Source organism: Zeus faber, assembly GCF_960531495.2.
Source record: "Zeus faber genome assembly, chromosome: 22".
In the NCBI taxonomy this organism is placed as follows: domain Eukaryota; kingdom Metazoa; phylum Chordata; class Actinopteri; order Zeiformes; family Zeidae; genus Zeus; species Zeus faber.
The window spans coordinates 19,025,650-19,088,845 of record NC_137209.1 but is presented as its reverse complement, the minus strand read 5'-3'; the positions used below and the strand labels follow the sequence as shown (position 1 = coordinate 19,088,845).

The 63,196-nt window shown below is 42.6% G+C and overlaps 3 protein-coding genes across 3 annotated transcripts; 1 reads left to right on the top strand and 2 right to left on the bottom strand.

Annotated features, from left to right (window-relative positions):
- Nucleotides 1-5,379: 5,379 nt before the first annotated feature.
- Nucleotides 5,380-9,805, bottom strand: LOC307247211 (GTPase IMAP family member 7-like). Its single transcript, XM_080023299.1, has 2 exons — nt 9,740-9,805; nt 5,380-8,051 (listed from the first exon to the last, which is right to left on the bottom strand). The coding sequence occupies exons 1-2, from the start codon at nt 9,744-9,746 to the stop codon at nt 7,060-7,062; spliced, it is 999 nt and encodes a 332-aa protein (XP_079879425.1). The 5' UTR covers nt 9,747-9,805; the 3' UTR covers nt 5,380-7,059.
- A 1,959-nt stretch (nt 9,806-11,764) lies between these two features.
- On the bottom strand, nt 11,765-15,422 carry myadma (myeloid associated differentiation marker a). Its single transcript, XM_080023300.1, has 2 exons — nt 15,272-15,422; nt 11,765-13,262 (listed from the first exon to the last, which is right to left on the bottom strand). Exon 2 carries the CDS (start codon nt 13,195-13,197, stop codon nt 12,349-12,351), a length of 849 nt encoding a protein of 282 aa, XP_079879426.1. The 5' UTR covers nt 13,198-13,262; nt 15,272-15,422; the 3' UTR covers nt 11,765-12,348.
- Nucleotides 15,423-18,404: 2,982 nt separating this feature from the next.
- On the top strand, nt 18,405-60,034 carry arhgef11 (Rho guanine nucleotide exchange factor (GEF) 11). Its single transcript, XM_080023297.1, has 42 exons — nt 18,405-18,456; nt 21,471-21,485; nt 21,717-21,811; nt 22,020-22,124; nt 22,239-22,288; nt 23,778-23,835; nt 23,939-24,132; nt 24,368-24,439; nt 25,114-25,221; nt 26,074-26,122; nt 26,835-26,872; nt 26,998-27,111; nt 28,567-28,632; nt 28,742-28,846; nt 30,090-30,188; nt 31,381-31,423; nt 32,110-32,206; nt 32,911-33,033; nt 38,248-38,271; nt 38,392-38,521; nt 39,011-39,104; nt 39,638-39,667; nt 40,584-40,713; nt 41,494-41,691; nt 42,338-42,385; nt 42,830-42,978; nt 43,713-43,853; nt 44,152-44,228; nt 44,987-45,112; nt 46,657-46,774; nt 48,213-48,361; nt 48,554-48,629; nt 49,425-49,607; nt 51,176-51,257; nt 51,381-51,461; nt 53,154-53,212; nt 53,771-53,923; nt 56,862-57,140; nt 58,296-58,400; nt 58,873-59,111; nt 59,260-59,392; nt 59,942-60,034. Exons 1-42 carry the CDS (start codon nt 18,422-18,424, stop codon nt 59,989-59,991), a joined length of 4,320 nt encoding a protein of 1,439 aa, XP_079879423.1. The 5' UTR covers nt 18,405-18,421; the 3' UTR covers nt 59,992-60,034.
- The last annotated feature ends 3,162 nt before the right edge of the window (nt 60,035-63,196 follow it).

Genomic DNA, 63,196 nt, shown 5'->3' with positions numbered 1-63,196 from the left:
AATGTTGTATGTAAGTGATAATAATGTTGTAGGTAAGGTATAATAATGTTTTATGTAAGGGATAATAATGTTGTATGTAAGTGATAATAATGTTGTAGGTAAGGGATAATAATGTTGTATGTAAGGTATAATAATGTTGTATGTAAGGTATAATAATGTTGTATGTAAGTGATAATAATGTTGTATGTAAGTGATAATAATGTTGTAGGTAAGGGATAATAATGTTGTATGTAAGTGATAATAATGTTGTATGTAAGGTATAATAATGTTGTAGCTAAGGGATAATAATGTTGTATGTAAGGGATAATAATGTTGTATGTAAGGTATAATAATGTTGTATGTAAGGTATAATAATGTTGTAGCTAAGGGATAATAATGTTGGAGCTAAGGGATAATAATGTTGTATGTAAGGTATAATAATGTTGTATGTAAGTGATAATAATGTTGTAGGTAAGGGATAATAATGTTGTATGTAAGTGATAATAATGTTGTATGTAAGTGATAATAATGTTGTATGTAAGGTATAATAATGTTGTAGCTAAGGGATAATAATGTTGTATGTAAGGTATAATAATGTTGTATGTAAGGCATAATAATGTTGTATGTAAGGTATAATAATGTTGTATGTAAGGGATAATAATGTTGTATGTAAGGTATAATAATGTTGTATGTAAGGTATAATAATGTTGTATGTAAGGTATAATAATGTTGTAGCTAAGGGATAATAATGTTGTATGTAAGGTATAATAATGTTGTATGTAAGGGATAATAATGTTGTATGTAAGGTATAATAATGTTGTATGTAAGTGATTATAATGTTGTATGTAAGTGATAATAATGTTGTAGGTAAGTGATAATAATGTTGTAGGTAAGTGATAATAATGTTGTATGTAAGGTATAATAATGTTGTATGTAAGGTATAATAATGTTGTAGCTAAGGGATAATAATGTTGTATGTAAGTGATAATAATGTTGTAGGTAAGGTATAATAATGTTGTATGTAAGGGATAATAATGTTGTATGTAAGTGATAATAATGTTGTATGTAAGGGATAATAATGTTGTATGTAAGGGATAATAATGTTGTATGTAAGGTATAATAATGTTGTAGCTAAGGGATAATAATGTTGTATGTAAGGTATAATAATGTTGTATGTAAGGGATAATAATGTTCGATGTAAGGTATAATAATGTTGTATGTAAGGGATTATAATGTTGTATGTAAGGTATAATAATGTTGTATGTAAGGGATAATAATGTTGTATGTAAAGGATAATAATGTTGTATGTAAGGGATAATAATGTTGTATGTAAGGTATAATAATGTTGTATGTAAGGGATAATAATGTTGTATGTAAGTGATAATAATGTTGTATGAAAGGGATAATAATGTTGTATGTAAGGGATAATAATGTTGTATGTAAGGGATAATAATGTTGTATGTAAGGTATAATAATGTTGTATGTAAGGGATAATAATGTTGTATGTAAGGTATAATAATGTTGTATGTAAGGGATAATAATGTTGTATGTAAGGTATAATAATGTTGTATGTAAGGTATAATAATGTTGTATGTAAGGGATAATAATGTTGTATGTAAGGTATAATAATGTTGTAGGTAAGGTATAATAATGTTGTAGGTAAGGTATAATAATGTTGTATGTAAGGTATAATAATGTTGTATGTAAGGTATAATAATGTTGTAGGTAAGGTATAATAATGTTGTATGTAAGGTATAATAATGTTGTATGTAAGTGATAATAATGTTGTATGTAAGTGATAATAATGTTGTAGGTAAGGTATAATAATGTTGTATGTAAGGGATAATAATGTTGTATGAAAGGGATAATAATGTTGTATGTAAGGGATAATAATGTTGTATGTAAGGTATAATAATGTTGTATGTAAGGGATAATAATGTTGTATGTAAGGTATAATAATGTTGTATGTAAGGGATAATAATGTTGTATGTAAGGTATAATAATGTTGTATGTAAGGGATAATAATGTTGTACGTAAGGCATAATAATGTTGTATGTAAGGTATAATAATGTTGTATGTAAGGGATAATAATGTTGTATGTAAGGTATAATAATGTTGTAGGTAAGGTATAATAATGTTGTAGGTAAGGTATAATAATGTTGTATGTAAGGTATAATAATGTTGTATGTAAGGTATAATAATGTTGTAGGTAAGGTATAATAATGTTGTATGTAAGGTATAATAATGTTGTATGTAAGTGATAATAATGTTGTATGTAAGTGATAATAATGTTGTAGGTAAGGTATAATAATGTTGTATGTAAGGGATAATAATGTTGTATGTAAGGTATAATAATGTTGTATGTAAGTGATAATAATGTTGTAGGTAAGGGATAATAATGTTGTATGTAAGGTATAATAATGTTGTATGTAAGGTATAATAATGTTGTATGTAAGTGATAATAATTTTGTATGTAAGTGATAATAATGTTGTAGGTAAGGGATAATAATGTTGTATGTAAGGGATAATAATGTTGTATGTAAGGTATAATAATGTTGTATGTAAGGTATAATAATGTTGTAGCTAAGGGATAATAATGTTGTAGCTAAGGGATAATAATGTTGTATGTAAGGTATAATAATGTTGTAGCTAAGGGATAATAATGTTGTATGTAAGGGATAATAATGTTGTATGTAAGGTATAATAATGTTGTATGTAAGGTATAATAATGTTGTAGCTAAGGGATAATAATGTTGTAGCTAAGGGATAATAATGTTGTATGTAAGTGATAATAATGTTGTATGTAAGTGATAATAATGTTGTAGGTAAGGGATAATAATGTTGTATGTAAGTGATAATAATGTTGTATGTAAGTGATAATAATGTTGTATGTAAGTGATAATAATGTTGTATGTAAGTGATAATAATGTTGTAGGTAAGGGATAATAATGTTGTATGTAAGTGATAATAATGTTGTATGTAAGTGATAATAATGTTGTATGTAAGGTATAATAATGTTGTAGCTAAGGGATAACAATGTTGTATGTAAGGTATAATAATGTAGTATGTAAGGCATAATAATGTTGTATGTAAGGTATAATAATGTTGTATGTAAGGGATAATAATGTTGTATGTAAGGTATAATAATGTTGTATGTAAGGTATAATAATGTTGTATGTAAGGTATAATAATGTTGTATGTAAGGGATAATAATGTTGTATGTAAGGGATAATAATGTTGTATGTAAGTGATTATAATGTTGTATGTAAGTGATAATAATGTTGTAGGTAAGTGATAATAATGTTGTAGGTAAGGTATAATAATGTTGTATGTAAGTGATAATAATGTTGTATGTAAGGTATAATAATGTTGTATGTAAGGTATAATAATGTTGTAGGTAAGGGATAATAATGTTGTATGTAAGTGATAATAATGTTGTATGTAAGGTATAATAATGTTGTATGTAAGGTATAATAATGTTGTAGCTAAGGGATAATAATGTTGTATGTAAGGTATAATAATGTTGTATGTAAGGTATAATAATGTTGTATGTAAGGTATAATAATGTTTTATGTAAGGGATAATAATGTTGTATGTAAGGTATAATAATGTTGTATGTAAGTGATAATAATGTTGTATGTAAGGTATAATAATGTTGTATGTAAGGTATAATAATGTTGTATGTAAGGGATAATAATGTTGTATGTAAGTGATAATAATGTTGTATGTAAGTGATAATAATGTTGTAGGTAAGGGATAATAATGTTGTATGTAAGGTATAATAATGTTGTATGTAAGTGATAATAATGTTGTATGTAAGGTATAATAATGTTGTAGGTAAGGGATAATAATGTATGTAAGGTATAATAATGTTGTATGTAAGGGATAATAATGTTGTATGTAAGGGATAATAATGTTGTATGTAAGGTATAATAATGTTGTATGTAAGGGATAATAATGTTGTATGTAAGGGATAATAATGTTGTATGTAAGGCATAATAATGTTGTAGGTAAGGTATAATAATGTTGTATGTAAGGTATAATAATGTTGTATGTAAGGTATAATAATGTTGTATGTAAGGGATAATAATGTTGTATGTAAGGTATAATAATGTTGTATGTAAGGTATAATAATGTTGTATGTAAGGTATAATAATGTTGTAGGTAAGGTATAATAATGTTGTAGGTAAGGTATAATAATGTTGTATGTAAGGTATAATAATGTTGTATGTAAGGGATAATAATGTTGTATGTAAGGGATAATAATGTTGTATGTAAGGCATAATAATGTTGTAGGTAAGGTATAATAATGTTGTATGTAAGGTATAATAATGTTGTATGTAAGGTATAATAATGTTGTATGTAAGGGATAATAATGTTGTATGTAAGGTATAATAATGTTGTATGTAAGGTATAATAATGTTGTATGTAAGGTATAATAATGTTGTATGTAAGGGATAATAATGTTGTATGTAAGGTATAATAATGTTGTATGTAAGGTATAATAATGTTGTATGTAGGGTCGTTTTTGCAAAATAACCCCTGAAATGGTGATCAGGGTCCAGTATCAGTAAGAAGGGCGTTATTTTGTGATAATGACTGGCTGGCTGTACATTATCCTGATGATTACACGGCCGCTCACTTAATAAAACAATATGTTTAAAATGATTAATTGATTTGAAATTATTTTATAACTGGTATTTATAGTTTAAGAGCTTCCACTAAGATAAATAGTTCCATGACAGCGTAGAACTATTTCTAATTTACTTTTATTCATGTGAAATTGAACACATCCACGTCCACCTCTGTGGAGTGTCAGTGTCATGTTCGGGTTCAGGAAAGCCAAGCAAAAGAACCCGAAGCTGAGCATTCTCTGCCAAAACACAAAGCAAAACCCCCTGAAAAACAGTTGTAGGGACTTTGCCATCACAAGCAGTGAATTCCTCTGGTGTGTGAGACAGGTATCATCAGCCTTGAGCCTGGAGAGATCCTGATCTGAGAGGAGAATGATGACCAATTGATTTGTGTAGTACAGAGAGAGAGAGAGAGAGAGAGAGAGAGAGAGAGACACAGACAGACAGACAGACAGACAGACAGACAGACAGACAGACAGACAGACAGACAGACAGACAGACAGACAGACAGACAGACAGACAGATAGATAGATAGATAGATAGATAGATAGATAGATAGATAGATAGATAGATAGATAGATAGATAGATAGATAGATAGATAGATAGATAGATAGATAGATAGATAGATGGACAGACAGACAGACAGACAGACAGACAGACAGACAGACAGACAGACAGACATAGATATTTTATAAAGTATATAATAATAATAATAATAATAATAATTCGAATAATGCACAGCGTGAAGTTCATTTTCCCTTTTTTTATTAAATCTTGGGAATGCCCCATACAAATAAAAGGTGGTACATACAGCATACGTCCATAAAGCATAAGAGCATCAAGTGCGGCAGTGGATCCTAAACTCCGTCATGGCCGACTGAGGAAAAGCAAAACAAAAAAAGCCACGTCCAACCTCATCCTTGGTGAGCGACCTCCCCACGGGCGAGGTTGAGTACAGACGCATTATGTGGGGAATTAAAAATGAAAAAATCGAAATGGTTATTTGACCCGCTGCGATTCCTTCGAAGGCCCCTAGGAGCCACAAGGAAAGGCTGAGAAAATGTGCCAGGTAAAAAGTACACGCTTTGATTTACCGCACAGGAAGGGTTAAAAACAAAACCACGACGTCTGAGATCCTTCGTCACACAGCCTCCATGGATACAAGACAACCAAGAAACTGCGGAATTATGTCATAAAAATTCAAATGTCATTATGCCTTTAAAAAGCAGACGTTCAACGTAAACATCTCTCACAGGCATTTCCATATTATTTACTTAAGAGTTTGAGGCAAATGGCATTATTTGGAATGTTATTGATCCCCTCTTCTTGTTTCGGGTCCATCAATCTGGATTGCCCTTGTAACAATATGATGTAAAAATATATCTAAATCGATGTCATCACATAAACATAGTGGTATATGCGCACACATAATGTAGAACATAACCTCTATATAACCTTTATTTCAGCACAGTGTTAATTCCCACGCGCGCATCTCGGCGCCGGCGGCCAACCTTGGGACTCCTGCCGCTGCCGTCGTTGCTCTTCGGCAGCAGGAGCAGGAACAACACCTGGTTGTCCCTCGCCGTCACAGAGTTGACCTTGTCTTGAACAGGCACGGATCCGTGACGCCGAACTGACCCCGCGTCCTCTGGCTCCCTGAGAAACAGACTGCTCGGCTCAGGGGGCTGCTCGAGAGCCATTTCTCTAGGAGCCTTTAATTAAATATATTTTTTAATTTTACGTAATTTAAAAGCCAGAGTTTCAAGTTTTATCACAGCTGCAAACCCTTCGCGGTTGCGTGCGTCCCGGTGCTTCCCTCCGGGTGAACATGCGCGTGAAACAAAGGAGGTAGGCGACGGAGGGCTGACCTTTTGGGGGGCCATTTTATGACAAATCAACCTCATTCATACGACTCCTTCGCGCCGGAATATAAACGTTACACTAAAGAGACAGCTCAGTCAGTCGGGTTTTAGGGTTTTGGGGCATGAATGAATTATTCCAATTTCAATAGATTTTCTTTTTTTTTTCTGCACATAAAACCTCATACCCCCACTAGAGGGTGGTAGCGCAAAACTAAAGCTGGGATGGGGAATTCCCGGCCTTTGAATTCCGTGAGGCCCCGCCCGATTTCCCAGAAAGCACAATAATTGAATAATTCAAGATAATAATATCAGGGGCGGATGCGGTGATTTGGGAGCCGAAGCCCAACACAGGTAGGGGGCCCCCGTTCTCACTCTTTTCCCCACCGTATTAACCCGTCATCTTGGGGGACGTTACCTTTCAGAGATTTGTAACTGTTTGCAATGTAGCTGACGGCCACTGAGTATTGTGATGAATGTCTATATGGGCCCCGACCGTGAAAAAGGTTCCCGGCTTCGTGCTAACGGAACGTGGACCACAGTTTGGTAAAGACTGACGTAACGGATCTCCCATCTCTAACGGCTTTTATGCATTTCGCCCGAAAAACAGCATAGTCTTTTTGACAGCTGCCTCGGCTGAATTCCACACGGCGGCCGTGGCCCTTCTGGCCGCCTCCCGGGTGGTGCCGGCACCTTCGGAGGCGCCGTACCCGATGCAGCCTCCGATCAGCGCCCCCATCAACGCGGAGCACCCCGAGCCTATCGCCAGCACCTTCCCCGTCCCGTACGCCGTCTCCAGCTGTGTGAAATTCGACGTCCTGTGCAAAATCAAGAGGCCGATTTCCATAAACTGGGCCAGGCCGACCAGGGCGCCGGCCAGTCCTCCTACCGTGACGGCGGCCAACCGCAGGAAGATGCAGCTGCGGGTGGAGCTCTTCCCCGCTACCGTTTCGCTCTCCCACAGCTGCAGAAGGTCGCTGGTGTAGAAACCGCCGTTGTTTTCCAGAACGATCTGCTCGATGGTGTCGAGCAGCTCCTCCACCTGGACCTTGTTGCTCCTGTAGGCGTGCCACCCGTCGTTCCAGTACCTGTTGTCGACGACGTGGCAGCGGCCGCTGCACTTCTCCACCAGCTCCACCAGGCCTTGGCTGTGGCACACAAACTGCCGGATGGTCGTCTCTTCGGGGAGCTGGTCGCCGTGCGTGAACAGCACCACGGCGTACCTCAGCGCCTCCGGCGAGAAGCACCGGAGGATGGCGGCGACCACGTCCTCCTCCTGGGCGGTGAACCTCTCCACCTTCAGCACGATGAGGAAGGCGTGCGGACCCGGAGCGCCCTCCACCACGCACTGCGCCAGCTCCCGCCTCAGCTCATGGTCCGGCAGGGAGGTGTCGAAGACGCCCGGCGTGTCGATGAGCGTCAGGTCGGCGCCGCGGACGACGCGCGTCTCCGCCCGGCAGACTGCGGGCTGGGAGTTGGCGGAGTGGTTCTTCTCAAACGCCGCGTCTCTCAGGATGGTGTTTCCCACGCTGCTTTTCCCAGATCCAGTTTTCCCGATGAGGACGATCCTCCTCGACACTGCCAATGCAAGAGAATTGACATTTACCATCACTGAATATATTATGAATATATAATTGTCATTGAATATATAATGAATATATATATATATATATATATATATATACACACAATATATATATTCATTTCCCCAACGTATGAATATATATATATATATTGAATATATATATATATATATATATATATAAAATTGACATTGATCTGTTTAGTACAGTAGGCCTTTAAACATAGATTTGTTTATTACAGTAGACTTTTTAACATGGATTTGGTTATTACAGTAGATTTTTTAACATTGAGGTATTTATTACAATACTTTTGGATATTGACTTGTTTATTACAGTAGGCTTTTTAACATTGATTTGTTTTATACAGTAGGCTTTTTTATGTAGTTTTGTTTAGTACAGTAGGCTTTTTAACATTGATTTGTGTCATACAGTAGGCTTTTAAACATTAATTTGTTTAGTACAGTAGGCTTTTTAACATTGATTTGTGTCATACAGTAGGCTTTTAAACATTAATTTGTTGAGTACAGTAGGCTTTTTAACATTAATTTGTTTAGTACAGTAGGCTTTTTAACATAGATTTCTTTATTACAGTAAACTTTTGAACATTGATTTGTGTAGTACAGTACAATTTTTAATATTGACTTGTTTAGTACAGTGGACTTTTTAACATTGGTTTGTTTATTACAGTAGACTTTTAAACATTAATTTGTTTAGTACGGTAGGTTTTTTAACATTGAGGTGTTTAGTACAGTAGGCTTTTAAACATTCATTTGTTTAGTATAGTAGACTTTTAAACATTAATTTGTTTAGTACAGTAGACTTTTAAACATTAATTTGTTTAGTACAGTAGACTTTTAAACATTAATTTGTTTAGTACGGTAGGTTTTTTAACATGTAGGTGTTTAGTACAGTAGGCTTTTAAACATTAATTTGTTTAGTACAGTAGACTTTTAAACATTAATTTGTTTAGTACGGTAGGTTTTTTAACATGTAGGTGTTTAGTACAGTAGGCTTTTAAACATTAATTTGTTTAGTACAGTAGACTTTTAAACATTAATTTGTTTAGTACGGTAGGTTTTTTAACATGTAGGTGTTTAGTACAGTAGGCTTTTAAACATTAATTTGTTTAGTACAGTAGACTTTTAAACATTAATTTGTTTAGTACGGTAGGTTTTTTAACATGTAGGTGTTTAGTACAGTAGGCTTTTAAACATTAATTTGTTTAGTACAGTAGACTGTTAAACATTAATTTGTTTAGTACGGTAGGTTTTTTAACATGTAGGTGTTTAGTACAGTAGGCTTTTAAACATTAATTTGTTTAGTACAGTAGGTTTTTAATTTTGACTTGTTTAGTGTAGTAGGCTTTGGTTGGTGTTTTCGCCCAGTAGGTGGCTTCATAATAATAATAATGTAAATGAAAAGTCACTCCAAACTCCAAACCCCAAAGCTCCAAACCCCAAACTCCAAATCCCAAAGTCCAAACCCCAAAACTCCAAACCACACAACTCCAAACTCCAAACCCCAAAGCTCCAAACCCAAAACTCCAAACTCCAAAGCTCAAGGTCCAAACCCCACCCTGTTGACTTTACCGACTATAACAGTACACGTTCCGATCTAATTAAAAACGCGTCGAACTGAATTGGATAAAGCGAATAAAGTGACTAAAGACATGAATACACGCACCGTCCATGTCGTCCTCGCCGAGCAGAGTTAATCGGGAGGTAAATGACGTCGTTTCTTGACGCTTTGTCGGCTATTTACTTTCGGTTTCAACTGCTGAGCTCCGGCGGCACCGGAACTCGGATAAATCCAACCTCCTACCGACAGACGCGCAAAGAAAACTGCCATTTATTCAAGATTTTTTTTTAATTGATTTTATTTGTCACATACATATACATTTAGGTCGGAGTTTGACCGACTTGATGTCGCGGAGACGGCGCACACGGTTAACGGCGGACGACGATTTTGCTTTGGCCATTGGTAAAATGTGTATATTTGAGCACACGGCTCTATTTGAAAATACTTCGCCCTGAAGAACTTCGGAGTGTTGATGTTGCGGCACAATACGTCTGGCGTCTTGTACGTGTCATAAGCCGCCGAACAAACACACGCGTCCACAGATTTGAAAGCGGCAGAGCAAACTGAGCAGGGTCGTGGCGACACACCGGGTGACCGATTTCCGAGCTGCCCTTGAACACATCAAGCAATTTGTCCGTTCCAGCCGGTGGCTGCGTCGAGTTCAAGTTCAAGTTCAAGAGGTTATTTGTCACATACATATACATACGGTCATACATATATGCAGTGAGATGTCATGACACCCGGTGATTACGCACAACAAGCTCTATAAGCTCTAAAAATACTAAACAATACTAAAATGTGTGTAATCGACTCGAGGTGCTCGCGCAGGCGACCGCAAGGGGCGCCGCCACAATCGCGATTCTGGCTTCTATAATGATGTCATAGAATCACTTGTCTGTGTTGTATTGAATATACATTTAAATCCTCCTAAATGAAACTTACCTTAACTTACCTCCACAGACCCTGTACGGTCACATGCAAAGTCCAAAGAAACGGGGGTTATCGTGATGACCCATTATTATTAGAAAAAGTTTGCATCATTTTACATCTCTGTCTGTCTGTCTGTCTGTCTGTCTGTCTGTCTGTCTGTCTGTCTGTCTGTCAGTCAGGCGATGCGCTGTCTGTCTGTCCGTCCATCCGTCCGTCTGTCTATCTATCTATCCGTCTAGCTATCTGTCTGTCTGTAATGCTGTCTGTCTGTCTATCTGTCTGTCTGTCTATCTGTCTGTCTCTCTGTCTATCTGTCTGTCTGTCTGTCTATCTATCTATCTATGTATCTATCTATCTATCTATTTGTCTGTTTGTCTGTCTGTCTGTCTGTCTGTCTGTCCCTCCCTCCGTCCGTCCGTCCATCCGTCTATCTCTCTGTCTGTCTGTCTGTCTCTCTATCCATCTGTCTGTCTGTCCGTCCGTCCGTCCGTCTGTCTGTCTGCTAGAGGACTAATGGTTTCTTGGGAAATGACTCAAAAAAAACCTTATGTGTGTGTGTGTGCGCGTGGGGGGGGCGACGACGACTAGAGATTTATTAGGAAAAATATTTGAGCCACGCCCCCACTTTCATCAGTATTTGTCCTTTCCCTTATTATTTGAAAATACATTACTTCATTGAAGTAACTTTGAATAATAATACGACCACAATAATAATAATATTAATAATAATAATAATAGTAATAATAATAAAAAATAATATTATTATAATTATTATTATCATGTAGCTATTTATCACACGTTTTTATTTCCATTTAAGGTGCAGTGTGTACAATTAACAGTATGGACGTGGCAAAAATGGAGTTCATAATATTCCATAATATTATATAATAAGAATGTTTTAATTTGTGTTTAATCCCATGAAAATAACAATCTTTTTATGTTGACGGTGCCTTAGAATGACACGTTACTATCTACATTGGGAGCGGGTACGCTTCACGGAGGCCGCCATGTTGCACCGCCATGGGGGTTGGCGCTATTCAGTTAATATTCAGTTCAATTTAAACGCATCGTTCATATTTTAAAAATAAAAGGCTGTCCTGCCCCCGTCCAGAACACGTTCACTTCCTAAGACAAATGAGAGGAACACAACCTTGTTTACCATCAGTTTATACAGGAGCCAGCAGTGGCAAGCAAGCATTCGCCGTCTTTTGCATTTCTACATTTTTTTTTCCATCTCTGACTTATTTGGCGCTTGAGGAATGTCCCGATAACGACGCTACAACATGTTACGACACCAACCGGGCGCAGCGCCGCCCAGGAAACACCGGAGCAGCTTTTTCCCTCCCCACCTCCGTCGCCCCCCCGTTTTGTCTGGGCCTCCTGGACGCCGGGATCCTTATTCGCCGTCCCCTCCGCAGAGGTTCTTCTCTTTCCCTTTGAGGTTGTTTTTGTCTTTATTTTTTTGGGGGGGGGGGGGGTTCGGGGGACACGGCCGGCCGGTCGCCGTCGGCCCGTCGTGCCCCCCCCCCCCCCTGAGACCACGATGAAGAGGCGTAGGAAAACGTCGAAATGTCCAGTCATTGTGTGTGGTTGTTGAGACCTCCCCCTGCTCCGCCCTCGCCTACCCCCACCCTCCAACGTGTCATAGGGGGCTTTAGAAATCACCCAATCAAATACTTTATACGCTAATAACAACTCCAAGCAACTCTAAATAATAATAATAACTCTCGCTGAGTCGTCACCTCCTCGTGCATTTCGTTTTGTCCCGGCGTCCCCTCCCTCCCTCAAGCGCTGACGAACACCAGCCGGGCGGAGTAGGCCAGGTCGGCGAGGTAGAGCAGGAAGTTGAACCCTGTCATCACGGCCGCGGCGATAACTTTGGGGGTCCTCTGGCCGCCACCGTGGGAGCGCTTGTCGAACTGGAACACCGGCCAGAGGATGGTGGCCGTCAGGTACATGATGACCGCCAGGAGGCCGTACGCCGACAGGAACCTGGAGAAGGGGAAGGGGAGGCAGCCGGTGCACTCGCCCACGCACAGCACCACCACCGCCATGGAGAGGATGAAGCAGATGCAGTACACCGCCATGCACCACTCCAGCGCCGGGTGGCGGTGGTACACCACCGGGTCGCTGACCAGGATGAAGATCACGCAGGCCACGGAGGTCTGGCACACCTTAAGGAGACCGGGAGTCGTGGCCATGTAGCCGGCCACCTCGCCGGGCCGGGCCTTGGTCAGGCAGACCTCCCCCAGGTAGGCCACGGTCGCCAGGCAGGAGAACACCGTGGAGGCGATGCGGTAGTCGCGGAACTCGCCGCTCCGCTGCTCCCGGAGGAACCAGAGCGGGAAGATGACGGAGGCCGAGAGGCAGAGCAGGGCGGCGTAGCAGGCCACGGTGATGGGGAAATTGGACCAGGAGACGGGAGCTCGGGCCTGGAGGCCGAACTGCTCGGCCAGGAGGACCAGCAGGGTGGCGGCGAAGCTGAACGCCCAGCAGAAGATGCACCAGTCGGCCATGCCGCCGCGGGGGAGCGCGGCGCCGTGCGCGGCCACGCTGAACGCCACGCAGCTGAACACCAGCGCTGCCATTCGCACCCAGAGCACCTGGGAGGTGGGCAGGAAAATCAACGGCATGATGGGATGTCACAGCCAAACGTGCGGTGAGGATTGGCCGAAAACGGACGTCTGGTTGGGTTACTCTGCAGATTAAAATGAAAAACACAGACTGTGATGAGATAAACCCATTATTATTATTATTATTATTTATTTTCTTTCATGGAACACTTTCTCTTCGTTGGCCCCGGGGGCCGTTGGCAGTTTGGTTTCGTTGATGACCTTGTGAGTAAAACAGTACCTGTGGACCAATGAAAGTGTGCGAAAATTTGTAATTGTTAGTCAATTAAGTTTTGGGGTGAAACAATTGAATAATCAGCCGACAAAAAAAAAGCAATCATTCATCAGGCATACTAGTCATGAAATGAGTTTGAAACATTTGAGTCACATTAAGCCAAACTCAATAGTAATCAATGACTTTGATTGTGGAAAGATCACTCCAAGACCCTGAACATCATCCAAGTGTCCTATTCAGTCATCGAGATGGCAATGACACAAGATCATTACCTTTATTTGCTATTTCACTTATTGTAGCTTGTAAAAAAAAAAAAGACCAAATTTCAGTTGTATCAAGTGGTGTTGACTGGTTTGGTCCTTCTGTGCTGAGCAGTGGATTCGCATCCCCAAACTGGTTTATGGGAGATGGGAAAGTCCCTGGTACAGTACTGGAGGATGAGCCATTTAAACAAAATAAAATAAAATCGAATTAAATCGAATTAAAATAAAATAAATAAATCTTAATAAAATAAAATAAAGTAAATCTAAATAAAAATAAAATAGAATAATATAATATAAAAAAATACAATAAAATACCATATAAATAAAATAAGATATTAAAGTAACACTTGACTCACAAAGGCTCACACATCTACATCCAGAGACTGTTAAATGTTTAAATGTCTCCTATAGTCTAGATTGTTCATTTAATTAAATAAAATGTGTTAACATCTATTTATCTATGTATTTATTTATTTCCCATTCTGCTCCCCACTGCCCAGGTCAGATGTGGACTCCGATGCCCCTACACCATGCTTTCGCCATGCACCATGAGCTTCTTCCCTATGACTTTTGTATTTTAGTACTTATTTCCCCTCTTTTAACTTGGTTCAGAGGTGTTTAAACAACGTTGTTGGTATTGTGGATATTTATTATGATTTTGTTGTATGTGTGTTGTATGGAAAAACCTCAAGCACTGTATCTCATGATAATGAGAGTACGTCTCAGTTTCTCATATATCTCATGATTATGTCAAAGCCAAAATGATGGCTTAATAAACCAAAATGCAGGCTTAGTTTCTCATTATTGTGACTTAAGTATCTCTTCATAATGAGAAAGCTAAGTCATAATATTGACTTGTGAAAAGAAAAGCTCCAATAAATATAATAAATATAAAATAATGAACATTACCATCGGTGTTATCTTGCGTCCTGTTTCCTAAAAAACCCTCCCCGCTCCCCTTCTCTTCCCAGTCTGACTTGGTTTGATGGAGGGAACAGAACACAGTGTAAAGAAGGACGTAACGCACTGTAGCTCTTGCCTTCGATGTGTTTATTTCACAGCAGCGGTGCCTCTCACAGCCACTTCCCTCTGTGAACACAGGAAGCTGCTTTGGGGTGAGGTCCCAGCACAGTCAATTAACCACCAGTGTGTTTAACAAAAAATAAATAAAAAAATGAAAAAATAAAATGGAACGAAACAAAACAATAAATAATAGATGTTTCATTTGTGTTTGCCCCCCTCAAGTCAAGATGAGTGAGATGGAGTGAAGCAAATTCCAGCAAAACATAGAGTTAGACATGCAGCCTCATGTTGGCGTCACAGGAAACTGCTGCTTTCTGGTTTGATCATCATAGTGGTAATGATAATAATAATAATAATCGCAATCATAAGCATAACAATGATAATAATAATGATGATAATAATAATAATAATAATAATAATAATAATAATAATAATAATATAATAATAATACAGTATATATACATTTAACATAACACATCATTGGAAGAGTTTGCTTACACACTGGATCATATCATATAGAATTTGAAGTCAGAAAAGCAAAAGCATCCAGTTTGCCGTGAAAAGACCAACATACCAGGGGCCCAGATGCGGCTCGGAGAGCGCACTTCTCACGCAGGACATTCTCCTGTCGCTCCCACGAATAAGTTGGCGATCCCAGTCCCCCCGACGAGCGCCGTTGCGTCCCACCGCCCGCTTCAAACTCGTGGAACGAAACCGTGTGTGTCGTCTTTGCCACCGCCCCTGCCCCCGCCCGCGGCCCCGGCCCCCCGCTCCGCCACAACGCGCTGCGTCCCACGTCCCACGCCCCGCGATCACCAAATTTGGCAGCGAATCTCTCTCATTCCAAGCGAACTGCGTTGCAGCCCGGTGGGCGGGGGGTTCCCAACCAAACGGAGGTCCTTGTCCCCCCCGAGGGGTCCCCGGAGGAATTATTATTATTATTATTATTATTATTATTATTATTATTATTATTGTTGTGATTATTATGTTTCATAAATATAAACATATATTTATTTGGCAGGTTTTAATGCGTTATTTACATGAGATCAGTACTCATGTACGAATGATGTTTTCCTTGGTGAATTTCTTTCCTCTTTTTTTGATTTTATTTTATTTTTCCAGATTGTTTACTCTCAGTTATAAGAGAGTTTGGGATGCCCTGTTCCAGCCTCCAGTTCTGTTCAACGCATTTCCACTCTTTATTTTTTTTATGAATTCAACTGAACTGTACTGCACAGGCATGCACAAGCATGACTTGCGTTCCCATTGTGTATTTCTTTCATTTTTATTAATTGACTTTTTTTACTTACCCTTTTTCCTCTCCACATTCTGGTGTATTTGTTGTTTGCAATTGTTATAATTATTATTATGATTATGATTATTATTATGATTATTATTGTTGTTGTTGTTGTTGTTGTTATTTGTTTGTTTTCTGTTTAACTCAATGATCACTCTCCTGTGTTTATTGGGACGTAAAATGGCCCTGTTTGCTGTTCTGTTCGCTGCTGATTTTCTACATTGCTCGCGTAAGTTTAAATAAGAATACTTTGCATTTATATTTATATTTATACACACACACACACAACACTTATTTTAAGTGCACTTTTTTTACTGCACTTCTCCTCGTCGTGTTGTGCTCATCGTCTGCTGCCGCGGAGCACATGCAGACGAGCCATCAGCAGCGTCTGGTCGTGAACGGTTCGTCTCTTTTTTCCGGATTCGGTTCTTGGTGAGTCACTCGGTAAAAAAAAGAATAAATAATAATAAATATAAATAAAAATAAGTAAATAAATAAATAAATCGCTCAATGAATCAAAACAAATTAAAAAAAAAAAAAAAAAGAGGGTTCGTCCCGTTTTCCGAATCCGCGCCCATTCGATCCGGTTTGGTGTGATCCGACGCGCGGGCGGAGCGAGAGGGTGCGACGGCGAACGGGAGTCGGTCGGCTTCCGGCTGTGAGTGCGATTCTCGCGGGAAGCGTCTCACCCCGTCAGCACCGAGTCGTTGAAGGCGGGAGGATGCGAGCCGCGGATCGCAGAAAATCTCCCCAGCCTAATTATCTAAAAAAATATATATATATATAAACTCCTCTTACACGTCGGCGCCGAAAGTCGTGATGTTCAATACGTCCGCTTCGCTCACTGTTGTGCCGGAGTGGCTCCAGACTCCCGAGTCTTTTAAAAGTGTCGATCGCGGCGATTCGTTCGCGAGTCTCGCATCACCGTTGCCCTCACGCCGCGGCGCCGGCCTCCAGTATCGGTAGACATTGCACCAAAACAGAACAACCAGGCGGGGAGGTGTTCGCTCCGACCTGGGACCGGACTGGATACCGGGCGACCGCTAATGCATCGCTATCCAGCCCGCTTGGGCGCGGCGGTCAACCGGGGCATTGCCGGCACGGAGTCGTAGGGGCGAGGCCGACACAACGGCGCCCAAGTCCCGCCCGGGCGACTACGCGGCGTCGGGGCTTCGCCGCGGCCTAGTTAGCCAGTTAGAACGGACGCCACACCGACTCCGTCCGTTGTCCGTCAAATAAACAAGTAATTGCGCGGTTGTGTCGCGCGGGTGCTACCGCTGAGCTGTATCAGTCGAGGGGGAGCATTTATGAGTTAAGTCGGTGGGGAAAGTCACCTGCAAGTGCTGGTGGCTCGCTAGCATGCTAGCTAGCTCACGTTAAGTTGTTGTTTACAGTGTGTAAGGTTCGCCGGGCTGCCAGTCACATTTTAGATTAGATTAGATGAGAGACATTAGTAAACACCGGAGGGAAATCGCAGTGTTGCCGCAGCCCACGTCTGAAACGAAAGGCAATAGGAATAAGCTAAGCTATATCTATAAAATAGAAGAATTTGGCATGTAAACCGAAACAATATAACTAAGAAAGAAGTGTCTGTGTGGCTCCTGGGGGTTAAATCCTCAGACAAACCTGTTGGTGGTTTTTAATCTGTGTGGATGTGATGCCAGATGAGCTGCCTCACCGGCTCACACACTTCATGTATTCCCCCAAACAAGTGTCATGGTCATTTGACACTCATCCCCTGTGATTTAGTTTGATTATTTTACCTTTTTTTTTGCCCGAAAGGAATTTGTTTGCGTGGATTTGTCTTGAGCGAATTGGGGTTGGGCGGTTCGTAGAGCCGGAGCGGCATGGGCGCCGTTGACCCCCCGGGGCCCTGGAAAGCATCCGCCTGTCATTCATTATCGAAGCCTTTTTGAGGGAGCGAGCCCTTCTTCAGCCAGTTTTCGACCACGTGTTTACCACTAGACGGGGTTTCTGATGGACCCTGGGTTTTATTCCGGTTGTACGGGTCACAGCAGCGTACCCTTGTGAGCCTTGTGCGTGGTGGCGTGGCGCGGTCACGTGTGGGCGTAAGATCCACTGGCGCGACCTCCCCGTTGACACTTGAGTTGAGCCCCCGGCTGGATGGGATAATGAGGGCCGCCCTCAGGAGCCCCTTGGCGGCGAACCGGCCCCCCAGGAGCTGACGCACACACCTTGGAGAATCCGTCTTGAAACCAACAGAGAGCACCTCCCCGCCCGCCCACCCATCCGTCTGATAAGAAAAAAAAAAAAAACACAGAGAGGAAAGAGATGACGGTGGCGGTCCAGCGACGTTAGAAGAAGCGCTAGAAGAAGGTCTGTGGAAGCTCCACGCCAGACAGACGGAATTAGAGAGAGAGAGAGAGAGAGAGAGAGAAGAGAAGCGGCTCGGCCTGGCCTGCAGACATGAGTCTACGCCAGCCGTCGTCCACACTGGACAGGTAGGTCCCGGAGCCGTGCTGCGTTTCGGGGATGTAGAGTCAACCACGGGCCAGAGAAACGTGGCGTTACCAGCGTGGAGTCGGGCTCCACGGCTCAGCGGAGGAACGGGAGGTCGGGCAGGCCGCCGCTGTCTCCGGAGGTGGACAACAAGGGGACAGAGAAACTAAAATAACTAATATTGAGGATTCTCTAATCGAATCAGTGCTATCCCTAATTGTCCTTCGGTGGCATTTTTCAAAATACCATGTCATCCTACACAGTTTTGACGTCTAAATTAATTAAAAAAAAAAAAAAAAGTATTTTTGTTGTGATATCAAGGCTAATGTGACTTATTTTAAACTTAAAAAAAATATATATAAGTTTTCATAATTTCAATCTGTGGTTCTCAATCTTTTTCACATCAAGGGCTCTCAATGTGATGACGCATCAGTCCATGGACCCCACTTGATAAGATTCTGTCTCTGGGACCCCAATCTGGGATGACTATTATTGTCGGACACAATTTAGTGTTTATACTCTAATTCTGGAGATTACAGGGAAACCTGTCATTATTGTACATTCTGTAACTTGTGCAAAAAGGAGCATAATAGGTCCTCTTTAATAGTTAAAGTTCCCTATTATTTCATTTTGAATATGATTACAAGTTAATATAGGTCTCTGAGGTACCCAAAGCATGGTTTTGAAGTTTTTGCTAAAAATACCACTGAGATTATGCATTCCAAACATGCCTCTAAATCCATCATGTTCCGGCGCTCTTTTTTGGTGGAAGGAGTCACCCTCCCAAGGCCCCAAGTTCTGTGAGCCAATGTCGTTTGACCTTTACTCCATGTTCCGTTATATTTAGTCCGTAAACTTTCACTGATTTCACCTTATCAGGACACTAACATTTCAATAAATTAGATTAATTCAAATTTAAAAGTTTGTTCCGACTTTCACTGCAGTTTCTGAAGCAGCACGGAGCTTGGAGCACCACAGATTATGGGCTTAGGAGTTTTTGTGTTTCATTCAGATACGGAAAGATCAGAAAATAAATTAAATACATCTACGGTTTTGTTTGGAGAAATGCGCAGATTGCACGCCGCAGCCTACAGTACAGTCAACCTACCATGGAAACACACACACACACACACACACACACACACACACACACAGATGGAAACATACATGAAATACTTACATTTCCCTAGTCTGCAGTTTTGTCACGGACAGTTGCTATTAATTCCCCTTTCTTTGAAAAGATTTGTGCTGGTCTCTGCGGCCAACCACAGAGCACTTCCCATGGTCAGCTCTTTTCTTCGATGCTCGTGGCCCAGTGGCACTCCAGCCGTGGGTGGATTTACTCAGATGGAGGGGGGGGCGTTTCTAATTCTAGTGAAGTGACATATGACTGCGTTGATGTATATTAGGGCAGCAAAGCTGAACGGCTGGTTTCACCACATCTTTTCTGAAACAGGCAGCTCTCAAAAAACCGACAGTTGTCTTATTTCACAGTTTGTGTGCTAGAAGGCCCCTCAGAGACCCAACTATGTGCACAAGCACTGAAAAAGCGAGCTTTGCACATTAACCTAATGGGGACCCCCTGGAACCCCTCGAAGGAGCCGATGGCGTGATTGCATACTGATATTTATGGCAAGCCGTTGCCTAGGCCGCCATACCGAGGAGGGGCGCAGAGTTGGAGCGGTGAGGGCACATTTTGCTCACCTGTCTTCCTCTCTGACGTCTCCTTGTGGAATGAAACAAGTGCGTACGGAAGGAAAAACCGTGCCTAACGGGGACGCTTTCTCAGTGACTCTCCTCCATCGCCCTCTCTCCATGCGTTATGCGCAGGAGATAATCTTAACAAGTCTAAGAGTCATGCCCCGTTCCTGCATGGCCCGTCCCCACACTGTTTTTACTTGTTTCTGTTATCTGTTTTATCCTGTTATCGTAATCATTATTATATTGCACTTGTTGCTGCAACCTTTGCCACCAATGCAAACACTGCACACTTCCCTGGAAAGGGTGTCCCACAATGCATTGCGTGGGTGAGGATAAGGCTCCGGGAAAAGTTTCCACGCGGTGTCGTCATCGACACTCAGTGTGATGAACCGAAGTGTCTGAGAAGCCATGATGCACTTTACCCGTGTACAGTTCTGTGAAAAAGAACCCCCTTCCTGATCACCTATATTACATATCTGTCACACTGAATGGTTTCAGTGCAGTCCCCCCCAAATATGGTGATAGCCAATATTATCATCGTTGTTGGCGGGAGGTGGGGCCATGGAGAAAGTTTTCCAACTAGCAAGTTGCACGCGGGAGTTCACGTGACGTGCATGCAGAAAAGCGATATTCAGATACTATGGAGTATCGGCCTAAGCCTGCTCTAAACCTCACCTGAACCATTGGAGTGAAATGGTCGCCATAAAGTTTCCACGGGCACGCCATAGAAGAAAGCTGTTTAAACTGGCCCTTTCTAAAGCCCCCCGGGGACCACTCGGATCTTGGGTCTTCCTAGGTACGGCCGACCTATCAAAATTCCCCCCGAGCTCACAGTGGGGAAGCTCTCATCCAGGAAGTAGCAAATCCTCCCTGGAGAAAGATCCAGTAAAACAAGTGCAAAAACATCCAAGGCCTCTCTAGGTGGAGGTTCAGGGTGGTGTTCAAATATTCACGGTAGAGCAGCAAGGTGGAAACCACTGCTAGGTTCTAACCACAACAATCGTCAACGCTCGTCTCGCATTTTCCAAAAAAGTAAAGATAAAAAAAGAAGCACCTGGAGGATCGTTCTGATTTGCGTTCTGCTTGTTGGCATAACTTGGAAATGAGTTTAGATTCCAGCGACTGCCGGTCCTGGAAGGTGTTTGTGTGCGTTTGTCAGGCAGCCTGTTGTCTTAATCTTTCTGCTTGACTGGTTTTCATTCACAATTTCAATGTCTCTCTCTCTCTTTCTGTCTCTCTCCCTCTCTCTCTCTCTCTCCCTGGATTGTTTTGTCCTCTGTGTCCCTGTACTCTTTCTACCACGCCTCGCTTTCAGCCCTTTCGCTGCTTGGTGAGTTTTTCCGACCGACTACACCAACCGCTCCACCGCAACACTTAAGTTCTGCTTCTCCACCTCCACATGACAATTCATATTCCTTCCTTCAGCTCCTCCCCCTCCTCCTTCTCCTTCTTCTTTCTCCTTCACCCGCCTTCCCTTCCACCGCCCCGCTCACCAGAGGGCTTGTTGTACGTTCTGAATTGAGCGTTGTTTTGTCTCCCCCCGGGGGCATCTTGTGTCCAGGCTGAGCAGTTTGACCATCGGGGACTCTGAGCGCAAGGCCTCGGCTGCCCAGCAGCAGAAGGAGCCCACAGCGGATTGGACTGTAGAGAGCCCAGGTAGCAAATTTAACAAACTGGATATTGAATGATTTGGACTTTTAATAGAATTTGGATGATTTAGAAAAAAGAAATGGTATTTAGAATTTTTGATTTTTTATGTATATATTTTTAATGGGATTTTGACTGATTTTGACTTTTATGGGGGAGGGGTGGCGGGCAGGGGTGCAATGATTTTGACACAGCATTTTGGGATTTGACCCCCCAGGTCCCGGTCTGGTGCAGAGATGTGTGGTCGTCCAGAAGGACCAGCTGGGCTTTGGCTTCACCGTGTGCGGCGAGAGAGTCAAGCTGGTGCAGAACGTTCGGCCAGGTCGAGGAGCGCACACACACACGCGCACACACACACACACACACGCACCCGCACACACACACACACACGCACACGCGCGCAGATCCTTCTCATGCCCTGTGGTTTCCCTTACAGGCGGTGCAGCCGTCAAGGCCGGGGTCCAAGAGGGCGACCGAATCATAAAGGTGAGGGTGGCTTTATAGTTCCATATACCAGAGCTGCATGATGATAGCTAAAATGATAATCACCGTTATCTTGCTCAATATTGTGATCACAATTATTTATAACGATAACGATTCCATTTTGGGGAACCCTTTTATTACACTTTGTAACTCAACAGAAGTCTGCAGTCTGCAGAAGTTACATATACTATAGATAACCGTAATAGCTCCAAGTAGGAGTCCGCTGCGCCGCATCCCCCAATGCACACTGCACCCACCCACCTCGCACTAGGGCTGCAGGAACGAAATTCCAATAGAATTAAAATATATATATATATATATATATATATATATATATATATATATATATATATATATATATATATATATTAATTCTATTGGAATTTCGTATATATATATATTTTAATTCTATTGGAATTACATTCCTGCAGCCCTAGTGCGAGGTGGAGCGATCTGCTCCACAGCAGAGCAGCAGCAGGAAGCGGAGTAAATTAAATACATCTGGAGTTTTTATTTGCTTTGTTTGGAGAAAAGATCACTCCGATCGCTGCAGGTAGTAATTAGCCGTTTACTACCAGTGTTCCCCTCTGGCAAGAACAGCATCTGTTTTTCTGAGCTTATTTTGGTGAGTAACCTAAAAATAGTATGATAAGTAACTTATTATTTATTATTCTAAAGTCTAGTTTTGCTTAAGCTCTTGTTGGTTTAGGGGTGTTTTTTAAATATTCTCATACTTTTGTTTTTTTCTCATTTTTAATTGTCAAATAAAATTATTGAGAAACAAGTGTTTTTCTTTCCAAATAAAGGCTCGATAGTCTAACAGTGGCATAGTCGTCAGCGCTGGGGGGAAAAAAAAGTTTGAGTCGAATCGTGACCTTAAAATCAGAAGCCAAATGGAATGGTGGATTTGGAGAATGGTGACACCCGTACTACCACACGCAGATTATTTACTTTGCCACGAGGATCATTGCGTTCAGAGGCTTAACAAGGGCAAATAGCACTCAGCTGCAAAGCTTTATGGGCGTGTTTGCGCCCGCATATCATTAGCACAATATCCTGACGCTGAGACGGCTCAGATAGTGGGCAAATCGAAAAAGAAAATTGTCCCCGGCCAAGATCAATTAATTGTGGAGGCCGATATCGATGTCGCATTTAATATAAGATTAATTGTGCAGCCCTACCACATACACTTAATTACACAATAAGAATAATAATAACAATAACAGTACTACATTGAAGGGTGGTTTGCTGAGTTTCACGCCAGGCCTTATCATTTAAAAAGGTGGTTCCCGTCATTTATAACTTGTCACTGTTTCTAGTGTTTTTAGAAATGAAAGCTGCTGGCTCTGTTGGTGCTGCTTGCTGTTGTGTCTCTCTCTCTCTCAGTTCAATTCAAAAAGCTTTATTGGCACGGGGGGAAATGTACATTTAAATATATAGTAACCTTAACTCTCTCTCTCTCTCTCTCTCTTTTTCTCTCTCTCTCTCTCAGGTCAACGCCTCGCTGGTATCCTCGATGTCCCACCAAGAAGTCGTGAAGCTTATTAAATGTAAGTACAAATACATAATACAATCAAATACATGTAAATATGTGTTACACTTCCATGGGGCGTACACTCGCTCTCACGTGTCGCTTTCTTTCCTCCTTTTCAGCCGGCACCTACGTGGCGCTGACGCTGCAGGGCCCGGCCCTCGCCCTCCCCCTGGAGCCGCTCCCCACGGACCTGCTGCCCAACCAGAGGACGTCGTTGGGCGGCGAGGCCCCGCCTCCCCCTCCTCCACCCCTGCCCTCCCTCGGACTCGGCGGCTCCCCCTCCCAAAGGATCACCGGACCCAAACCGCTGCAGGTGAAGGAAAGCTCTCATTTTAGTTTCATCTTTGATTCCTGCAGCTGCATGGCGGGTAAATGAGGTTGATGCAAGAGATCACAAGACACCGGGAAAGAATATGAAATTAATGTCAGAAAGAATAAAGAATAAATAAAGATCAAAAGATAAAGAATATACAATGAAATATTCACAAATAAAATGTATACATACAAAAAAAAGTTGTTTCATCTTGGTTGTTAATGTTTGGATTTAGGACCCAGAAGTACAGAAGCACGCCAGTCAAATCCTCAGGAAAATGCTGGAGCAAGAGGAGGCCGAGCTCCTGGTATACACACACTTGCACGCGTGCGCACACACACACACACACACACACACACACACACACACACACTTTTAAGCCGGCCTCACACCGATTGCGTACCCGCAGTCGGAGCCTCCCCCTAGTGGTCGTCAGATGAACTGCGTCTGGATTTCACTTTACAAAATATGAGAAAATGGGAGAGCTGTTTTTTTACAGTACAACAACGAGTAGTTTGCTCAGCTGGACATGTACCTTGTTCCATGAATGAGAGTTTGAAACTCCCTTGATGTAGTGTTTGCAAAATGTGAAAATGATTACGAATATGCACAAATGACTTCTGTTTAAAGAGATTTATTGATGATGAATATGGTGACATCAACGTTAATAATGTAATTATTTTCGATACGTGAGCTATTTATTTAACTTTAAGCCCAATCACAATGAAACAAACTTGACCTACGTCGCACTCTTCCTGTCGGACAAAAAGTTGAGGTACGAGTTGAAGTATTTAAACGCCTCCTGGAGCCTTGATTGGACGTGGAAATTCGGCACTGCAGCGTTTCACAGCGGAATACAATTCTCCATTTGTTGTTTGTCGAATCCCGTGTGAATCAGGCTTTACACATACACACACACACACACACACACACACACACGCGCATGCTCGTGTAACTAACACACCGCTGACTGCCGGGCAGGTCCTCATGGAGGAGCTTTCTCGAAACCCCTCGCCATCGTTGGAGGAGCGGATCGAGAGTGCCAAGCGGCGAGCGCACCAAGTCAGGATCAAGCTTCAGCAAGATCTGGTGAGAACGCACCCCTTAAAAAAACTTAAATGAAAAAAACACATTGAAATGTCAATCTGCAGCATCCCCATTGTCCACAGGGAAACGCATTGGTGGTTGGTGGTTGGTGGTGGACCCTGGGGGGTAAAGAAAGTGTATAGAGCAGCTCATGCCAAAACATAGTTATAATTTATACCCATAATAATTTATCCTGTGCATAGCATCTCTTTTTGCATAGTGTTGCATTTTTCATATTCTTTACATTTTTATATATCTCACTAAATAATTTGTATTATTTATTTTTTGTTGCTATCTGTAGATATTGACGATTACAATTTTTTCTTTGACTTCACCTTTTACTCCGTTTTATTATTTTTATTCTCCATTTTTGTTGATACTGTTAAGCTTCATTTTTTTTTTTTTAAGTTAATTGTTTTTAGTGAAACAACTTAACCACGACAAATTCCTTGTATATATATATTCACCTGGCGGAATAATCAGATTCTGATAACGCAAATACATTGTGGTTGGCTGTGTCCTAAAAAGTGCCAGCCAAAGAAAAGTGTAGAATATAGGATTTAAAAGAAAAAATATATATAATGATTATATATATATATATATATATATATATATATTCTTGAACAAAGTAATCTGATGTATTACCACTTTAATGCCCATGTTGGGGTCACGACCCCAAGGTTGACAATATCTTCAAACCAATTCACATTCAAACTAGTCATCAAGGCAGAGAGGCTGAAATGAGTGATATGAGTGAGTTTTGGTTGTATGGACCAGTCCAAAATAAGAACATGATCGGTTCCATTCAGGTTTTTAACAGGTAATGAGTGAATTTGACATTTCCCTCCCCTCCAGGAGGGAACGCGTTCCGACTCTCTGACCAACTACCTGATCGCAGGAGAAGGTTCGTAAACATTCATCTTTGTTTGTTGTCTTTTTCTCCCCCCCTTTTCCTTTTTGTTTTGTTGGAGGGGTTTTAAGCGCCATGGGTGAAAGCAAAGTCACTTGAAGAGTAGGGATTGGTCAGAATGTTTGATTATTTGTTTTTTCGATCATGATGACAAAATTATAAAAAAGATAAATGAATAGGGCAACAACAAAAAACAGATTTTGTTTTATGTAAATTATTTCAGGGATAAACAACTACGTACAATTTTTTCATTTATAAAAAAAAATAAAAATCATTGAAGCAAAATGATTATACATTTAGTTTGTCGGAGCGAGGGAGGTGGACTAGCGATGAAAGGTTTCACTCGTGTGTTTTTTTTTTTTTTTGTTTGTTTTTTTACGGATTCAGTTCTTGACGAGCAACTCAGTAAAAAGAGTCGTTCGGTTTGTGTAAATCACGGTGAGCGAGTGAGGACTTCCTGCCTGAACGACAGTGAGAAGAATCTGTTCAGCCCTGAGTTGTGAATGGAATTCTCTACATAATGATAACAATAGTGTGTGTGTGTGTGTGTGTGTGTGTGTGTGTGTGTGTGTGTGTGTGTGTGTGTGTGTGTGTGTGTGTGTGTGTGTGTGTGTGTGTGTGTGTGTGTGTGTGTGTGTTCTCCTGCTTAAATAATGAACAAACTAAGTTGAATGCATTTTTTAACTCTGCCCTCCCTCCCCACCAGGTCGATTGTCGATGGACTCCAGCGAAGGAGACGTTGAGGTAAGCTGCGGCTATTTTTATCTTCCCGTCACTGTGCTTTGTGTAAGTTACCGCCCGACTCACCCCTGTAACCTCAAACCCCTCCACCCCGCCCTCCCCCTTCCTCCCGCTCTCATCTCCCCCAGGTCTGCGAGAGCCCCCACTCCTCTCCCTCCTCCACCTCCTTCCGGACCCCTCCCCACCACCACCACCACCACCACCGTCGGCAATGCTCTGACACGCACGCCTTCTCCGACTCGGTGAGGTGGACCTGCGGGCGCGCACGTACACTGCATGTTCACACGGTTCACACACACACACACACACACACACGAAAACCATACATTGATAAACAAAGCTGCTCATAGTCACTCACACAGCGACCTGTTGTTTTATATATTAGCAGAACAAGTGGTGCAAGCAGTTTCTAAATGATGTCGTTCAAAGCAAATTTCATGATGGATCGTGGTGGATCCATTAATGCTGTCGCACAAGTTAATGGTGCTATGATAGAAAGGTGTCAGAACACACAGTGCATGGCAGCTTGCTGCGTATGGGAGCGCTCAGTGTCCATGCTGACCCCTGTCCACCACCCAAAGCAGCTGCAATGGACACGTGAGCGTCAGAACTGGACCATGGAGCAATGGAAGAAGGTGGCCTGGTCTGATGAATCACCTTTTCTTTTACATCATGTGGGTGGGCGGGGTTAGGGTCCGATCCGATGGAGCATCTATGGGATGTGCTGGAACAACAAGCCCCATCCACGGGGACCCCATCTCGCAACTTCCAGGACTTAAAGGATCTGCTGCGAACGTCTTGGTGCCAGATACCACAGGACACCTTCAGAGGTCTTGTGGAGTCCATGCCCTTCGACTCAGCAAATAATTAACCTGTGTGTCGCTGCCGACTATGATATGCGTCGCTTGTCATTTACTTCCCGGTGTAATCATGTGCGCTGTTTATTTGGATATGCCTCGCTTTTGGCAAACCAGCAAGAGGCTTTAATGTCACAAGGAGTGATGTCACACTCAGCCACTCAGAAGCTTGATTACTCTCCACCACAGTCCGTCAGTCAGAGGAGGCCAGACATTCTTGGACAGATCCAATCTGCTTGAAGCTATATTCAGCTTTTGGGTTGTGTTGAGGCTTTCGACCAGTGAAAATTTTGCCTTTTTTTTTTTTTTTGTTGTTTTTTTTCCATGGTGGTTGCAATGAATTGTCTAAGGCCAAGCCGAGATGGAAATTACAGACTCTCTACACCGGGGTTGGAAAGAATTTTTGCAGACAGATGAGACGAGGAGCAGGAGATTTAACAGAGACCAATCGATAAGAATGGTTCGCTGTGGGTTTGTCTCAGGAGGTTGCACGGCTCGAGGTGGGGCCACGGGTGTGGCTGCAATAGCCAAATATGCCCTTTAATAAGGAGGGGTCCGCATACCATGTAGTGTTTGTGTGTGAACCCCTGCACTAATTACACTCGAGACCCCCGGTGCGTCTTTCTCCAACCCTTTAAACTCCTTATTGTTTTTACTGAAATTACTATTTGACACCCAACGTTGGTACCGCAGCGTTGTGCACATTTCACCTGCAACTCTCACTCGTGTGTGTGTGTGTGTGTGTGTGTGTGTGTGTGTGTGTGTGTGTGTGTGTGTGTGTGTGTGTGTGTGTGTGTGTGTGTGTGTGTGTGTGTGTGTGTGTGTGTGTGTGTCAAGGGGGGAAAGGCCCAGATTATTGGCCCAGAGGAAGAGGAGGAAGAAGACGAGGGCTACGCGTTCAATGAGGTGGTGAAGACCATCCGTCTAGACCGAGCATCATCTCACTGCATCAATCCGTTTGGCTGCCTCCATTTTGTAATCGTTCCCAATATAATAATCCCCCCTCTCCCCCCAGATGGACGGTCCCTTCCAGGACATCGAGCTGCTGAAGTCTCGTCCGGCCCACATGATGGTGTTCATGCGATACATCTTCGCTCAGCTGCTGGACCCCAGTCCCCTGGTCAGTGCCACGCCCAGAATAAGCATATACTATTATGTCGTTATCTGTCGGGATTTCAGTTATCGTAATTTCGCAATATAGTTAAATGTTGTTTTTAAGTTATACGAAAATGTATCTTATTGTGCAAAGGTTACTGTGCTCAATAAATTATGGCAATATACACTAAACCTAATGACAAACAACAGATAAAACCTTAAAATAACAGAAAAACAAAAGATAAAAATGAAAAACGAAAAATAAAAATGACTGGTGGTGTCCAAAAAAAAAACATCTGGTCCAATACAATATCTTGTGAAATAAAGAGTGAAGCAGGAAGATGAACTTAAGATGGAAATGGTCACATTAAATATAGTAAGCCTTGAGCAGCAAACAAAATGTTGGCAACAAGACTATGAACCAAACAAATCACAGGAAACATAAATGTTTGGTGGTTGCGCAAACGTTTTTATTTTAATTTTAATACAGAATTTCAACACGAGGACCTGGAAGTCACTCAGGACTTCACAGTCGTCCACAGTTTATGATTTGTCTCTTCCGCTTAGAGCGGAACTATGTAACTTTGGTATTTGGGCTTTTGCGGCCCTACAGTTTCTAAGTGCAATTGCACTTTTACGCCGCTGTCGTAAAACTCTGTACGGTGTCCGAAAATAATTGATTTTACCGGACGAATTTGAGCCTTATCGGTCACGTTTCAATAAGTCGATGTTAATAACGCAAATATAATGTAGACCTAGGTTACAGCGCCGCTTCAGCGAGCACTCAGTTGAGGGAGGGGAATGGGATCGGCCCCCTGCTACCGGTGTAGGTACCAGATGTGCTCGGCCTGGCAGATCGGCTCGCACGCGTAGAGTCAGAGGATGAAACGAGCCCCGTGGCGCGATGAAAGTGCTGGCCCGCCTCATTTGCGCCTACGATTTGTATGAGCATTATTTCCAGACATTTTGACCTTATTTTTTTTTATAGATTTTAGCAAGCAAAAAACATTTAATTACCGGAGCCATCATCAAGATCATCAACATCACGGAAGTGACATAGCGCCGTAAAGCGTAACTTACCTTTCCTGCTGTTTCGTACCCGAACACCAAAGTTACATAGTGCAAGAACAGGCGTTCGGGAGGTGGGTGGGGATGAAAGAGGTGCCATCCTCCATATTACAAGTCAGTGTACCTTTAGCGTGTAGCTTTAACGGTCCTTCTGTTTGATTTTAACAAAACCTTTTCTTTCCGTGTGTCCGTGTGTGTAGTTGTTTTACCTGTCGGTGGAGGCCTATCTGGGCTCCAGCCCCAAAGACGCACGCTCCCTGGCTCCGCAGATCTGCTCCCACTTCTTGGACCCAGACGCTGTACGTAGACAAGCGTTATTAAACTTATTCAAAGTGATAAAAACAGACGTCCTTTCGCGTGCACCGAGACAAGTACTGTTGGGTTTTTTTCGGCGTGCTGTAACGGTGACACCACAGTGTTTATTAATGGGAGTCAAGGCTTGCGACCAAAAATCTGTCAAGTGCGACTAAACACTCGGATTGGTCGCACCAGTGAGTGAGTGAGTGAGTGTGTGTGTGTGTGTGTGTGTGTGTGTGTGTGTGTGTGTGTGTGTGTGTGTGTGTGTGTGTGTGTGTGTGTGTGTGTGTGTGTGTGTGTGTGTGTGTGTGTGACCGCGCCCTGTACTCCTCCAACATTCCTCGTCTGGCCGTGGCCTGCAGAGCGCCCCCCCCCCCGCAGCGTTTCAGTGCCAGGCAGCGGCAAACAGACGCAGAGAGAAGGAAAGACTGCTTCTAATGCAGCCAGAGGAGAGCTGAGCGGAGCGTTCGCTCTGTTTGTCCCTTGTGCACGAGCTCTGCTGGTGACGAAAGGTTCGACTCTTTTTTTTGAGTCACTCGCAGTAAAACGAGTCGTTCGATTTGATTCAGTTGGTTTAACGCACGGTGAGCGAGGGAGGATTTCCAACGAATGAGAGTGAGAAGAGTCGGCCATTTATTTATCTATTCTTTTATTTTATTTTTTGCAATGATTTATATTTATTTTGGAATGTTGGCAAGAACCATATAAATATGATAGAAAGGTATATTTGCACTTAAAAGTGAAAGAGACTTCCATTTGAGGTTTGAACTGCGCTATTAACATTATAAACTTGGTCCCATATTGTATTTTACTGCGACTCTGACCATTTTATGTTCTATTTTATTGTGACTCAGTGACTGTTCCTTGCTGTATTTTATTTTATTGGAACCAAGAGGCTGTTTCATGTTCTATCATTGTTCCACGGTGAAAAACGAACAATAATAAACACACAGCGTCAACATCAGCAATCTCACTATTGTGGTAACTGAAAATTGCAGTATTTTGAAAGTACTCTTATCAGTACCCAAAAGTGAGTTAAAAAAAAAAAAAAGGGTATCAGTGCCACTTCATTGGGGGGGTCGCCGACACTTTGGGGGGAAAAAATAAAAATAAAAAAGTCTGTTCTGTCATGTATTAGACGTGAGTTATAATTGTAATTTTTCTCTTACTTTACTTTTGTTTCTTTCTATTTAGCCGTTGAAGATCAAAGTTCGAGAAGAGTACCTGACGGACATCGGTAAGACGACGACTACTTTTATTCTGGCAATTATTCAGGCAGGAACGGGAACTGCCGTTGCATCGTTGTTGCGTCGCCGCTGTGATTTCCCCTCGTTTACTGTGTTACCGGCAACAATATATCTTACTGTGTTATACGACTGTACAAATGATATTACTGCTGGGTGATGAAGCAGGATCTCCCCACTTTTCAGTTTCACCATCTGACGTGCATTATGAAAATATATCACGGAACAAATACAGAAATGTAATATTTGAATTAAGCTCACGATGGTGGTGTTTAATCGAAGTGGAAAGTTGTTGTGTAACTCCCAACCAGATAATCGTTTTTAAAATTTGTCGTTGATTCAGACATTTAAATGATGAAATTGAATTGTATCAGTGTCAACCTCTTTTTATTAAATATATATATATTTTTTTAAATCAAGCCCCAAATTACCGGTATATACAATTTTACTATATTATTAAACAACTGTTAAGTAATTAGATTAAATAATGATATCAGGGGTCATTATGTTCTATTGTTACCGAAGCAGCTTTACCCTTTGTATCAAGGACCTAGAACCTTTGTTACCTGCTCTTTAGTGCAGCTTTTGGTAAAAACCCCGAATTCTGCCGTCGAGTTCCGGTCGTGCAAAACCGTCCCTTGCTCGGCACCTCAACCGTCTTAACGCTCTGTTCCTCCAGAGAACCGGCTCCACGCCCAGGAGGACATCAGGGGCCCCCTGTCTGAGCTCCAGCAGCAGGTGCTGCCTGACATCCAGGACCAGATCCAGGACTACAGGTGCCGCAACCACGCTTTGGTGTAGGGAGGGCCCGTGACTCAGAAGCTGTTGATTTAGGCCAGGTGCATTTTCATGTGCAGGGGAGGTTGGGGCAGTGTTGTACACTGAATATTTTGAATGTGAACTGAGCACAAGATGAAATTAAAATGCTTTGGAAGGGGCCAAGTCAAACGTCAAAATGTCAAATAACAGTCAAACAAGCCTGGATGGCTGCAGTTACTTGTGAAATATGCGTGTTTTCCTCCTAATAATTGCGAACCTTGAATAAAACGCTGTTTTTAAAGTAGCATTCGATGTTTATTAATAAACATCTCCCCCCTCGAGGAAGCCATGGGAACTACACCAAAATTGCCAAACGCGATACTCTGAAGCCTTCATAGCGGGGGTCTCGTGTTGTTCTGGGAGTGTTCGTCCATGGTCGTGCAAACTGAAATGAAACCAGTTTAGAGACAGAAGGCGTAGCTCAGGAGGCGGGGCTTGAGTGGAGGTGGCTACTCATATCATACGTTGAAACATCTTTTATTGTACCTTGTAAACGTATAAGGAAATGCAGTTCCCTGATGTCATGGGAACTAGAGGCGCTGTTAAAGAGAATGCCGTAATCTACAGTCACAAGTTGAAATCACTTTCATGACCTGTAGTGGTTACTGTGTGTGTGTGCGTGTGCGTGTGCGTGTGCGGTGCACGCGGTGTGACTCTGCAGAAACAAGCAGACGATGGGTCTGGGCTCGCTGTTTGGAGAAGGAGACCTGCTGCTGCTGGACGGAGACCCGGCCAAGGAGAGACAGGTGGTGGACAAACAGGTCATCTCCCTCTGGGACATTCTGTGAGTTCTGCCGCCTCCGAACCACCGCGGCTGCTTCTCACTTCCTGCGCATGCACCATGTTTGCCCCCCCCTTTTTTTTTTTTTTTTGGCGGACCCCGCCACCAACAATGGAAACAGCGTATAGAGAGGGAGCACGTGCATAATGGCAAACACATTGAATGGCTGTTTGTCAAAAAAGGTTTTTTTTTTGTTGTGTTTTTTTAATAAAGTTATGGATTTCCACTTCCAAGTGATGGCCCAAACGTAATTTAAGATTTGAACCATTCGAAAAAATGGTTACAGGATGAGTAGTGCAGTTCTCTGGTAATGCTTTTTTTTTTGCACAGGGTTTGAAAACACAGAAAAAAAACGAGTAAAATAAAGGCTAAAAACAAGTTATTAGAATGATCGCAACTCATTCCCTACACTTCCAAAATACTGTTTTATCTAATAGGAAATAAAGTGCCTGGAGCCCTCAATGAGAGCGACAGGAAAATAAACCGGTGAATCATGAACTTTGGTCGATGATTAATTTGTCATAAAAGTAAATGTCACTGTATTCTTTCATCCTCCACTCAACTGATGGAAACGTTATTGTGGAATCTGAACGATTTTACCAAAATTATCGCGATACGCTCAAACAATTGCTAATGAGCAATTATGTAATAACTGTGACAGCGACCCCGTTTTGGATCCGGACCCACCAGTTGAGAACCACTGGACTAAATAAGAAGATGACAACCATCCACCGTGGCTTGGTCTTATTCAAAAGACTCAAATTTGCAATAATAGTAGAACGTGACCTGCCTGACTAACCTTTTTTTATTATTATTATTATTATTATTATCTTGTTTTTTAAACTTGTGCTGTCAGCATGCTGGGCATACAACACAGAGTATTTGTTCCATTGCATCTAGGATAGTTAGTCTGCAAGTGGAGAACCATCTTACCATGTTTTGGTCTTTAAACAACTCATTATCATTACTACTACAAAAGGGAGAATCACCACGGGTGAGACAAATATACATAGAACCAAACAACAACATGTACATGGAAAAACACAAAAATAGAACCAAACAACATGTACATGGAAAAACATAGAACCAAACAACAACATGTACATGAAAAACATGAACATAGAACCAAACAACATGTACATGGAAAAACATGAACATAGAACCAAACAACATGTACATGAAAAACATGAACATAGAACCAAACAACATGTACATGAAAAACATGAACATAGAACCAAACAACATGTACATGGAAAAACATGAACATAGAACCAAACAACAACATGTACATGGAAAAACATAAACATAGAACCAAACAGCATGTACATGGAAAAACACAAATATAGAAACATCAGATGACAACATGTATCGACAAAACAGAGTTAATTCATTCCAAGAAAACTGGAACAGCAATTCCGGAAGATGGCCTCTTCCTGTCAGTTATGGCAGTAAATGAGGAAGAAAAGTGTGTGTGTGCGTGCGTGCGTGCGTGCGTGCGTGCGTGCGTGCGTGCGTGCGTGCGTGCGCGCCCCACCCCAATTGGTTCTGGTGTATAAGGTTGGTATTTAATCATAGCGCCTCCAAGCCGTGGATAAGGCCCCAAAACCACCCTTGAGTCCCGCAGCCGCACAGACACCCCACGGCCGCAGGAAAGCCCCGAGCACCCCGCCCTGCAGCCACAGAAGACCCCCAGCCCAGCCCCGAGGACCATAACTCAGTCCCAGGGAGCACAAGGAGACCCCGCACCCCTGAGGTGCACACATACAACCCACCCCCATGTGGCACAGAAGCAGAACCCGGGCCGCGGGAGCCAGGCACGGACCGCAGGCCCGAAGCTAGGTCCCGTGCCGACAGACCGACCCCCCCCCCCACCTGACGCCCCGTGCAATGGCAAGCCCCCCCCCCCCCCCCCACCCCTCAACGCCAGCAGGCCCCCAGATATACTACTTAAAAAAAGTTAGGGATATTTGGCTTTCAGGTTAAATTTATAGAAAATGTAAAAAGTTCACGCTACAGTGATATTATATCATGAAAGTAGGGCATTTAAGTAGAAGCATGCAATGGTGATTTCGTCATCTCAAACAATGTATTGAAACAAAAGCCAACAACAGTGGTGGGTTTACCACAACAAGAAATATCAATGTCCCAATAACTTGTCATGTGCCCTTGAGCATCAATTACAGCTTGACAACCACGTCTCATGCTGTTCACAAGTCGACTTATTGTCTGTTGAGGCCTGGCCCCCCACTCTTCTTGAAGGGCGGCCCTCAGGTCATTGAGGTTCTGGAGAACAGAGTTACGAGCCTCTACACAGACACTCAGCTGGTCCCATAGGTTTTCTATGGGATTCAGGTCTGGAGAAAGTGCAGGCCACTCCATTTGAGGTGCCCCAGTCTCCAGCAGCCGTTCCCTAATGATGCCACCTCCATGAGCTGGAGCATTGTCGTCCATGAAGATGAAATGAGGCCTGTGTTGTTCATGCAGGGGCACAATGACTGGATGAATGTTATTCAGGTAGTATGGGCTTGTCACTGTACCATTCACAAAGTGTAGGGCAGTTCTGTATTGACCAGACACACCTGCCCACACTGTAACACCACCACCACCAAAGGCTCGTCTGGTGACAACAGTGGCTGATGCATAGCGCTCTGCTTGACGTCTCCAACATCGTTGGTGGCCATCATTTCTGCTCAATGTGAATCGACTTTCATCAGAGAACAGCACTGAGGCCCCTGGTCCCTCGTCCAGTGTCAATGCTCCCTGGTGTGGTCAGGTAGCCTTGCAGGTGGTCTAGCACGCAGACCACGCTGATGTAAACGGTTTTGAATGTTCTGACGTGACACTTGGTGCCTCTCACCTCCCTTAAATGTGCCTGGAGTTGAGTGGCATCATCATCCGGTTCCGCAGGGCACTGTTCACAATGAAGCGCTCATCAGTGTGGGATGTGGCCAAAGGACGTCCACTTCTATGCCTTTCTGTGACTCTTCCAGTCTCTGTATCTCTGTTGCAACCTGCTGATGAACCTCTGTGACACTCTAAGCTCAGTGGCCACTTCCCTCTGAGAACATCCTGTTTGAATCATCGCTATGGCGAGGTACTGTTGATCAGTTGTTAGGTGTCGTCTTGGTCTCATGATGTCAAAATGTGAACAGCATGATGAAGAGGACTGTTTAAATACCAATTCTAATTGAACCAGGAAATGTATTGGTCGATTCATGGATCAAACACCTGTTTGAATTTTGCCGTTCAGCTCCTTGTTAGAGAGCAGCAAGTTGTGTAAAAGGTACTGAAACATTTGAACAGTTGGACATGTGCATTCAAAAGTTTAGAGAAGGTCAAATTAAGTTCACCTGTAAAGGTTATAGTGCGTTTTAGGTTCATCCTGAAATTTCACCCGAAAGCCAAATATCCCTAACTTTTTGTGAGTAGTGTATATGGGCCCTCCACCAGCCCCACACCGCACAGAGGAGCCGCGCAGCGGGAGCAAAGGCTGCCTGGCTAACCATTTTTGCTGCGTTTACAATCGCATAGCGAGGTGTTTGACCCAGGGCGGGACTTTTGCCGTCCGTTAAGAAAAAGCAGAGCAGTCACACTCAACAATCTGTTAAACTGGTTACCTAGCAACAGTCAGATGTTTGGGGCCCAATAAATTTTTTTTATCACGGCGCGATTCGGGTCACTCTACTCGGCTACCGGGCACGTGACCTTTACACCGTCAATTTTGCATGCACAAACGGACACACACACATACACACACACGGAAACCCCGAGGTTGTCATCCCATGACCGCCGCACTCACCGTCTGTTTCTTTTGCTGGATTTCAATATGGATTTGGAGCATGTCACTGGAGGCAATAACTCGAGGTAGGGCCGGACAATATACAGTATACATATAATCCATATCTTCATATGAGGCTCGGTGTCGTCTGGGATTTGGGTTATCGTGATGCTGCGATAGAGTTAATTGTTGTGTTAAAGGCTGTGTTTCAGTAAAGTGATGACGTTTTCTCAGCTGCACAGACTGTTCCAGATCTATGGTCTCGATCACTAACGTGCAGAGAAAGGTTCTTACCTTGAGCGCAGAAAAGATGGATACGCGACGTTGACAATTGTTCTTGCCGGCGTGCGTCTGCGGATGAAGCCATCCCAAAATCCACAGCGGGCGCCTGCCCGCAACATCTCGATTAGCATAAACCACGCCCCGATTTCCCCTTATAAGGAAGTTCCCGCTGCTGCTCTGAGAGAGTGGAGTGGGCAAGGCGTCTGAGGTGACTGTTGCAGGCGGTTGGAGCTGCCGAATAAATAAAAAACAAGATTGATATGAAAGCAGATTTCTCTTTTTATGAATTTGTATGGAGGCTGGATGGCGCTTTGAGCCTCTACACAGCTGTCTGGTGCTCTCCATTATGAGGGATAGCTATTTATTAATATAAAATATATATATATATATTGCGACTCCAGGTTATTGCATGTATGATAATAGAATAATTAATCAAAAAAATAGTGCTTCTGTTCCCAGTGGAAATCAGCTGATCGCTCAATGACATTTGCCAATTGCATTTTGTGAAAGTTCAGCTGTATCATTTTCTAGAACTTTGAGGCCTTTGTGATGCGTGTCTGTGCGTGTGTGTGGTTCTGTGGTGGTTCTAAGTGTGATCCTAAAATAAGAACAAATCCAAGTAAAGACATATTGATGATTTATTTTCTGCTTAAATAGTGACGTGTGTGGCCGTGCACAATTTGAGCGCACGTTTTGTCAAGGAGGCCCAATGCCTCTACCTGCTCGGTCATAATATCCACATCACCAAGGATTTATCAACGGAAATTATCCCAGATTATCAATATCGACGTCATTTTTTTTTTTTTTTTTTTTTTCATTGTTTATTCATATTGGCCGTCCACCGCTTGTCTTCTAATCAACAGCAGAGATTGGTATTGACATCAAAAAATTTCAATTCTTATTGAATGTTTTTATTTTCATTAATTTATGATTAAATTGTGTTGTATGTGGGACCTCACGTCTCGGTGAAATGTAATGTAAAAATGTACTCATCCTATTTACAGAATAAATTGAAATTCAGGAAATTAAATAAAGAATTATCCATATCAGGGTATTCGTCATAGATTTTTAAGTTGCACTATTTGATTTAGAGGTGTGTGAGAAGGCTAAGTTGATGCATGTGGTGCTGACCTCCTCTCACCCCTCTCTCCCTGCAGCTCCAAGCACGAGGAGGACCGCAGGTGAGTCCTAATTCATCCCAGTCAATCGATCAATTTGATTGATTTCGAGCCGTAGCGCAAATGATGACCTCCCCCCCCCCCTCTCTCTCACCCTCCATCCCCCGTCCTCCCCACCCCCAGCTCCCCTCTGGCGTCGGCCGTGCTGCTCTACCTGCGTCACTCTGGTATAAAGTTGAGGGACTCCAAGGTCTTCCCGGGCCTCTCCACGGAGAAAGAGAAATGGATGCCGTTCTTCCCAAAAACCAAGAAAGTAGGAGTGGCCGACAGGACGTGACGTCAATATTTCCCTCCCGAATTCTGTGTTTTTTAAAGTGGCACATTAGGGGGATATTGGGGCAAAATACAGTGTTATACCTTATAACTATGACAATAATTACGTACAATCCCACTTTGTATATTATGTATACTTTTAGACATTTGGCTATTTCTCTTCTATATTTTGGACAATTTCTGTATATTTAGTTATTTTTATTTTATTTTTGTATATTTCAATTTATTTTCTGAATTTCTGTATATTTCACTATTTTATATGTTTAAAATTATTTATATTGTTTACAATTTCTGTATATATGGATTTCTGAATATTGTTTTTTTATTAGATTTTTCTTTTTCAGACTATCAACTTTTAAAAAAAATTTAAATTGTGATTCTCTGCACCAAAATCTCCCTCTAATTCCTCGTCTATGACAAGGCTCTCGGCGAAATTCATCGATTGATATTGTGATTGTATTTTCCGCAGCTGAGCAGCGCCAAGAAAGAGAAGGATGGAGATGATAAGAAGAGGAACCCCATCTTGAAGTACATCGGCAAGCCCCGGAGCACATCGCAGTCCAGTAAATACACACACACACACACACACACACACACACACACACACACACACACACACACACACACACACACACACACACACACACACACACACACACCTCGTACAAACCATGTAAGTCGGGGGTGGGGAAGCTCTGGCCTGCGGGCCTGGTGCAGCCCTCTAGGCACCATCATGTGGAAAAAGACAAGTCGGTCGTACCTCCTTAAAACGGCTGTGGTTGTCTTTGCATTTTTGGCGGGAAAAGGCGGACCATGCCGCCAACATTGGAAGCTGCATATGCCGTTTAACAGGATCATCTCATGGAAAACAATAAATAACCCATTTTCTTTAATTGTTAATAAAAAATATGTATTTTTCATAGGAGATTGTGGAATCTCATATGTAGTTATGAATCTGTCTGCTGAGATACAGAACATCCACACGTTGCACTATTTCTTCATTTATTTTATCATCCCTTCATATTGATTTTGTCATTGGTTTCCTCTTTCTTTGTGTTGCTTTTTGGGTCATTGTTGTTCATTTTTTTTTCTTCAGCGTTCCATGTGCCGTTGTCGCCAACTGAAGGTACAACCTCTTCATTCCCTTTTGATTTTCTTCGGTTGGTTTTGAACAGTTGCTTTGTGTAGAACGTACTTAATGTAGAACCCCTGCTTATCCACTCCCCGCTGGAGCTGCGGTCGCTCAGGAGGCTATTGCGATGTCACGATATCCATATCGATATCGCGATAAGGCGAGAAATCGCCTGAGATTTTCATTATTGAAATGTTGCAATATCAATTTTAGCGATATGAGGCTCGATATTGTCTGAGATTGTGGTTATGGTCGGTTATCATAATATCTGGTTTTTGTTTCTATCCATATCTGATCATACCTGCTTGTTCATAATATCCATACTATATGCTATAATATTACTAATGATTTTATAATATGAATCATATTTAGTGTGTGTAAACATCTTAAAGCACCAATAGTACATTATATAAAAAACAATATAAATATTGTAAAATTATCGATATCGTAATAAAACATTTTTTGCCAATATTGCACGGCTCGATTTTTATCAGTTGACACTCTGTTCCATAAACATGAAAATCTGTATGTCTTCAAAAAAAACATCAAAACATTTGAATTTGTTGATAGACCATCGCCGTGACATGTATACACTGTATGTATATGTGTAGCTGTATCTATATGTGCGTAGGTTGTATGTACAGCGTTGTCGGGATAAACAGCCTTCTACTGTAGTTCACTGTATGTCACTTTAAGTTATGTCTGTTGCGTGTGTGCGTGCATGCGTGTGTGCGCGTGCATGCGTGTGTGTGTGTGTGTGTGTGTGTGTGTGTGTGTGTGTGTGTGTGTGTGTGTGTGTGTGTGTGTGTGTGTGTGTGTGTGTGTGTGTGTGTGTGTGTGTGTGTGTGTGTGTGTGTATTTGCTCACATCTATTAAATGCATTTGTGTGTGTGTGTGTGTGTGCGTGCAGTCCGGCCCGGCAGCGTCAGGAACATCATCCAGCAGTTTGAGAACCAGACGGAGGAGGGGGAGGACGGAGGGGAGGCACCAGACCCCCAGAGGCTGTCCTCCAGCAGCCTGGGGGACGACGGCATGGACAGGTACCTGCACGGCGTTGACCTCTCACCTAAAATACTCCTCACCTAAAATTTACTTTTCAACTTTTGAATTACGTCAGGACAATATGTACACAATCTTCATGTTTCAATGTCAAAAGAATATCAGTGTATTGTAGGCTTATTCTATAATTATGGCATTGGTGATGGTAATGGGACAGTTAACCAACAAATTACATTTTATTTTGCAGGTGATGGATGGATGAATTAGGGTTTCCTTGTTGTGTATCTGCTCCAATTTCACTGATGAAGAAGGGATCTCAGTGGTGGATCAGTTTAGAAGTTTTGAGTATTCATTTTGCTGTGTAAGCACTTGTATAAATGGTAGTTAATTGGAAACGGGAAATCGTTACTGATGTAAAAGTACTTAATAAATTGACTTTATTTTTTAAACTTTTATTTTTTTTTCGCCCAATTCGTTTTTGAATTAGATTAAGGTCACAACTCTTTTTTTTCGGTAATCACAGCATTTTTATTGAGCACATTCAAGTACATGTTGATATATGAGTAATATGTTGAGGTGAAGATTGCTGTGTTGCTGTGCAGACAATCGGCATAACAAAGCTCAACCATCCGGGAGGAAAAATTTAAATAAACAAAATGTACCCTAATATAGAAAGGAAATAGTCCAAAACTATATAAACAAAAGATAGACAAATATACAAAAAGTACCCTAATATAGAAAGAAAAGAGGGAAATATACAAACAAACATTCATTCCATTCTAGATTTGTATTGATGTGTATTGACTCTTTCGCTTCCGCAGCCTGATGGAGCTGGTGCGCTTGGTCCGCAGCGAGTCTCTGCAGGCCGTGGGGGAGGGGCGTCGCCGGGGCCAGGCGTCGGGGGCGGAGACCGTCTCCCGCTCCCGTAGCAACGTGGACATGGAGGACTGCGGCGAGGAGAGGGAGGGGCCGGGCCTGCACCACAGCGCCTCATCCTCCGCCTCCAGCAGCTCCGCCCGGTCAGGAACTTTACCGTTTTATTTCGACCTTTTTTTTCCCCCCTCACACACAGTATCGCAGATGTATTTGTTGTGGTTTTTTTTAGGTTTGTTGTATTTTTCCAATTTTTCGATATCGATTTTGTCTGATTTTACTTATTTACCTGTCTGAAGCTCTGGGGGGGGGTACTCTTTAGATGTATTCCACTGATCACTTCCCTTTCTATCTGACATGAAGTTCATAGAAACATCTAGTTCATAACCGTTTAACCCTGTTTCTATCTGAAACTTACCTCTCTGTTCCAAATATATAATACTTACTTCTCTGTTCCAAACATACAGTACTTACCTCTCTGTTCCAAATATGCAGTACTACTTACTTCTCTGTTCCAACTATACAATACTTAGCTCTCTGTTCCAAATATGCAGTACTACTTATCTCTCTGTTCCAACTATACAATACTTGGCTCTCTGTTCTGAATATCCAACACTGTTACAAATATACAATAATCTTTTAACCCTGTTTCTACTTGATACTAAATGTTGTTAAAATGTCTTTTAAAACGGTCTTACACGGTATTGAATTGAATCTGTGGTACCTGGAGACACCGCATGATGCCCATGGAGTTTCCTAAACGCTGGACTGAAGAGTGTGTTTGATCCTCAGGTCTCTGGAGAACCCCACGCCCCCGTACACCCCTCGTTCTAGAAGGAGGTAAGTCCCTTTCACGTCCCGAATAACAATCACTTACAGCCGGGGCCCTTGCAGTTATTACATCACCACCTGATTTGGCAATATTTGATCTAATCACCATCTTTTCGCTGGATTCCATGATTATGTTTTCGTTTACGAAATTTCAAGGTCAGGTGAGAAAGTTCAACAAATAAAACATAAAATGAAAACTTGACACACGCAAATGATCTGTTTTCCGAATTTCTGAATGCCAATAGCCAAGTCTCTTCCATGTGGTTATTACAGTATAACAAAAAAGACAATTCACCCATTCATCGCAGTCGTTTCACGATTGTCATTTCTCAAGTCTGGCAGCAAAACCTGAACTAAAATTTATGAATTCACAATTGTGACAAGTCATATTAGCACCAAAAATTATATTAAAATCAATTTGAATAAACAGTGCGTGTGCGCGCGTGTGTTTAGGAGCATGGAGTCCCCGCTGGCCCTGCTGTCGGACAGCCCCGTCCTGGAGGAGGAGCCGTGCGACGGGCAGAACTGGCAGCAGACGGTGCCCGCCCAGCTGCTGGCCACGCTCAGCCCCCGGGAGGTGGAGCGCCAGGCCGTCATCTACGGTACACCCACCCCTCTATCAGTAAAACATGGGAAAATGTTGCGAATTGGGCTATATTCACTCCAGGGTGAGTTATCAGAATTTAGTCCGGTAAATGTAAAAGCCTGCTGGACGTTTTGGCCGAGAAAGGGAGAGAGAGACATTACATTTATTTTTAATTCATTATTTTTTACTTGCCTTTTTCCTTTTTTTTTTACATTTTTTCTTAATATATATTTTTTTATTATAACTGCAACACTTACATTTTTCTGTTTTCATTTCAGGTTATCTTCCTTTACTCTACTGTATACACATTATAACAGGAAACTTAAAAGATTTAAATTTTTACTTCATCTTCACAATTTCTCTCTATATAATTGTTAACTGCAACATTTCCATTTTTATGTTTTAATTTCAGCTTATAGTAACTTTTCTGTGTGTATATCCTTTTTTTTTTTTTTAACCAATCGGATCTAAACCTATTGGGGAATGATGAAGCTAGTTTGATCCAAGTGATTGATCCAAGCACACACCAATTTTTTTTTAATGTGTCGCTGTTCATATATTTTAGATTTCACTACAATATGTAAGATTAAGCTCTCTGCTCATGTGGTTTCCATAACGTTGCTGTCGTGTAACCATTGAAGATAAGATTTGATGTGGCCGCTATTTTTATCAGATGTCTGACAATCTGCAATCCTTTCGGACACATTGGCCACAATAACCCCCCCGCCTCTCCCCCCAACACACACACAGAGCTGTTCACCACAGAGACGTCCCACCTGAGGACGCTGGGGGTCCTGGACCAGGTCTTCTTCCAGAAGCTGTGGACCGTGCTGAGCTCCAACGAGCTGGCCTGCATCTTCCCTAACCTGCGCCAGGTCTACGAGCTGCACGGTGTGTGTGTGTGTGTGTGTGTGTGTGTGTGTGTGTGTGTGTGTGTGTGTGTGTGTGTGTGTGTGTGTGTGTGTGTGTGTGTGTGTGTGTGTGTGTGTGTGTAAAATATTTTAATTAATTTGTAACTCTGGTGGTATTTAATTAAAGTGGAAATTGGCTGCTTTTACCATATTGAAAATTCAGTCAATCAGATTTGAACGTCCGATTGTCCCAATTTATTCACAGCCCTCCGTTATCTGCACGCTCTTATTTTAAAAGCGTGTGGAACCTGTTTTCATGCTCCCTGTGTGTGTTGCAGCGAGTCTGTGCGAGGTGATGAAGAAGCGGAGGGAAACGCCCATAGTTCAGGAGATCGGAGACGTTATGCTGGCCAGGGTGAGACCAGCAACCTGCTTTTTGAAACAAAATACCACTTCTGTCACTTTGTCTTAAGGAGAGATGGAGATCGATGCTGCGTTACGTGAACTGCTGTGTTTTGTCAGCGTGGAGGGAACCGGAGGGAAATTGCAGTGTCACAGTATATCACATTAAAATAATAGGCAATACAATTTATTATACAATTATCATAAAAATGAATAAGAGGAACATTTGAACACTTTGGGTATATGCAATAAACCTAAAAGGGGAAAATAGAAAAAAACAGGGAACCCACAGAAAATCTAAAAATGAAAACGAAAATAAAATTTGGCGATAGACGACTAATTTCTGTATCAACCATTCACTGAATAAACTAAATTGAATTTTGACAAGCGTCTGTTTTTAAAAGGTGCTTATTTCAGTTGTTATTATTATATCAAAGAAAACTAATCGAATAAACTATAATATGCTGATTTTATTCTTAAGGAATAAAGGAATCTTCTCCCGTCATAATTTTTTTCCCATTTCCTAAAGATATTGTGACAAATATCAAACAATGAACCGTGTACTGTAACAAACCTCACCAGACGACTACTTCCATGGATGGAAATGGACTTTAACAGATAAGATAGGTACTTTATTGATCCTTAGGGGAAATGAGGGCATTAGTTTTCCCTCAGGAGCAATAAAGTACCTATCTTATTAGCTCCCAATAAAGTTTACAAGCTCATCGGTTTATCAACTGTTTTTAATGAGTTGTGATTTCCTGCTTTCAGTTTGAGGGGGCGGCTGGGGAAGAGTTTCAGGAGCAGGTCTCCCAACTCTGCAGCCAACAGTCCCAGGCCCTGGAGCTGATCAAGAACAAGCAGCGCAAAGACCCCCGCTTCGCCCAAATCATCCAGGTAACACACACACACACAAAGGCCCCCCAAACGCTGTACGGATGTCAAATGATTAAAGGCGCAATAGACAATTATTTTGCTTTAACTTGTCATTATGAAGTTAGTGTTGAGTGCACAGTGTAATGGCCATAGAATGATGACATCATCAGCGTTTATAAGCATACCACCATGCAATAGGGAATGCCACCGGGTACGAATCCCTGGGAAAATGATAGATTTACAGCAGTGCGTCACAGGAAGTGCATCAGCCGATGTGCCACCATGAGTGGAAATGGCGGAGGGTGGAGCAATCTGCTCCACGTAGATCATAAACCCTTGAATATAAAAACAACTCATTGAAATCGGCTGAGAAATGTGAATGTTATGGTATAATATCCAGAGAAAACACGGCTCCCCCGTTTACGTTACAGGCCAGTCTTGTCTGTTCCAATATGGCGGCGACGTTGATCGCAGCGTCTATTTATATATGTCTATGATTGTGCAACTGAAAGGAATACAATTAAACTGAAATTGAGCCAATGTACCTCTTCGGTGAACATGCTTCTTTCTTCTCTCTTATTTCAAAAGTGGTGTTGATCATTTCCACGGAGCACTCTGAGTGATCGTAGAGCCATAGTACAGGTGTAAAAATACCCAAACCACATTGTGGATGCAGATAGCTTCACTCAGACCACATCGGGAGGTGGATGTGGGCCACATACGGCTACATCCTTTTAGCAGTGTAAACACAAATGTTTCCTGGGCCACACTGATGGACCGCCCACTCAGCTGATGGCCTCTGTGTCAGCGGAAGTACGTACTCATCGCTCGCCAACGGCGCCATATCAATGTCTGGTCGGGAAATTGAGAAGGCTCCCTGTAACAGAAGTGCAGGATTTAATATTTAAAATTAAGGTATTTCCACAAAACATCCAGCTTTTACTAAGTCCCATAGCAATGGAAAGCAACATGGAGACGTGCGTGACGTAGCAGGGGACACACACGATTTTTGTTTTGAGCAATTTGGAAACGGGGGAAAGTAAATGCATCTAAAATAAAATCACACCTTGTTTTTAATTTGTCCCTTAAGTCAGTTGTGTCTAAATTTTTCATTTCATACAAGTGGGGAAACAAACAAAAATAACTACGTCTAACGCAAATAATTACATCTACAATAAAAACACAGGCAAACCAGCGCAGCGTGTACGGCGCATCGCTGTCTAGAGGAGAAAAAAAACCTCCACTCCAATTCATTTGATCTTTACAAATGGAAATGATGTACGTATTGTTTGCATATAGAGCGGGAAGTGAGATCTGATCACAAGTGGTCACTCGAGACCCATGTGGAGACGCATTCTGTCGCCAGGTGTGAACAGACGTACTCAGAGCTGTCCACTTGTGACCGGATCACCCGAGAAGCGTGTTAATGCCGGGTGTAAACAGTCTGTTTGTAATTCACCTTGTTTGCACAGCGGCTGTTTTTATTCGTGCTGTGCTCGACTGTGTGTGTGTGTGTGTGTGTGTGTGTGTGTTTGTTTGTCATTTGTTTATTGGTCGTTGTGTAGGAGTGCGAGGCCAGCCCTCACTGCAGGAGGCTGCAGCTCAGGGACCTGCTGGTGTCGGAGATGCAGCGACTCACCAAGTACCCCCTTCTGCTGGACAACATCATCAAACACACCGAGGGTGAGTGAGTGAGTGAGAGAAAGAGAGAGAGAGAGAGAGAGAGAGAGAGAGAGAGAGAGAGAGAGAGAATTACGATGTCACAGGTTCCAGCTCAAAAACAACTGTAGTTCATCCTCGATGCTTAAGCGTGCGCGTAGCGACTACAATGAAAGTAGATCAGCTCTTTACATATAAAGAAAATAGATGAAAATAAAGGCATCGCTGGGATTGGGATGGGAATTTCAAAAAACACTCGTGCTAAAGCGAATTTGTTCTCCAGAAGGCTATTTGGGTGCAGAGAAACAAACAAAAACAGCTTCACTTTGAATCATTTTGTCTTGTTCTTTTTGCAATGAAGTAGTAGGAATTGGCAAAGAGCGATATTTAAAAAAATAATAATGTAGCCGAGTCATCAATCACTTCCTACGATTGTGCGCGTTGTGCCCGTCAAAGATCATCAAAGAAGAAGTTACAAAGAAGATACAGGAGTATGGCTGCCTGCACCACCAGACTTAAAATCAGTTTTCACCACCAGGCTGACAGGCAGCTCAGCTCGTACAATTAGGTACCGCTCATTACATATCTGCTCACCTGCTTTGCTGCATGCGTTAGATTTAAAAAGAAAATGCACTATTCCTCGGTGTGCTGCTAATATATGTTTATATATATATTTTTTTTAATATTTTATTCCTTATTATTATTAGCCCTATTCTTGCTATAGATTTTGATATTACTGTTAGTATTTAACTGCTGAGCTGACCTGACTCGTCCAGCACAATTGCTGACCCTGCGTTAACCTACACAAGACGAATTAAACTGAACTGAAAACTGCCAACTCATAGAAACAATATTTTAGTGCTCATCTTTTATTTCATAAGCCTGAAGGACGACGGCGGGCTCAAAACAACAAAAATTAATCAAATACCGTGCTTTTGCTTGGGTTCCACTAATCTATAAAATGAACTTTAAATAATGAATAAATAAAGCGCTGATGTGGAGTGTTGATTTGGACATTTGACGCGATAAAGTCGTGACAATTCTGCAAAATTGCGAGGTCTTGTTGCAGAGGTTGGTAGAACGCGCCTTAGTTATTTTGATTACAAGATGGCTGTTTCCTGGAGGGGAGTTTTGAAAAACAACCTCAACCTCCAAAAATACCTCGACATCTAGTAGCAATCATGGCCACAGGGGGCACTTTGGAGCTCTAATGTGAACGTTAAGGGGAGAATGAAAAATAAGCAGCAATAAGAAAAATAAGCAAAAAATACAGAAAGTGAGCATGAACATTTTGAGAACTTTAGGTTGAATAAATAATAACTAGTATTGTTACTTTTATTAAAAAAATAATAATTAAAACCTGAAACGAATGAATTGATCCACACCGGTACCGGCATAGACTGTGAGCAGAGGGAGCGGTGGTTGATTTTTAAGGATGGCCGCTCTCCGTCCTCCTCCGCAGCCTCCTCGCCCGACCTCCCGTCACTCCAGCGCGCGCAGGCCTGTTGCCGTGGGATACTGCAGGCCGTCAACGAGATCGTCAGGGAGACGGAGCACCGGCAACGTCTCAGCCAGTACCAGCGCCGCCTCGACGCCGCGCCGCAGTTCAAGGTGAAGCGCCCAAACCTTTCTGCCGTTTCACACGGTTATCGTGCTCTTTCGCCCGGCTGACTTCTCCATTACCTTGGGAGGAGCTCGGTGTTTCAATATTTCAGTGTTTTGGTGAAACCGAATGTTTGCTGGTCATCTCGTTTTTTTGTCTTATTGCGTTTGGTCGTGGCTTTTTTCTTTTCTGTTGGGTAGAGTCTGGATCTGACAACCAAGAGGATGATCCACGAGGGTGCTCTGTCCTGGAAGGTCAGCAAAGACAAGACGTTGGGTACGTCCTCAGCTCCGTTGCTGTCTTTTCAGCTTTTTTAACTGTTTTTTTTTTTTTTTTTTTTTTTTTTTCTTTTACCCCTTGTTCCTCTGCCACGCGGTCAAATTCAGGAAATGCACTCGTCAGAATATTGTTACTGCTTGGGTTGCAGAGTTTACGGCAGTATACGGGATTTAACAGGATTTATTAGGGATTCGTGGGCATTAACAGGAATTTATGGGAATTAACAAGAGTTTGCGAATCAACACAAATTCATGAGAATCAAGAGGCATTTCTGGGAATCAAAAGGAATTTAGGAGAATTTATCAGAATTGAAAGGAATTCATGGGAATCAACAGCTTTAGTGGGAATTGATTCCACTTGAATGGAAGTATACCTTTTTTGCCGTTTGCCACAGACAGCAATACTATAAGAAGACATAAAGGCACTCTTCTAACAGAAATTAATAAAGACTCTTAAGTTATGAATTTATGGAAATTGAAAGGGATTCACGGCAATGAGCCGCATTTAATGGGATTTTATGGGAATTAATGGGACTTAAATGGAATACACGGTTGCTTGCACGGGCTGTATTTACCACCTGCAGCTATATTATAAGACATAATGGCTCTTCTTACTCTTTCAATAGAAATAAAAAAAAATAGATTTAGTGATGAGCTGAATTTAAATGAACTGGAATCACTGGGAACCAATGGCAATTTGCGGGCTTAAATAATCCTAATCAGAAGCCCCCGTCGTCAGCAGTGTTTTGAGTCTGCTTTTAAGGTTGTTTTTCTTTACCTCTTGGTTCTGCAGAGATCCAGGCCCTGCTGCTGTCCGACGCCCTGGTGCTCCTCCAGCGGGGCCCAGACGACCGGCTGGTCCTGCGCTGCCCGTCCCGCTGGCTGGGGGGCGGTGGGGGCGGCGGCGGCGACTCCAAGAACTCCCCCAGTCCGATGGTCCGGCTGGACTCCCTGCTGGTCCGCTCCGTCGCCACGGGTAACGGCCCAAACACGCTTCCTAAACATGTCCGAATAGCTGATCGGTCAACCGAGGTTGAAACGCCCTTAAATGCAAATCTGCCTTGAATATCGTCTCATACCTCCGATCTGGAGCTAGCCGTGACCTTTTTACCTTTCAAGGAGGTTAATGGAGACATTTTTTCGCCCATCATTGATAATGTATCAGTTCAGTGGTTCCCAACCTGGGGTGCCAGAGATCACAGGTGGAGGCACTAGTTAGTTAGTTAGTTAGTTCCTCCCGTTCCTTCTGTTAATTGGGCGACGAGCCCCCACCATTTGCTCCTTACCTGAATGGCTTCTTCTCGTCGTTTCCGTAACATGCTTTTTTTTTTACGGGGTGAGGTTGTTAACCCCACGCCCAACCCCCAACCTGGAGGACCGGGTGCTGACTTACCCGTGTCACAAAGGCATTATTATTATCATTATTATTGTTATCATTATTATATATTTACAATAATAATAATAATAATTATAAGTTCGAGCCGTTCCGTCAGTTATCCATCTATAGAGAAGGGGGCCGCGGCGGACTGCAGCTGGCGGCCGCCGGCGAGCTCGTAGACGTGGTGGTGGTGGTGGTGGTGGTGGTGGTGGTGGTGTGGACCGCAGAGCATCATGCCCAAGGTCTCCTCTCCGATTCACATGAAACTGCCATTTGTTTTGTCTGCTGCAGAATCATTTCAATTTTCTTTTCATACTTTGATAATAACAAAACAATTCTATTTAGTTTGAGATATATATATATGTATATATATATATACATATATATATATATATACATATACACACACACATATGCACTAGCCTGAGACAATTTGAGGTGTATGTTTCCTAAGTCAAATATTGTTTAAAAAAATCCACGAGTGTCATGTCAAATATAAATTGAACCAAAATCCTACACTGTACGTCCAAATAGATTAACATGGTTCTTACCAGGTCCTTGAGTTGCTTGATGTGCTTGAATTTAGTCCTCAGAGATTTAAGTGCCTGAATACCTTTAATATAGCCCCTTTTGTGCTGAAGTGCTTAAAAAGTTATTGGAAAAAAACCTGATTATTGAAAACCTGCGATATCCCCCTGCTTTTGTTATTTTAATCATAACATAATAAACATTTCCTGATGGCTTTTAGGTCACAGACCTTTCCAGGGAAATTTAATTTAATCCAGCGTGGTTGGAAATACACTTAGACACTTAGTAGTAGATGGCAATGAGATTAATAGTGGACATACTAATAAACAATAGACAATGAGACGAAGATCATATTATATTTTAATTAATAAAGATCACATTTGAAATTGGAAATTTAAAAAAAAATAGTGCTTAAAGTACTTGAAAGTATTTGAATTAAATTTGTAATGCCAGAATGAACCCTGTTTTAAAGTCATTTTCAGTTAAAAATGTACTGCATTTTGAGACCGAAGCTAAGGGTACAGGATGTTTTTTGGTGTTGTCGTCGAGCTAGACTTCCATAACAGCGTATGGATATTTAAATAATTGATATATATTGATCTAGATAATGATTAGAACTGAACACTATCCTCCTGCAGACAACAAGGCGCTGTACGTCATCAGCACCACCGAGTGGCAGATCTATGAGCTGGTGGCCGGGACGGCGTCTGAGAAGAATACGTAAGAACTCCGGGACGGTTTTCTGACTTTTATTTCCTACTTATTTCATTGAACTGGAACAAATTTAACCCTGTGTAAAGATTTAAAATTGTATATATTTTTCTTCTCTTTTTTTTTTTTAAGTTGGAAAGACTTTCTCGAAAAGACCATCTCATTGGCTGGCGGAGCATCGCCCTCGACCAATCGCAGCGTCACACCTATTTCGTGAGTGTTTTCAGGAAATTACGTTTTAATGCAGAACTTCACTTACAGTAAGAACGTAGGTTTTTTGGGGGGGGGAAACAAGCTGAATTTTCAGTAAAATCATAATCAGAAACGGGTACCGTGACCATTTTTGGAGACAGTGCTACTAAATTCTATAACTAGGAGAACAGTGTTGTGTTTTTTTTTTTTTTGTTTTTTTGTTTTTTTAATAGTCCTTGTATATCAGTAGGAGTCGTGGAGAAAGTGTCCCCGTTACGGAGGGGGAGGAGGAGACGTCAAATAAAATAGCCTCCATCTACGATCAAAACGCACTGTTGTGGCGCGCCGCTCGCGGGCACCCCATCGCTGGCGAGCGCATCATCGGTGCCGTCGGAGAGTGAGACAGGTGTGCACGTTTGCGCGCTGATCGCCCCCTCTCCGCGCTCCCCGGGGATGTCGCCTTAAGCGGCCGCCTATCCGGCCTATAGGAAGATCCAGCCCCGCCTGCACCGGCTCAGCTGGCGGATAAAAGAAAATAGAGCGGGAGGAAAAAGATCATTCACTTGCGCATCATCATTATCAAGGATGTATGTGGACGTATGCGCACAACATTTTCATAAAAAATTATACATTTCTGCTGAAACACGTACTGCATATTTTTTTCGAATGTAAATTTTCAGGTTCAAACGTCTTTTTTTTTTTTTTTTTTTACATTTTTTTTAATTTGAGTAGGATTCGAAAACCGAACCGTTGGACAGTGTATGTTTGTGGAGAGAGTGAGAGATGGAGAGCGGAGGCTCTTATGGTTGTTAATGAAAGTAATGTACTGACCACATCCCTGTTGTGGTCAGTATGTTTACATTTGTTAATTTATTATTTGGTGTCTGTTTAAAAAAGCACATTTAACTTAACTTAACAAACTTAACTTAATTATTTTTTCTGAAGAACCACTTCAAAATTGTGACTTTTTCCTTTGAAATAGAACAGCACATCGTTATTTCTCTAAATTGTTCTATTTATCACAGAAGCATTTATCAGTAATACAGTTAAGATGAAATCAATATGAATTTGTTGTGAGTAGGGTTGCCGCTGTTACCGGTGTTCGGGCATACACTGATTACAAAACTTTCCCACCGTGGTTTATTGGGTTTTTTTGTTTGTTTGTTTGTTTTTTAATAGAAATAGCGCTCACATTCATCAAGTTGAAAAAAATGGAATTTGTAAAATTCTAAGTGTGTTATCAATACTTAGTTGGGCGCTACAAAACTATAAGTGAAAGTGGCTTTTTCGTGCAGAGCAGAGTCGCAGCGCGGTTTGCAGAGTCAGATTTAACTGATAAATGATACTGATAAAGAAACAAGGCTCTCGAAGACCTGAAGGTCTAGATCGGGTCTAGATCTTCCCCCTTCCTCTCAGATAACACACTGAGAATGTTGTTTTTTTTTGTTTTAGATGCATTTTATTTCACTTTTTTTTCATTTTTTATTTAACTCTGAAACAAAAAAAACGGCACGGTGCATAACATGTAATGCATAACATAAAAGTTTGGAAAAAAGTTTAGTTAGTTATTTTCAGAATGGAACATTCCTCTTCCTGGATTCTGAGTCAACCATGTTAATTTGTGAATCAGCATCGAACCACCTCTGGTCAGAAGCCCCCCCGTCTTTTCACTTCATTTGTACCTATTTTCTAATTGTGTGTTTGTATTTGTAGTTCCCCAAGTCTCGGCAACTCGTCTCCGGTCTCAGCAAGCAGCCACGTTTACCCCTCAGGTGAGACGACGCTTGTGCATCTCTTTTCCCCATTATTATTTAAATGACACCATCCGTTATTCCTCTATAACACCCAGGTGTCTGTTATTCCTCTATAACACCCAGGTGTCTGTTATTCCTCTATAGCACCCAGGTGTCTGTTATTCCTCTATAGCACCCAGGTGGCTGTTATTCCTCTATAGCACCCAGGTGGCTGTTATTCCTCTATAACACCCAGGTGTCTGTTATTCCTCTATAACACCCAGGTGTCTGTTATTCCTCTATAGCACCCAGGTGTCTGTTATTCCTCTATAGCACCCAGGTGGCTGTTATTCCTCTATAACACCCAGGTGGCTGTTATTCCTCTATAGCACCCAGGTGGCTGTTATTCCTCTATAACACCCAGGTGTCTGTTATTCCTCTATAGCACCCAGGTGGCTGTTATTCCTCTATAACACCCAGGTGGCTGTTATTCCTCTATAGCACCCAGGTGTCTGTTATTCCTCTATAGCACCCAGGTGGCTGTTATTCCTCTATGACAGCCAGGTGTCAAAATATTTGATATTTTCAATATCCCAGACGACTCTGCGATGGAGCGCTCGCCGTCCGTGGAGCCGGATTCCTCGGACCACGACAACGGGCTGACCCCCACCGCGCCCTTCGGCCTATCGGGGCCCTTCCTCTGTGGCGACGGCCATGCGCTGGGCGTGGCCGAGGCCGCTCTACAAGACGGTGAGACGGAGGCGGCGATTGGTTGTTGCTCCGCTTAAATAGATCGCAGTCGAAATAACTCTGAGAAAGGGAATCTGACATTTTTCCCCCTTTTTAAGCTGAACTGTCTGAAATCAATTTTCTAAAATCCATGTTCTAGTCCAGGGCTCTGCAGCCTTTACTACCAAAAGAGCCATTTTGCCCCCTCCTCCACAAAACATATTTCTGATCCGCAAAACATATTTGATAACCGAGCTTATAAAGTGATTTATTTATATATATATATATATATGCTATACATAGAAAAAATATAGTTTGTTCCATTTATGAAATTATAGAACGACAATGAAGAAAACTTTTGACATTTTGTTGCTATTTTTACCTGTTATAACAAAGGAAAACACACACAAAGTTTTATGAAGAGGAGAAAATACACAGGCATGCGTCGGCCTACTTTGAAATAAATTAAACACAGAACTATGCAGACCTTTTTGAGTCCTCCTCATATTTGTGGAAAAACAATAAAATAAAAAGTAGCCCACTTTAAAATTAATAAAACATACAGCTGCAGCCTAATAGCTCAAATAGAGTGAACATAAAAAATAGGCCAGTTTGCATTTAATTATGGCCAAAGTCTGTTTTGGTGTGCTGTACGGTCCAGCAATCGACCGTCGCGCCTGAACATAAAGCACAACCACATCAGCCCGGGGTCCAAAATAAATATTTTTTGCAAATAACTGTTAAATGATCATTTTCTCACCTGTCGAATGTGAACATCACTGCAGATGTTCTCCACATCAGGGCTGTAAGATGTGGCTTTGATCTCCACACAGGGCTGCAGGCTGTCATCTGCGAGGCGGGAGCCGATGTTTGGGCTTTATGTAGTTTGTGCTTGAGAAAACCCGCTCGCATGAGCATGTCGATCCAAAGACGGACGGCACTCCAAACGCGTCCTTGTTCATGTTCATAGAGGTGTGGGAATTGGCACTCCATGTTTCAAAACATGAGTCTGGCGGGCTCCGGGAGGTTCCCTGTATCGCTCCGTTTGTGCCTTTGAGCGAGAACAGCCTTCCGACGGGCGACATCTTCCAGATTGGGCTTTTGAGCTTGGACAGCCCTAAGTCTTTATCGGCTATGTTGGCCAGTTCAATTTCAAGATGGGGTCGACTTGTCCCCATCTTGAAATTGACCATGTTCAGCAGATGGGTCGACGTCCAGGGGCGTGACATGGAGGGATAATGTGTTTTTTTTAGTTTTTTTTCCTTTCCAATCACGCTGAATCTTTCCCCAACTGCGGTTTGCATACTCCCAACCGATGTGATAACGTTCTTCTTTGAACTCTCTCGGTCGCGGGGAAGTGGGAGAGCGCACCTCTTTGTACATCTCTGGCAAACACTGTCATCTGGCGCTCAAACGCCGAAACGGTCCTCCGGCGTCCGCAGGGCCCGTGCTTCCCTTCCCCTGGAGACTTTTGTTTTGGCCGTGTTTACGTGACTTGTCATATCCGCCGTGACGTGCGGCTTTTCCAAGCCAATCCGGATCTTCTAGTTCGGGATAGGTGAGGCCTTTGCTTTCCAGGAAGGGTTTTGACACGTTCCGGACGAGCGGCAAAGCGTTTCAGCACCTCAGCCACCGGACATGCGCTGTCGACTTCATCTCAAAATGAACAGGATTGTCGGTGGTTTAACCCTTTGGAATCCGTAGCTCTTGTATTGCCGGTGAAATAGTTCCAAATAGGAGGATAAATATGGCTGTTCGGTCATAGCTGCAGTCTGCTCACGGCGTTCCCGGAGAGCGCGTGCTGCTGCCGCGCAGTGTGCACTCCCAGCCGACTTCTCTCCCAATGGCTGGAATCTCTGCATGTGCGAGAGTAAGGGGTCAAATACTCGATTTTGATTGGCTGCTGCACACGTGAGGACCCCGCCTCGTCGCGTTCCTGTGGCGCGCTTTACGAAGCAGATGCGTTCCATCGAGGCTGGAACTCGGAAAGCTTAAACCCCTGATGCACATTGTAGTTGACTGAAATTTATGTAGGCTGCACATTATTACAATTGAAGAAGTTAAGAATCACTTTAGGCCTACAACCATGATAAATGAAAATATAAATGTTGAAAAATGACCTTTATTTATTTTCATATAATTTTTGTTAAAGCCACAGTGGGGAGGGGCTGAAGAGCAACGGCTCCGGAGCCGCAGGTTGTGGACCCCTGGTCTAGACCACACATGGAGTCTCCTTTATAGCAGGTCTTGGCCATGTTGACAAAATCAAAATCTCATCTTTTTAAACAAATACTTCGATATTGATGATTTTGACGATATTTTGGGAGTGACTATTGGTACCTCCATAAGATATTTTCACACAAGAAATGTTTTAAAGACAGTCATTAGTAATTAGGATCTTCACTGGTGTTGATCTGGAACAGTCTATTGCGTTCGGAAACATTCAATCGCGTTGACGATCATAATCCCAGACGATGTCTAGTCTGGTGTCACGATATTGAAGATATAATGATATATCGGCTGGACCTGTGTCGCATTATCATTTAATGGTTTGTCATCTTACAGCAAAGGTCAGTTTGCTTTTGCCGTTGATGATTTTGTTGTTTATGCGTAAAGAATGCATCTTATTCCCTCTACTTGCTTTGTGGTTTCCAATCCCTCTCACACGCCTGAACCGCCACTGAGTTGTGGCTGCTTGAAAATAGTTATTTCGGGGCCTCATACAGCCGATGGCGATTGTTGACAAATTCCTTGTTTATGGAAATGTACTTGGCCGAAATAACTGATTCTCATTCTGGAATTGGAGAAACCGCCATTCGAAAACCCATTGCTAAGTACATTTTAATCAATTGATCTTTTTCATTAATCTTTTGAGGGCAAATTTTTGGTTAAAGATAGAGATTTATGTATATTAATGCCTGCATATCCAAGCCCTGCTTCATATGTGTTTTTTCTATAGTCGAAACGCTACGGCAGCTAATATTCCGTGACTTGGAAGAGGATGGGTGGAGCCACGATTCAGACGACACGGCCACCAACGAGGCGGCCAATGACCAGAGCTCGTTCACTGACGGGAAGAGGCCGGACTCCCCGGAGGCGGACCTCAGCCTCTGCAGCAACCCACCGGAGGCGGCGCCACCAGAGGCAGCGCCACCGGAGGCGGCGCCACCGGAGGCAGCGCCACCAGAGGCGGCGCCCTCAGGTGCACAGCAGCCCAGTGTTCAGGTCGTGAGAAAAGGTAATGAGTCTCAGTGAGTCTTAAGCTGTTAACTTTCCATTTCTGCACTTCAACTCATTTTAAAGTATTCATCTTCAATTCCAATTTAAGTGAGTTGCACCCCTTAATTTATGCTTTAAAGTGGTAATCCATAAGACTATTTTGTTTGGAAAAATATAGCTACTTACCGTATATGCGGTTATGATCCACCACCCTCGTGTGAAAAAATATCCCCACCACAAAATGCGAGGTGGCATACTTATGAGAAGGCATACTTTCCAGAAAATGAAGTAACCGTCTAAGAGCAAGGATGAGGGTGAACCTGGATGTAAACAATATATACAGTTAATATACAGTACATATACTGTATTTTTTTAATAGAATTCTGGGACCTTTATTATAATCCACTCAACTCAGGGGATTTTATGGGTTTCCACTTTAAATTGATTGAGTTTAAGTGGGGAAATGACAATGGCGTGGTGCTCTCATCTCTCTGTGGAAACAATCTGGGTACCTAAGATCGACTTCCTCTTCTTGAGAATCCGTGTATCGTTCCTTCTTTCATATTCAATCAGAAATCCAAAAAACCGATCAAACTAGATTTTATATTTCACGCTCAAGTTCAAAATGAAAGTGCCAGTTTCTCTGAGAACAGGCTCAGACATAGTCTTCTATGTACTATTTGGTTATATTCATCCTATACCATAATTTAATGTTGAATTGCCACATCAGGGTTGGTTTATTATCCATCTGAAGTCAAATTTGTCTGTGGAAACAGGGAGCTCCCCTACTTTTTTTTCCCCAGTGTATTTTTCAAGCTTCTTTCAAATTGATCTCACATTCCATATCCGACAAAAACATTTTACCACAATTCAATCTCAGAACCGGGAGACTGGGAACGCCAGGCTCTAAATTTGGCCAATTTTCCAATATCACATTTTTCTCTTTATGAATTGGAAGAAAACGAGTGATGCATGGGTTCATGTGATCTGTGCACTCTGTGATTCTGTTGCTTTGGTTTTCACGCTCTCCCTCTCTCTCCCTCTCTCTCCCGCTCTCTCACTGCTCCTCCTATGTTTTTCTTTTCCATCCGCTCCTCACCCCTTCACCGCACAACTTATCTTTCATACACACTTCCGACATATCATCACACACACGTCTGTCCCCTGTGCATAGCTGTGGTTGCGGGCTCTCCTTCTGTCCCTGACGACATCACCGATGATGTCACGCTCCTCCCCTCCGACCAGTCGTCCGAGCCGAGAGGCGAGGCCGCGGCGCCCGGTAATGACAACCCCCCCCCCCCCCCGTGTAGAGGGGAACAGCTTCAATAGCGCTAGATTGTGGTGGCAGATTTTGCCAGAGAATGGACAGATTCCACCCCAAATGGACAGAGTTCACCACAAAATGGACAGATTTCGTGGACATTTAATCGCAGAATGGAAAGATTTCACGCCTAAATGGACCAATTTTGTGGATGTTTAGTCATAGAATTGATAGATTTCACCACAAAATGGACAGATTTCATGGATATTTAGTCATATAATGGAAAGATTTCACCACAAAATATATGACAGATTTCAGGGAGATTTAATCATAGAATGGACAGATTTCACTTCAAAATGGACAGATTACAGAGCTCTTGTTTGCTTAGTTACAGCGAGTACTCTCGCGCGCTGAGGACTCACCGAACGTCCGGCGTCTTCCATCGGCCTCAGCTGATAACGGCCTGTCTGTCTGTCATGTCTGTCTTCAGGCAACACCTTCTACCTGGTGTTGCCCAGCGAGCCGGGGGAGAGCTTCACAGATGACCTCAACGAGCCCCCCACACCGACCGCCGCCGAGTTCCCTCCGCACCGACCGGACGCCGCGCCACCAGAGCAGGAAGCTGGAACGAGCCAATCACACAGCGGAAGCCAAAGTCACGTGGTCAACAACGTGGAGGAGATCTTCCACACAATCGAGGGTCTGATGAGCAAGTTGCACCAGCTGAGGGTGATTCTCACGTACTATTTTATTGGAGCTTACAATGTTTTCGAAACCCTCCCGCGCTGAATATCATGCTGTTGAAAAGTCCCGCGCGTGATTTTATTTGATTTTATTTGTTTGTATTTGTTTTCGTTGTCGTCCGCCACACCCGCAGGACCTGGAGAAGGCCCATCACCAGCTTTTAAAGATCCTCAGTGACCCCCTGGTCTTTCAGGAAGCAGAGGAGCGGCCCTGTTGCTCGGCAACCGTGTCCAGGACCCCGTCCCTGGACCGCGGCTCAGCAGACGGTGAGCGGCGGCTTGAGGTGGCCTCCTGGGGCTGGAAGACGTGCACGAATCCTTTCGTCGAAACCGCCGTGGAGAAATAGTTTTGGGCTTCTCTCTCCGGCGCTCTCCTTCACTCCACGTAGTGATTTAAAGAACAGCTTTAGTATACTAGTCAGTGTACTTATTTCAGTGTTATTTTCCTGGTCAAAAGTACATGACACATTTATTTTCAATATATTTAAGCAATATCTTAAGTACAGGTTTAAACACACTAAGTACAAGTTAATTGTTATCAACTGAACACAACATTAGTACTCTAATTGTGAATCCAAAAAAGATATACCAAATAGTTGTACTTATTTACAGGTAACACAATTAGATCTACTGTTTTTATTTTCGATCTGTCAGTCACCTATCCGCCACCAAGGGGGCGTGTCCTGTAGAGCCGACAGTCGCAGCGTCCCAGGCTAAATTCTACCTAGATACAAGGCGGGTGGCGGAGCCGCGGTTGGAGCAGCAGTTCTTCAGCGCTAACGTGCCCGTCGCTAACCTGTCGTTCACTCCTTCCAGGCAAGGAGGGAGTTCCAGCCGAGCCCAAGGTCCAGTCGACTGGTTTCTGACACACGCACACACACACACACACACACACACACACACACACACCTTGACCCACTACTGTACCCAGACAAACCCCCCTCCTCCCCCCAAACTCCAATCCCAGCATGCCCCTGGCCACCGGAACAGGAAACAGGAAGGACTTCTTCTGCCGGGGATACCACAATGAAGGACCGAGCGGAAGCGAGGCGGAAGAGAAGATGAAACCGTCTGCGGGGGAGGGAGGAGGAGACGCAGCGGAAAGTAGAAGGAAGAGCAACGAGTCGGAGGAGACTCGCCGAGTTGGGATTTTTTATCTCAATTTTTTCTGTAACTTTTTCGAGGGAGTCGCCGGACGCCGTGGAGGAAGGAAGCCAGCGTTCAAGGACGAGCCGTCACCCCAGCACTTTACCCACAATGCACCCCTCTGCGTCGCGCACGTCTTAGAGTGGACTCCACTGAGCTTGAGCCAAGATGGCGGACAAGGGGGGGGGGGGAGATTCCCCCTCACTCGCGCGCGCGCAAACACACACACACACACACACATACACTGGCACCCCTCCCCCACCCCCGCCACACCCAGTTTGCTCCGGGTCGTTGCTAGGGGCGACCGCATGGAGGACCCCCATCCCACTACCAGCTGTTGTGTTTAGTATTTCCACACCGCCGCCCGAGCGAAAAGAAAACACTGTTCAGTACGAGCGACGTTCAAAGAAACCACTCCCGCTGCCACTTTGGGTACAGGCAGGACCGCCGGCGGCCAAGGCGGAGCGGGTGCTAATCGGGAGGGAAGTTAGTTTTAGTTTATTTATTGTACATGAAAATCAAAAAAAATACAGGATGTACAGTAGAATATTTAGGTAAAAGATGAAAAACAAACAAAACGATATCAGAAGTAGGGGAAAAGTACAAATGTTTAAATATAACGTGCAGGTGAGGAAAAAGAATAAATATATCTATGTATATAACCCTGATTGAACCAAGTCCCACGCGACGTCAACACTACGGACGAGTCAAAACGCGTAGAAACGGAGCAAAACTTGAACGACTTCATCCAACGCAGCCGCAGAGAAATTTTCCAAAATGGCCGCCTGGGACCCGCCGGCCGCACTGCCAGTACACAGCGGTTTTTTGGTTTTATTTTCGGGACGCGTTTCGGGCGGAAATGAGTTGGAAACCCCCTCGACAGGTTAAGAGAAAAACGACGACACTACAGAAGGATTTCTGTGCTAAGTCTCCTGAAGTTTACTGAGAAAACACTACTTTGATTCCAAATCAGGAAAAAAAGAAAAAATGTGTTTTTGCTGTTTTTTTTTTGTTTTTGTTTGTTTTTTTTTACATTTTTATCATCGTCTTAAAACGTCTCAGAGCGAAGCCACGTTTGACCAGGAGCTTGTTACCGTGGAAACAAACTTTTGGTCAATATTTTACTTTGGAACATTTTGACCCCGAAGAGCGCGGCGTGAAACCACTCCACCACCCACGTTATGTTGTGAATTATGAACTGGTTTCGAAGTTAAATAAATAGAATAAAAACAAGAATTATAAAAAAAGAATTCATTAAAAAAAAAAAAGAAGGCAAACGGAACGAGAGCCGGACTCGTGCCGGTTGGACGTTTTCGTCGCTAAAAGTCCCAAAATCGAGGCGGAACACGTTTCACCAAAGTAAAATATGGCGTCGAGAGCGGGAACACTGTCTGTATAAGCTTGTGATCAGCGTCATCTCAGAAGAGGTTTCATGTCATAACGGGACCCGATTATTACTATTCCTATTACTATTATTATTATTATTATTCAATATCTAGTTATTTGGGACAGATTTCACCACCGGTTTGGTAATGTGACCAGTCAGATGTTTTTTGTTTTTATTCTTGATATCTCGCTAAGATTGTGGCACATTTTACAAGGTTTGAAGTCCGTTGTTTGGACCGTAGCGACTGGGGATCATTTAAATTATTGTAATTTGTTTTGTTTGTGTTTTTTTTTGTTTTTTGTTTTGTTTTTTTCCCTCTCCCCTTCCTCCCAAAAAGAACCCAGACATTCGAAGGGCTCGGGCGATGCCGTGGTTCAGCTCCCACTCTCTCGGACGGCCCAAATAATCCGAGATATTTTTTATTTTTTTATTTTTTTTAATCCTAGAACGATCCTTTATTTTTAACGGACCCGCCCCTCCTCATCCCATTCCCCTCATCATTCTTCATCTTCGATTTCTACCTCTGTGATTTCCGTGTGTCCGTGGTTTTTATGCCCAGGCGTAGTGATTGGTGTGTCCGAGTTGTGGTTCTAACCCAAGTTACAATCGATTCCTTTTTTTTTTTTTTGTCTTTTTTTGGTTTTGGTTTTTGTAACATGTTGCACAGAGACTTCCCTGCACAATGCGAACTACTGTATGCATACACGTCGTTAACTGTCATCTCCTTGTCTTTAAGAAGGAAGAAAAAACAAAAAGAAAAAAAATACGTGCTCACTCATGTAATATAGAGAAGTCACAGCCCCTTGTTTTATATGTTGTTTTCTTCCTGTAAAGCCTTAGAGTCTTTCTTTCCGACTTTATTTTTGTAGATATGACGGAAAAAGAATTGTAAATTATTTTCTCCTCCCGTTTTTAAAAATGGCGAGATTGTTAGCTGCACAGAAAGAGAATGAGCTTATGTTTGAGATTCATGTGTTTTGTGAAATTTGAAAAAGAACCTGGATTAAAAAAAAAAAAAAAAAAATGAAAACAAACAAACATGGCGAGTCTGTAAGTGAGGGGCTTTTGTTTTTGGGGATGTTCTTCATATCGTCACGGTAGCCAACCGTCCCACCGGGCTCCGACCAAATGTATGCGACTTGTTTCTCAGAAATCCAAGGTTAAACTACAAATTTTCATTTTGACCTTGGAATTCCGACTTTAATCTCAAAATTCTGACCTTAATCCCAGAATTCTGACATGACGTCGTCAGTGTCCTTTTTTTAAATGTATTTATTTTTTAACCAGTGCCGTCAGCGTGCTTGGCATACAGCACATAGGGGCGGATTCGCAAGGAGTCAAGATTTCAAGATTCAAGGGGTTTATTGTCTTTTCAGCCACATACACAGTACACAGTACAATGAGACAACGTGTCTCAAAGAACCTCGGTGCAACACAACACATTTGGACGACATGCTACATATAGTCTGGCGGAGTGCACGGAACATCATCTTGTTTAGTGGTTGTAGAAAAGTAAAGTGACTAAGTGACTGGAAAAG

What these genes read in the sequence shown, in the direction of transcription:
- myadma (XM_080023300.1), bottom strand. Translation starts at nt 13,197, where the DNA reads ATGCCGTTGATTTTCCTGCCCACCTCCCAGGTGCTCTGGGTGCGAATG.
- arhgef11 (XM_080023297.1), top strand. Translation starts at nt 18,422, where the DNA reads ATGAGTCTACGCCAGCCGTCGTCCACACTGGACAG. An exon ending in GACCAGATCCAGGACTACAG is followed by an intron (nt 32,207 to 32,910) that starts GTGCCGCAACCA and finishes GTGACTCTGCAG; the next exon opens with AAACAAGCAGACGATGGGTC. An exon ending in AAGCACGAGGAGGACCGCAG is followed by an intron (nt 38,272 to 38,391) that starts GTGAGTCCTAAT and finishes CCCCACCCCCAG; the next exon opens with CTCCCCTCTGGCGTCGGCCG.